General features: G+C 43.1%; 1 protein-coding gene across 1 annotated transcript; it reads left to right on the top strand.

The window, feature by feature from the left end:
• The first annotated feature begins 15,891 nt into the window (after positions 1–15,891).
• Positions 15,892–42,204, top strand: LOC120029142 (T-box transcription factor TBX4-like). The gene is made up of 8 exons (XM_038974451.1): positions 15,892–16,035; positions 16,369–16,463; positions 25,787–25,906; positions 31,334–31,481; positions 39,799–39,951; positions 40,178–40,266; positions 41,037–41,275; positions 41,525–42,204. Exons 1-8 carry the CDS (start codon positions 15,892–15,894, stop codon positions 42,202–42,204), a joined length of 1,668 nt encoding a protein of 555 aa, XP_038830379.1.
• The last annotated feature ends 29,885 nt before the right edge of the window (positions 42,205–72,089 follow it).

Here is a 72,089-nt window from a genome sequence, read left to right on the forward strand (position 1 = left end):
GAGGCAGATGGTGTGAGCTTAAGATGTTTAATAATCCAAAAAGGAGTAGGCAAGAGAATGGCCGTGGACAGGCAAAAGGTCAAAACCAGTTCAGAGTCCAGGAGGTACAGAGTGGCAGACAGGCTCGAGGTCAAGGCAGGCAGGTACAGAGTCCAGAACAGGCAAGGGTCAAAACCGGGAGGACTAGAAAAAGGAGAATAGCAAAGGCAGGAGTATGGGAAAAAACACTGGTTGACTTGAAACATACAAGACGAACTGGCACAGAGAGACAGGAAACACAGGGATAAATACACTGGGGAAAACAAGCGACACCTGGAGGGGGTGGAGACATTAACAAGGACAGGTGAAACAGATCAGGGTGTGACAATACCCCCCCCCCTCCCCTCCTAGGGGTGCCACCTGGCGTCCTACCTGGGCGCATACCTGGCTGACCGGGGTGTCGAAGGGGAAAATCGGGTCCAGGATGTCTTTAAGGTGGTCTCCAGGTCCTGATTAGCTTGACTGGCCGTTTGATTGGGGATGGAATATGGAGGATAGACTGGCCGATGCCCCAATAAGGGTGCAGAACGCCTTCCAAAACTGAGATGAGAATTCAGGACCCCGGTCGGAAACCATATCCAGCGGGAGACCATGGATCCGAAAGACGTGCTGCACCATGAGCTTGGCCGTTTCCTTGGCAGAGGGTAGTTTAGGGAGAGGGATGAAATGAGCAGCCTTAGAAAACCGATCCAACACTGTCAGAATGATGGTGTTGCCATCAGACGGGGGAAGCCCAGTGACGAAGTCCAGAGAGATATGGGACCAGGGACGAGGAGGGACCGGTAGTGGCTGAAGAAGGCCAGGAGGAGCTTGCCATGGAGTCTTGTTCTGGGCGCACACCGTGCATGCGGTGACGGAGGCAGAGACGTCAGGAACCATTGTGGGCCATCAGAAACGTTGTCGAAGGAAGGCTAGGGTACATCGGGAACCAGGATGACAGGTTAGCCTGGAGGAATGAGCCCATTCCAGGACCTGGGACCGGACTGAGTTGGGGACAAACAGCCGGTTGGCCGGGCCCCCTTCAGGTCCAGGCTGTGAGCGTTGTGCCTTACGAACCAGGGTCTCAATACCCCAATCCACAGTGGCTACTAGGCATGAGGTAGGGAGAATGGTTTCGGTGACCGAGGGTGTGGCAGAGGAACAGTATAGGCGAGAGAGGGCATCAGACTTCACATTTTTGGACCCTGGGCGGTAGGAAGGGTGAAGTTGAATCTGGTAAACAACAGAGCCCACCGGGGCTGCCTAGAGTTAAGGCGCTTGGCTGTACGGAGATATTCCAGATTTTTATGGTCGGTCCAGACCAAGAATGGCTGTTCTGCTCCTTCCAGCCAGTGCCTCCACTCTTCCAACGCCATCTTGACCGTCAGGAGTTCTCGTTTGCCTACGTCGTAGTTCCTCTCTGCAGAATTGAGACGATGGTGCCTCCCGGGTGGCGCAGTCGTCTAGGGCACTGCATCGCAGTGCTAGCTGCGCCACCAGAGTCTCTGGGTTCGCGCCCAGGCTCTGTCGCAGCCGGCCGTGACCGGGAGGTCCGTGGGGCGACGCACAATTGGGCTAGCGTCGTCCGGGTTAGGGAGGGTTTGGCCGGTAGGGATATCCTTGTCTCATCGCGCTCCAGCGACTCCTGTGGCGGGCCGGGCGCAGTGCGCGCTAACCAAGGGGGCCAGGTGCACGGTGTTTCCTCCGACACATTGGTGCGGCTGGCTTCCGGGTTGGAGGCGCGCTGTGTTAAGAAGTAGTTTGGTTGGGTTGTGCTTCGGAGGACACGTGGCTTTCGACCTTTGTCTCTCCCGAGCCCGTACGGGAGTTGTAGCGATGAGACAAGATAGTAATTACTAGCGATTGGATACCACGAAAATTGGGGAGAAAAGGGGTTAAAATATATATATTTTTTAAAAGATTTAAAAAAAAAGAAGATTTGAGACAATGGGACAGTAAGGCACAGGGATGAAGCTTTTGGTCCTGGGAAGATCGCTGGGACAGGATGGCCCCCACTCCAACATCAGATACATCCACCTCAAACACAAATTGAAGTGACGGCTCCGGATGGATGAGGATGGGTGCTGTTGTGAACCGATGCGTCTGGTCCACAAAAGCTTTGTTGACAGCAGGAGACCATTTGAACGGTACTTTGGGAGAAGTGAGTGCCGAGAGGTGGGCCGCCAGGGTGCTGTAACCCCGAATTAAATGGCGGTAGAAGTTTGCAAATCATAGGAAACGTTGCAACTGCACCCTGGATGTAGGTTGAGGCCAATCCACCACTGCTTTCACCTTTCCAGGATCCATCTGGACATTACCCTCAGCAATGACATATCCCAGAAAAGTAATTGTAGAGCGGTGGGACTCACACTTCTCTGCTTTCACGAACAGTTGGTTCTCCAGGAGGCGCTGAAGGACCTGCCTGACGTGAAGAACATGTTCTTGGGCAAACCGTGGAAGGAAAAAAAAACAGGATGTCGTCAAGGTAGATGAACACAAAACGGTTGAGCATGTCCCGGAGCACATTGTTTACCAAAGCCTGAAAGACAGCAGGGGCGTGGGTGAGTACAAACAGCATGACCTGATACTCATAATGTCTGCTGGCTGTGTTGAAGGCTGTCTTCCACTCATCCCCTTCGCGTATCCGAACCAGGTGGTAGGCATTCCGAAGGTCCAACTTGGAAAAATGGTGGCCCCTGGAGAGGTTCAAAAGCAGAGGAGAGGAGTGGTAAGGGGTAACGATTTTTTACGTTAATGTCATTCAGTCCTCGGTAGTCAATGCAAGGATGCAGGGTCTTGTCCTTCTTCTCCACAAAGAAAAAACCTGCGCCGGCAGGAGATGCAGACGGATGGACGGCCCCAGTAGCCAGAGACTCCTCTATGTACTCCTCCATAGCCTTGGTCTCCGGCCCGGATAGAGAATATAGCCGACCCCGAGATGGTGTAGTGCCTGGGAGAAGATCAATGGCACAATCATAAGTACGGTGCGGGGGTAGGGAAGTTGCACGTGCCTTACTGAAAACTTCAAGTAGGTCATGGTGGGAATGACAAACATCCAATGCCTTGCTGACGTCCTGAGGAAGATGTCTGGTGAAAGGCTGTGCTGCTTGAAGACAGTGGAAATGGCAAAATGGGCTGCAACCCATGATGGAGCTTGTGGTCCAGTCAATAACAGGGTTATGTTTTTGGAGCCAGGAAAACCCCAAGACAACAGGAACATGGGGAGATGCAATGAGGAGAAACTGTATGGTCTCAATGTGGTTACCGGAAATCCGTATTTGAATGGGCACAGTAAAATGGGTGACTCCACCTATTGAGCGGCCATCCAGTGCCTTGGCATCCATGGGAACCGAGAGAGGTTGAATGGGAATACCTAGCTCAGAAGCAATAGTAGCATCCATAAAACTTTCATCCGCCCCAGAGTCAATAAGCACTCGGAGAGACTTAGATTGGTCTCCCCACAGCACAAGCACAAAGAAAGGTGTGCGGATGATGGCAATTAGGGAACTCCCAGTCTGACTGATCAAAGTACCCACAAGAGACAAGGGTTTCCTAACAGGGCAGGTAGCTATGCAATGTCCTGCCCCTCCACAGTACAGACAACAGTTGGAATTCAGCCTACGTGAGTGTTCCCCAACCAATAACCTAGCTCTTCCCAATTGCGTAGGCTCAGGAGAATCCAACTCACCCGTTGTTGATAATTCACGAGGGAGCTCAGGTGGCTTCGAATCCGCTCAGGAAAACTGGCTTCGTGAACTTCCGGATTCCTTCGAAGGTGAGCGAGCCATAGCGGGTGAACCAGTGTGCCCGAGGCCAGACCTCTCACACCTGCATTCCCTTAAGCGTCCATAAATCTTAATGGTTAGGGCGATGAGGGAGTCGAGATCTACCGGCAATTCCCGAGCAGCTAGCTCAAAAATAAGCGAGTACTGAGAAAGAAAGCCCCGACAGGTACCAGGATCTCCAGAATATCGCTCTGGAGGAGGTAAGCGGGGTTCTCGGGGAACCGGGGTAGGCTGTACCAACTCACCACTAAAAGGAAAAAATGCACTGGGAGGTTGGGGTCTCTCAGGGATGGCAGACAGTCTATGAGTTAACTCCTTAATTAGCTCCATAGTAGCCTTAAACCCTTGGCTGTGGCGTTCTGTCAGAGAACGAAGCCCTTCCAGAAGGTCCTGTAACAGCTCCTCATGTCTCCAAATGGTGGTTCCCTGCAGGAAGGCAGCATGGCGAAGTCTGCTGGGTCTGTCATGGCCAGTTTGTATTATCATGACACAAGGCGAGACCCAGATGCAGACACAAGAGGCAGATGGTGGGAGCTTAAGATGTTTAATAATCCAAAAAGGTTTTGGGCAAGAGAATGGTCGTGGACAGGCAAAAGGTCTAAACCAGTTCAGAGTCCAGGAGGTACAGAGTGGCAGACAGGCTCGAGGTCAAGGCAGGCAGAATGGTCAGGCAGGCGGGTACAGAGTCCAGATCAGGCAAGGGTCAAAACCGGGAGGACTAGAAAAAGGAGAATAGCAAAGGCAGGAGTATGGGAAAAACCGCTGGTTGACTTGAAACATACAAGACGAACTGGCACAGTGAGACAGGAAACACAGGGATAAATACACTGGGGAAAACAAATGACACCTGGAGGGGGTGGAGACATTAACAAGGACAGGGAAACATATCAGGGTGTGACAGTCTGAGTACTTTCCGAATGCACTGTATTTCAAAAATAAAATTCTCAGAAAAATTGTGTGGCCAAATAAAACCACCCGCTGGCCAAATTCCACCTGTGGGTCACCAGTTGGGAAACACTGTTATACAGTATAATCATCTGCACTTCATATTCAATATTTGGGCTAATATTCACTGGAGAGAATACTGGAGTTTGTAATTTGTCACTTGGCAAAATATCTATAAATGCACCCTAAAGTGAATAGAATTGTCAGAAATTGGGGGAAAAGAGAAAGCTAACTTCTTATAATTGTCAACCTCATTATCTGTGATAACCTTTGACTGCATTTAAAATGTTTTTCAACAAAGCACAACTTCTACATTAATTGGCCTTTGGGGATTTATGCTCGTTTTAATCTAACCACACATTTATTTGGACTCAACTTTACCTCCCAAATTAAGGATACTTCATTTTTGACATTCAAACAACCTAATAGTGTGTGTCACTTAACATGGAAATAAACAAAAATATTTTAGTCTTCTTTGAAAAAAATTGTAGGGTTAAAGCTTATTTTGGGGTTGTTGTTTCAGGGTAGACTAGCCTGCTTGTGGTTGGACTGAAACCAGAGAAGGCTGGTGGGAGGAGCTATAGGAGGACGGGCTCATTGTAAAGACTGGAATGGATTAAATTGAACAGTATCAAATCAAAGTTTATTTGTCACGTGCGCCGAATACAACAGGTGTAGACCTTACAGTGAAATGCTTACTTACAGGCTCTAACCAATAGGGCAAAAAAGGTATTAGGTGAACAATAGGTAGGTAAAGAAATAAAACAACAGTAAAAAGACAGGCTATATACAGTAGCGAGGCTATAAAAGTAGCGAGGCTACATACAGACACCGGTTAGTCAGGCTGATTGAGGTAGTATGTACATGTAGATATGGTTAAAGTGACTATGCGTATATGATGAACAGAGAGTAGCGGTAGCGTAAAACATATGGAAACCACATTTATTCCATTCCAGCCATTACAATGAGCAGGTCCTCCTATAGCTCCTCCCACCAGCCCCCTCAGAATGAAACACCCCCTAGAGCGCCAAGAAGGGTTAGGGTTATAAATAAAATAAAAAATGATAAGTAATCTTAAATCAGAAGATATTGATTATATGAATAATACCATTTGATACTAGTTGGTACATTACCTATTGGAACTGCACACACAATCCATTATTGAAGGTTTACCAAACTGAACAGTCAAGGGAAACTTGAGCTGTGACGATTGGGACATGGTGTGTGTGTCTCTGTAACATCATTAACATTTAACAATGAACATTTAAAGTTAACGTGATGTAACAGGGGCGTAACATTAGCCCCCTCTACAGTTAATCTGCCCCATGTTTGGGCAGTGTGCTGGCCACTTCCGGTTTCCCATGATGCACCATGACCATAGAGTGGAGCCTGGGGGAAAGAGAGACAGATCTATAGAGAGAGAATAGTCACTTTCACTTCGTGTGTGAGCAGCCAAACAGAACCATGGGTGGCTAATTTAGGCAAACCCCTGGTTCTAACTGGCTGCTCACACAGGAAGTGTAAGTGACTATTCTCTCCCTGTAGATCCAGCTGGTCCGACCGGCTCTCTATCCTCCAGACTGGCCAGTGGAGGGGAAAGGATCAGTCCAATTGGACTCTGAGTAATGGTGGGTGGTGGGCACACATACAGTATACAGTACTTCAGGGTAAGTGGAGGAAATAGCCTCTGTGTGCTAGCTAGCACTGTGCTAACTGCTAAACTAATAGGCATCTGAGGACTGTAGTAGTAATAAGAACAAATCCACCACGATATCTCCGCCATTTTGACTGCACACAAATTAGCAACGAGAGGCACAGGCTGCAAGATTGAACAGTCTGTAAGATGATTTCAACTAATTAATGATGTAATCCTTGATTTAGAAAAATATGACATATGCACACCTTACGGAGTGTGGCTATAAAGAGAAAGAAGACAGCAATGAGAGAGAGAGAGAGAGAGAGAGAGAGAGAGAGAGAGAGAGAGAGAGAGAGAGAGAGAGAGAGAGAGAGAGAGAGAGAGAGAGAGAGAGAGAGAGAGAGAGAGGGAGAGAGAGAGAGGGAGAGAGAGAGAGGGAGAGAGAGAGAGAGAGAGAGAGAGAGAGAGAGAGAGAGAGAGAGAGAGAGAGAGAGAGAGAGAGAGAGAGAGAGAGAGAGAGAGAGAGAGAGAGAGAGAGAGAGAGAGAGAGAGAGAGAGAGAGAGAGAGAGAGGAGAGAGAGACCCCTCTCTCTCTCACCCACTGCCAATTACACAGAAAAAATGTTTTCCCAAGGAAAGAAAATCCCTGAATCCCTCTGACATAAATCAGCCAGTGGACTACTATGTATGCTATGACACCAACGCTCACAAAGTTCACAAAGACACAACGCCAGCTAAATATGCATTGTCCTATTGTAACCTCACACCCCAATTTAAGTCCATGTCACAAGACATAAAAACAATTCTGAAACCATAAGAGTGGTGTCAAACATATGCATATGCACACCTTATGTTGTTTACACCTTGTCAGGCTGAGTGGTGTCAAACCTCTAAATATTGCAATGTATGTATGGCAATATATCAGAGAGGGGAAAGGTCAACTAAATTAGTGTAAACAACTCATTACAGAGCTCAGTCTACTTCCATACAGTCAGATGGAATAGATGAAGGGAACATGTACACTCACACAACATTGTATAAAGGTTAAGAACATCAAAGAGTTTAGGGTAAAATTGGCACATATAGGAAAATATCCCATTGTTATGTACTGCATTTGTAATGTCAAATTCGTTAGAGATGCGTAACTGGTTCTAAATAGGCATCAACCAACAATATCATATACAGCTAGTGTATATCCATCCAATCACGATAATGACTAAAACATCTGCTATTCTAATTGCTGAAAATCGAAGAAAAAAAATACATATTCTACAAAAAAACGTAGGTTTAGAAGTCAAAAAGTCAGGTAACCTTTAAAAAATGTATTTCACTGATATTTGCATGAAGCCTAGGTTTTTCTGCTATAAATAAATAATAATGTGTAGGTAAAATAGTGGTATACCTCCATGAAGCAAACTATTATATTCTAAGGACGCTCATAGAAATGTCATACTCACATCCTGAATTTTTTGCGACTACTGCACTTCGTGCTTGTCTACTCAGGGCCAAAGGTCAATGACATGTTCATTCGTCATACATGTCTTTTTTTGTGATTTTCATCATATTTACAGTAACCTAAAAATCATATTTTTTAAAAACAGTTTCTGGTTCAATTTGGTATCGAAATAACAAATTAAAATGGTTCAAAATAGACTATACAAATACGACTTGTGAAAACAAGCTGATGTATGTATTGGATTTAATGTTTTGGCAACTGATGTTGTCATTATTCAAACCAAAATTATTACATTAGCAAGGTTTACTAATGGACCCATCAAAGCCATAGGTAACCCATTGACACGTGCATAAAAGGAAATGTCTATATATTTTTGCCTAGTATTTCTCATAAACATCAATATAGTATAACTTCTAAACCAACAAACACTATTAGTTTCGGGCCAGAGACCAAAACGCCAAGGAATCAATGTATATAATATGGGAGTTTTTAACGATGTTTGAACGTTGTCCCCTCAGCAACACCCAGCCCTGCACGAGCCCACCACAACTCCACTGGACTCCTGTTCCTAATTTCTACACCACGTGACGGTGGGAGTGAGTCAAATTTAAACTCCTTCAGAAACCCAACTCAATTCAGCTCCTATAAAAAAATTCAACCATTTTATAGCAGAAGCATCTTCTATATACCACGGCGAATGAGGTTTGTCCTTGTGGGACTAAGATTCCTCGAAGAAAAGCACAGCTAAAGTGGAATACAGAGCAGAGGTCAAGTTCGTGTGAAGGGCAGAGCAATAACGTGGAGGTAAGAACGGCTACTTTTACATCACGTGTTATGTTTGTGAGGGCCAGTTACACAGAATTGAGTATGTGCCTTTGGTCATTTTACATTTTGCATATTTGTTGTTGGTCAATGGTCATACCATTGCTTTTTCACTCTCATGAGGTAGGTTAATATATATTTACGAGGCTTTTGTGTAAACTTAGCCCTAGCCTATGCGTTAACACAGCCTGGCGTTGTGTTTATATGATGCAATGAATTTAGGGTCAATATTTACATGTTTTCCTAAATATGTTCTTCCCGCGCAAATTACTGATGTTTGGAGGACTGCGTTCGATCTTGGATGTTCAATATAGAATGTTCAATATAGAACAAAAGGCCTTCACGTGAACTCAAGAGGCTTTGGCCTTTTGGCGCCACATAACTAAGGAAAGAGTACTGTCCCATTCAGCAAATTGGTTGATATAGCAATATGAGATGGAAGACCATAGAAAACTGACTATTCTGTATGTTTGTTCCCTGACAAAAAACGTCAATATTAATTATATTGATTAATCATACAATAATGATGACAGGCCTATCGAAAAAATGCATGTGTGCGTTCAATTCTATTAGCCTATGATAATTACCCTATTAGTAAGCTATTAGTAATTGTAGTAGGCTATGTTCACAATAAAGACATATTAAAACTATTATTCGTACAGTTTTTGTTCATTCATAAGTTAAATGGACGAACAAAAAACGAAAATCACCCCATCGACAAAGTAAATAAATTAAAGGCAACTAACGTTAGTGTATTAAATTTCAGCTTATGATTTCAACAAACTGACAATTACAGTCAGCCTAGATGCAATTTATTGTCCTCAAAATGATACCAAAATCAAGCCATTTGTTAATTAGAATGCATATGAAAATCTATATTATGAGCCAACAAATCATCAATAGGTCTCTAAAACCTGACATTAACCAATAAAATACATCACCCATGTCCAAACATTCAACAGGCTCAAACAAGGACCACTGTCGTTTGATCATTCGATGCCTCCTCACCAGTCATATTTTGGCTGAGAAATATTGAAAGGGTTGAAAACACATTGGGGGAAATGACAAACGGTCGCGGGAAGGACATTTAGGCTGTTCTCGTTCATTTGGTCATGTCACCAGTAGATATAAGTCAAACTCTCCCCGACCAACCCGACCCGCCAACTTCTATTGTTGATTTATTGGTCTTTCAGCCTCGTGCTTCGACCCATTTACTCCAAAACCACAACCATATTTCACCTGAAAATGTATGAGCGTTTTAGCATCATTCTTTGATGTTGCTGTTTTGAATGGAAACATGGTGTGCGAAATAACGGTCCAGAAATACCATCTATAACTTAACCAGACGATGGGTAGGCTATAGGCTAGTCCACTGGTCTTCACTGTTGTCCTCAGAGGTCATTTGCTGTTTTGAAAGGATAACATGGCCTGCGACATAACGATAAAGAAATAAAATCTATAGCCTAACTTAACCAGACGATGGGTAGGCTATAGGCTAGTCCACTCATCTTCATTGTGGCCTTGGAACAGAGGAGCCTCAGTTCGACCCCAACAATCCCGATTTGGACATGGTTCACCTCACAGGTAACCCAGTTCCTCACATGTCTGTTTGCACAGTGACACCTGATTGACAAAGACCCAGAGCAGATGCTTCAATGATCAAGTTGTGCTCTTCTGAGTTGGTTGAAAAAATCATATCTAGTAGCAAAGGTCTATCGGGTAAAATATTTATTATTCTCAGAATAGTTTATTAATGAAGCCTATAGGTGTACTATATTATGCATATTAATAGCCTATAGGCCCTATCAAACTCTGCAGCTATATCCATTTATAGGCAACACATAGCATGGGGTTAGTATTTTTAATGATGTAACCAATAGACAGTGGGATGGCGAAGGAGATGAGGTTGTATTCATGTCATACACAACGATTATTAGTCCAATAGACGTTGGGGGAGAGATTCTGGCTCCAGAGGAGCAGTGCATCGCGCTGTAAAGTATTCTCGTTGGTAGGGGAGCGACGTCAGGTCTGCAACGGTGAGAGGGAGGGAGAGGGGTGGAACGAGCCAAATAATTCACTCGTCCCGGTGTTTTAACAATTCAAGGGCTTGAGCAAATTATTTTTTGTGTTTCCAAGAAAAAATCACGTACCAAGTTCGTTCTCTCTAAAGCTCAAACCGCACTGCTAACGCGCAGAGTAGGCTACAGTTCAGTTCACGAGCTGTTGAATCACACCAAGGCAGGGTTAACACGGGCGCTCATGCGTGACCGGGAGTTTACTCGAGAACCGTTATACCGGAGAAAGATAAGCAAGTCTCTTAAGATGAGATGCTGGACGACTTGCCCTAACTACGTCTCAATGGAACGTAACTTTCTGCTATTTCCTTCGTGAAGACAGAAAATTACCATTTGGAAAATAAATGGATTCAAGCTTTTAATATTTCATGAGGTAATATAATAATGTTATTGCCTATCTTCAGTGTAATCTGCCTGTATACATGCTCTGAAAACAAGCTCAGGCGTAGTGGAGTCAATCTGAAAACGGCGTACTTGGATAGGCTCAGCTTCTTTAATGCGATTAGTGTTAGGATATACTTTCTACTTTCTTTTTTCACGCGTTATTTGACTTCCTTGGTAGTGATGGTGAACGTGACAACGCTGTAGCCTATTTCAACAATAAAAGCTAAAGCAGTAAACCGTTGTTGTATGTTGTGGTATAATATTATGGAGATGAATAACATGGTCTATAAAAAATGAAATTATAACTGATATGAACATGTAGCCTATAGTCAAATATGAAAGTCACAATTTCTATACATTTCACCTATACTCAAAGAAGTTATAGCCTAAATAATTATTATTTTCACAATATGATTTTTAGGTTACTGTAAATATGATGAAAATCACAAAAAGTTAAGAACAGATATTTACCCAATTTCAAAAATATGCCAGGAGCCGTTGTCTGAGATTGTACTTTTCTTTATGGGTAGTAGCCTAGATGCTGTGTAGAAATGACATAAAATGTCATATTAAACACCAAAATACCAGTCTTATACATGTTTCAGGGCCCTGTGAAGGTATTCAGAGCTTATTGACATTAAAGTTATGAGAACTATGGATGCAAGGACTGACCATCCATTATATTAAAATTATAGTTTTAACCATGTTTTGAGGCTATACAGGGTTTGTTTACATTTACATTGTTTAGAAACATTGGAGTAAAAAAAGGTTTTATTTTAGGTTCTGATGAGGTAAGACTGTTGAACTAAGCTCATGAGGCATTTGTAAGTTATATCCTTCAAGAATCAATGGGTTTATTAAGCCCAAAATTGATGTAGCAACTATGGATTCAAGCTTTAATATAGAACGTTAAACGAACAACAATTCTATCTGTTCTGTTTAAGATTAAAAATACAGTCTTCTTATTAGAGCTATTATCCTTAAATAATGTTACAAATATTATTAGTAGTATCATTAACCATTGATAATGATAATAGTAATGCAAATACTATCAATCTTATTCATATATTTTTTTATACAGACCGACTGCCAGATAATGATTTTAGAATATGCTTTTAGAATTATATGATCACAAATTACAAACAAATAATGTTATCTACATATGGGAGTCTAAATAATATCCTTTTCATTTACATTAATATAAGAAATACCAAAATACAAAGCACTTGAACAATGATGTGGGATGTCGCTAAAATGTGGACTATAATTCATATTTTATTTTTTATTTGTTCTGAACATTACATCCTGGGATGTTCTGTTAGGTAGGATACTGACATTTGTAGCCAATAAATCAACTAAACAACTGATTTAAACAGGCCTAATTTTGCAGAGGGAATCCAACATTAGAGAGCTGTTTTCCAGGTGAGAGATTTTACAGCACCATACTCACTTACTACTTTGGTACCATTACATTTTTGTTGTGATAGGTCAGTTTCACATCCAGAATTATTTGCGCTAATGGCGGGCTAACAAGCCCAAGGCTATGTGATGTGATTCTACTGACATAGCTGAGTTGTACCTGCCAGAGACATACATACAACAACAAAGATGCAATGTACTGATGCACAGTCAGACAACCCCCCCCCCCCCCCCCCCCCCCCCCCCCCCTCTGCAACACAACACCAGATGCATGAGACTGGCTTCTGCACAAAATGGCAGGTCAGGTTTGAATTTATGGCAGCTGTCTCAATAACATGCATCATATCTATATTTCAGACTGGGAGGCAAAAACACAGACACAGATACACAGACAGATACAGGCAAAGACAAACACACACACACACACACACACACACACACACACACACACACACACACACACACACACACACACACACACACACACACACACACACACACACACAGACAAATACGACATAAAATGTACTGAGATATAGATACATTGCATGCTCCCCCCTCCATTTACTGTCATGGTATTGCTCCTCATAAAAAACTCAGGAGTTGCCTAAAAGCAACAGTTGCTAATTGAGTTTGGCCAGCTCCCAGCATAATATCAGATTTACCACTGAGAATAGCCTCCCTACTGCACCCAGAGTACACACACACACACACACACACACACACACACACACACACACACACACACACACACACACACACACACACACACACACACACACACACACACACACACACACACACACACACACAGGACAATCTGCCATGAATAGTTTAGTGGATTATATGTCTGGGAGTGACACAGATATAAACAGAGGGCTAGCTCAGTGTGTTTAGTTAAACAGGGTAAGTGAAAGGGCCCTGTTCAGGAGGGTAACAAAGTACCACGGCTGATTTGCAGCGCACCTTATCTTTATTCGCTTTAGCAAATGTCTGCGTTGGTTTACAATTGGAGCCCCTTTTCTTTCATCCTAAGAGAGAGCACTCTAATTGTTTACATGCCTGAGATTAAGGGGGGGGCCGGGGTGAGTGTAAAACTCTCCGAAATGTACACTGTAGACCTTTATATGTACTTCCAAAATGGCACCCTATTCCCCATATAGTGCAGTACTTTTGAAAAGTGCCCATAGGACTAGTAGTGCGCTATATAGAGAATCATGTGCCATTTGGGACGTAGAGCTACAGTTTGAGTCTGTATGGTAAAATGGCTGGGGGAATGGTTGCTATGGGAGAGGAGAGGGCATTGTGAAACTTAACTGTATGGAGCAGACGAGGCTATACCAGGCTGTCTGTGAGTCTGTGTCTCTCATGAAAGATGTTTGTCTTCGAGATGGGTTTAGAGCCGTGAGAAAGCGAAGCTTAGCTGGTGACCTGGACTAATGGAATGAACAGTGTTTAGGAGCCGTTACATAAAACCATCCCGCCGTAATGCTATAAGAGTAAATATTTAATCCAACTCTTCTGACGAACAATTAATCTTGACCCTGTGTGCTTGGTATTGTGGTCTCCTAGCATGCAGATTGAGTAATTAGCTTATGTCTAGAGTTTCTTATGATTTACAAGTTAATATGAAAATATATATTAGGAATTTTGTCATTTTATTTATCAAACTTAACGTCAGAGAATCAAAATGGCGATTGTACCAAAATAACAGAAATAGAAGTATTCAATATGGCCGCTGGTCCACCCATCACAGAGCGCAGAGTGGAATGGGATTGTCTGTTCTAGTCATTCTAATTCTATGGCCAGAATGTTGCTTGAATATTTATGATTACCTAATAGTTGTGTATATATGATGACCTAACAAGCACAACAGTGTAGTTGTATGTGGGAATAACTTGAATGGGTCCTGTAATTTGAATTCTATGTGTGGAACAACCAAGTTTGCTCACTACTCTTCCATCTTTTCACATGAATGGAGAGCAGAGCTGAGGGTACAGTATGCAGTAGACGATTCAGACGCAGGTCCTCCTGTAAACTCACATGGAACCTCACTGCCAAACTAGATCAGCTCTATTTTGTATGAATGAGGGCCCATCATCATATTTGGGTCATTGTGACCAAATTCCCCCAATGGCACATGGCCCTTGCTGCAGTAATCCACCTTGAAATGTCTTTGCCTACACAATTCAACAGATATTTCTATTAACAATAGTTAGTAGCTTGGGGACAAAACAGTGACCTGGTTTCCAAGAACGGAAAAATTAATTCCAAGAAATATCACACAATGAGAGAGCATGCCTGAATTAATTAATAAAAAAAAAAATATATTCTCTCATTGCAAACATTTTTAGTTGAGTACGCACATTCAAATGTCTATTAATGCACTGCAAGAATGAGGCATTGACTTCTGTATCCTTGAAATGTCCCTGTAAGGTTTGATACTAAATAATTGTATCTTCCAGAAATGTTTAAAAATGTATCTTTCAATAGAAATAGTAATTCATCATTAAAAAAAAAAAAGTATTCTGTAAATAACAGAGACAAATTAAAGTAGACTTGTCTTTTACACAGACATGAATTCCATTGAAGAACGTCATTCAGGGTGTGGGATGACGACAATTAATGATCTGATAAATATTTTTTTACTGTGTCCCCTTTAGTTCATAAGTATAGTTTTTTCCTCCCATTGTTAAAGTATTAATAGGGATTATTATTGTAGAGATACAAAATTAATAGCAATTGCTATACAAGTACATTATATAAATGTACTTAATGTCAATTAGTAGTTGAAAAAGTAAATAATAGCTAAATATTTAGTCATGATGAAATATTCGACTACTTTTTTGGGGGGGGTTCAACTTTGTAGCTTAAAAGGGTTGTTACATTTTGTTTGTGCACAGTGTATTTCGTTGGAACATATTTTGTCCAGTCCATTTTATGGGAATGTGATATATTTAAGTATTTTAAGAGACAGTGTAGTATTGGTATTGTAAGTCTGTTATTATCTGTATATTTAACTATTTTAAGAGACAGTGTAGTATTGGTATTGTAAGTCTGTTATTATCTGTATATTTAACTATTTTAAGAGACAGTGTAGTATTGGTATTGTAAGTCTGTTAGTATCTGTAGAGATGCTTTGTTTTATTTGAGTATTATAGTAAGTCTGTGTCACAGATATTCTATTACATTACTATATAAGTTCTATCTGTAATTCTATGGTCCATGTATTGTAAGTCTGTGTATTGTAAGTCTGTGTATTGTAAGTCTGTGTATTGTAAGTCTGTGTATTGTAAGTCTGTGTATTGTAAGTCTGTGTATTGAACTGAAGCCGTTGTTCATCTCATAGAGATGCTCCAGGAGAAGGCCTCAGCTGTGACGGATGACAGTGTGACTGGGGTCCAGCCTGGAGGGTCCCCAGACCTCAGCCCTAACTCCTCACACTTGGGCCTGCCTACAACTCCCAGCACCCCCCAGGGCAATGAGCCAGACCAGGTAATCATGGGTATTGTAGGCTCTCAACACAGAGCCAGAACCACAACTGCAAAGGTATTGTATGTTCAGAAGTTTCTTATTCTTGGAAATGACCAAATGGGTATGTGTCCTTGCTCTCAATTTCAATAAATGTTGACTTGACTTGACAAAATTATTGGCCGTATTAAATCGTGGGTGTTTTTATTTCTAGTCGGTGGATACCCTATCAATTGGGAATGATTTATTGAGAATGAACTGGTTTAACTTAAAAATGCAGATGGTATAATCTGAGTTGTCTATAAGCCCACAACAGGTCGCCAACCCTCATGGCTGTCTCTACCTTTCTCTATTTAGAATATTGAGAACATCAAGGTTCTTCTTCATGAGAGGGAGCTGTGGAAGAAGTTCCATGAGGCGGGAACAGAGATGATCATAACGAAAGCAGGCAGGTGAGTACCTACAGTTCATATATCACAGCAATACATGGGCTATACCATATTAGTAGACTAGCACTACACATTATATACTACACTACACTATGCTAAACTGTACCAGACTCATCTGAGACTCTCCAAAAATATGGGTTACTTTTGCTAATTGCGTAGCTGCTTTCAATAGTGTTAAAATGTAGTCATTATGCACCTCCATTTTGAGCAGCTATGACCATCTGTTGGAGCTAAGGCAACCAATTACACCATGCTACAGTTATGGCACCTTGGGTCTCAGGTAGTGGTAGAGTCGTCATGTCTGCCCCAGTGAATATCTAATTGAAAACACAAACCCACAGCCCTGCTCTGTGTGTTAGATTGAATGCCGCCCCGTGGATTAGACAGTCTGGCCCTTAACCTGGACTTTAACCAGAAGATGACTAGATGCTTTCTAACCAACCTCCGCCCACCCCTCATTCCTCACAGGGGCTTTTTCCCAGTCCAAAATGTAAAAGGTCACCACAATTTTTCTTTAATGCCGCATCACTGTGAAAGATGGGCTTTCCCTTGTCCAGCTGATAAAGTGTGCTGAGAATTCCTTAAAACCTTTGAAGGGCCCGGCCTCAGAGTGACGCTTAGCTACGCAGCTCCGCCAGCTGCACTCAGCTGGAAAACCTGACTGACTGACTAGGCTTATCCAGTCAGTCAGCCTGAGAAGCCAGAGAAAAGCAGGACGGCGTCCCAAATGGCACTCTGTTCCCTTTATAGTGCACTACTTCTGACTCAAGCCCATGGTGAGCATGAATAGGGTGCCATATGGGACGTACACCAGGTTTATGTTGCTCCGTAATGGAGCAGGAGCAGCTACAGTACGTAATTCAATAATTCTAAGAATGAACTCTGTCTGAACTGAGGTGAAGTATAAAATGTTATTGAACATAAACATTTATTGTAAATTTAACCAGTTGTAGGACTCAACACAGTGGGCGAGAGTTGGTTTTGTTGAGAATGTTATAGAAAACTATAGGTGCCAAAATCGTAATCTGAATCTCTATGCAAAAATGACGAGTAAATATAGCAAGGCTGCTTCACTGCTACACCAGCTCTAACTAGACATTTTGCTCGACATTTTGCTCTCTAACAGACATATTGTTGTTCAAGTTGCAGCTGAGACTGCCAAAACAATTCAATGCCAATTTATCCCAACAGAGACTTTTTCATAGAGGAATCTGGAAGGAGCATCAAGCAGTAGTGCTAGGTGCTGCTAGATGCTAAAGGATCTGATGAGCTAGCAGGTTTTAATCAGTCTCAGTACATGAAGGATGAATGAATGAACAAATTAATAAATTAATGAATGAAGGTTCTCAGGACAGTGAGAGGTCAACACCCTATAGAGGGCGGGCAGTGTCCGGTCAGCACTCCTTGGAAGGGGCAGAGTGGCAGGGCTAAGAAGAAGTTATGGCTGTGTCTTTAGACTAGACCATGGCTTGGGAAACATACTGCCAGTTCAGCCCTTCAGCCTCTTACAGTGCAGTTTGGCCCTTCAGCCTCTTACAGTGCAGCTTGGCCCTTCAACCTCTTACAGTGTAGCTTGGCCCTTCAGCCTCTTACAGTGTAGCTTGGCCCTTCAGCCTCTTACAGTGCAGTTTGGCCCTTCAGCCTCTTACAGTGCAGCTTGGCCCTTCAGCTTCTTACAGTGTAGCTTGGCCCTTCAGTCTCTTACAGTGTAGCTTGGCCCTTCAGTCTCTTACAGTGTAGCTTGGCCCTTCAGCCTCATACAGTGCCGCTTGGTCCTTCAGCCTCTTACAGTGTAGCTTGGCCCTTCAACCTCTTACAGTGCAGCTTGGCCCTTCAGCCTCATACAGTGCAGTCAGTGAACTCCTGACTGAGGAACGTAGATGTAGTTTGTTATTGTGAGTGCCACAGTCTCAGTCTTAATCCTTGCTCTTTAACATACCCAGGCAGTGCTCCAACTCTCCCCTCTCTCCCTATCTGTACACACGGTGCTCCTTCTCGCCTCTCTTTCTCTCTGTACACAGTCCGTCAGTGGGAGCGGTGGTGGAGGGGTGATTAGAGGACCCCGGCACCCGCTTTCAGCAGCGTCTAGCGGGGCCTGGAACGCTCCATCATCCCCCTGCCGCTCCTTTTGATCTCCCTCAGTGCTGGAGGTTCCCAGAGACTGGATGGGAGTCCCAAATGGTACCCTATTCCCCATGTAGTGCACTACTTTTGACCAGAGCCCTATGGGCCTTGGTCAAAAGTAGTACATTATAAATTAAATAGGGTACCATTTGGAACAGAGCCTGGATAGATCCGTGGACTGGAGGGCCTAGGAGGCAGGGAGGCTCCTAGTGCTGAGCTGCTAGGAAAACAGCTGGCTCACGCCACACAAACACACACCCACACACTGACACTGATATCATACACATTCTCCATCTCCATTTCTCATTTTCTCCAGTCCTCTACACACACAAACACTCTCTCAGACACGCACGTGCACAGAAAACGCATGCCTTGGGAAAATGTGGCAATCAGCTGGTCCTGACTGCTCCTGAGTTTTGACAGGCACTCGCTCTAACAAATGAATCCCTATTCCATTGTTCATGCATTGTCATATTCTGTTTTGGATGACACAAAGGCGTGCTTTTGAGTAAAGTGCTGCACTTCAAGGGGATGGACAGTACAACTTGGATATTTTACCATGGCTGTTTGGCAGCTTTACCATGGAAACCACAGCATCTGTCATCAGGCAGGGCTGAGGTGGCTGAGCCATTGAGGTCCCCGATTAGCCATTAGACATGCTATGTGATCCAGTGTGGGCCCCCTCGCAGAGCTGTGCTATGTTACCCCTTCGTGGAGCTGAGTCTTTTGGAAATGGACTCAGATAGGGAGATGGTAATTCTAGGGCCTGATCGTGCAATGTTTCCACAGTAACTGAGGGGTTACTGTACACCACTATTTCTATCAAGTCATGTCTTTGTGGGAAAATGGAATCATGGATGTGCTGAAAAGCCAATAGCAATAATGGTAGGGTGGGTTACATAGAAATAGCCTTATATCCTTCTAGAGACCTCCTGATCTATTGACACAGGCCTCAATATGGGCCTGGTTGGATGGTGTGAGTGGGGCTGGGATGAGCTGCAGGTCTGTTTTGGATGTTCCCCTCAGATTAAAATGTCTTTCTGTGAGCATGACACCAGGACTGATCTCCTCACTGATTGGATTTGGAGCCTGAGAGAGATGGAGAGAGATTACCTGCCTTCAATCCCCTCTACCGTATGGGGCGGGTTGAGTATTTACAGTAATGTGATCCATGAACAAAACTTTAGCTAGGGCTCCTGTCAGGCCAGAAAGATCTGGGATGGGTCCTTTGAAGCCTTGTGCGTTAGCAACAGAGTCCCAAATGGCACCCTATTTCCTACATAGTGCACTACCTTTGATGCACCCAGAGCCTTATGCTTGGCCAGCTATCTGCCCGCTCTTACACTCATCTATTCAGAGAGCATGTCACTGTCAGCCTTTCACAAGTGTGTCTCACACTCCCACTATTTTAACCGGTTGTCAGGAGAAGGGGAAGCAGCAGATCAACTGTACTGGAGTACAGACCCTTTGACCGACCATACTCTCAGGGGGTGATGCGGTACGATGACAAGTCAGATGTTCAAAGTGCTGTCCGATCCGAACCGCCATTAAAAAGCACTTAGGGGTTTATAAGGGGTGCTGCAGATCCCTTTGCAACTTTTTGCTTTGCAGATGGGATGAAAAAGAGAGCCGTTTCACAGGGAAGAGGTCACGGAAGGTAGGGCTATTCATGTGTTTTATGGCCTTGTCTGCTATATTAGCATATTCTGTCTATCATTCCCAAGTCTCTCTCGCTTGCTCTCTCTCTGAGACGGATGAGAGCAGGGAACTATTTTTATGGAGGTGCTGCCGATGCACTCTCAAAAACCATCAGGTGAAATGTAGGAACATGCCACTGGGCACACCACGTCATTTCAACGTGGAAATGTGGGTAATATTTGGTTGAAATGTTGGATCAATTAAATTTCAACCTTTATTCACCCACTCAAAAAGACAGCCATACGTTTGTTGAATTCACTATGCTTTCAACCATCTAAAAGCCCAACCAAATTCCAATGGAAAAATAATGTCAGATTTTCCGTCGCTGTTATCTAAATGTATTATCACTGCATAAAAACCATTTAAAAGCACAGAAAGTTCAAATAGGAATACAATGTCAGATATTTTGTATTTATACAACAACTTAATGTATTATCACTATATTTAATCTAATAGCACAACCAAATTACCTAGATTGCAGTTGAGATTCCATAAAAAGTACATCAATGCTGATTCTGCACAGATTATTATAGAAACTGTGTTGAGCTCTACATACCTGCATGCTATCTTTCTATGATACATGAACAAATTGTTATTTACAATGACGGCCTACCCCGGCCAACGCTGGGTGCCACCCTATGGGACTCCCAATCACAGCCAGATGTGATGCAGCCTGGATTTGAACCAGATACAGATAGTGACACCTCCTGCACTGAGATGCACTGTTTTAGACCACTGCACCACTCAGAAGCCCGTAAGAACATAAGAAGACATTTATAGTTACTGTAGACTAACCTCAAAATGTGGCCATGGATATGTTACTTATTTTAAGGTTGAATAAATACTGTTACATTAGTTTGTAAGATAGCTTTAACTTTAGTCTGTATTACTGAATTACAAAAGTAATATTGTATTGTGTTTGGTGGACAACGCCACCAAATATCAACATTTTATGGATATCTAATGCTTGGATAGTGGATAGTTTCATCTGAGCCACTGGCTTAATCTTATTCTTTAACTTTTATTTTTGATTTAGTTGGAGACGTGAATCCAACATATAATTTGTTAATTTATTGACAAGTTAATAGGCTATTTACTGTATTACAAAAGTGAAAGGGCCCGATTCTGATTTTGGAACACCTTTCCTACGCACTTCTCAGTAGTTAGTATTAAGACTTACCTTGTGTAGGTGTGTAACAGGATTAGCAGGCGTGGTTCACTTGTGTGCGTTGAATAAATGGAATTAAACCGCTGAAAACCCTCCCACTTGTTGACCAACAGATTTTCTCCTGGAGTTTTCATTCAAAAAGGTTTTCGGTACATTTACCTTAAGTCATCTCTTTAAATACAGTGTACCTTATAGTTTTAATTTTATTCACAGACTCACTAGAATATATCCAGAGAACGGGTTCAGAATATTAGAGATCATGAAAGAAAGTCATCTAAATATATGCATATTCTTCTACGTTTCGGCACCAATTGGTAGATAAAAAAATACTCTGATCTTGTAGATTATTTAGGGTTAGGAAGGATTTAGGAATCATATCAAACTGTTACGGCTTGGTCTGCGCTTTACTCCATAACTATTTAATTAGCCTACATGTCTTTAAATATATATATATTATCAACTGTTACCAATGATCCTCAGCAACAACCACACAGCTGTAAACAAAACAATGTAATTAAATGGAATGATAATGTAGGCTATACCAACTGAAGGGAATTAACAGTAAATTACCCAGTAGTGGGTAATATTTAACCTGATAGAAATAGGAAACAGAGAAAGTCGGGTAGCCTATAATTAAGACATTTGAGAGTGCCCATCCCTGCAAGTTAAAATGTCTTACAATTTAAATTCTGCATTTCATAATCTTTACTGTGGGAAAGTTGATATGTTGATATGCTTCAGTTTGCTGCCATATGACTGGTTTCACATTTGTCTCCAGCGATTACAAGGTAAAATATATCATTTATATTTACAATTCTCTGATTCAAACGGATTACTCATTTACCTAGTTCTTATCAATAGCTCTCATCAAGTTGTAAATTACAGTGCATGGAGAATGGTGTTATTTGTATCAGGAAAAAATTATGCTTTTTCCACTTGGAACTGGTATGTTGGCTAGACATTATTTATGGGTTCTTTGCACGTAAATGTGGTGGAATTATGAGGGAATTAAGTCAAGGTCAGAATACGGCGTATCAGACACACCTCTTCCACACCTTCATTTATTCGATCCCTACCCAAAATAATAGCGGGTGAATAGCATGCTATTCTCATGCTTAAGTTCAAAATCAGTATACGCGTAGAGAGAAAAGGGCATAAAAAGGGAATTATGTTCCATTTACACGCGCTTAACTCGGGTTGGAATCGGCCCCATATTGAATTGTGTTTGGTTGTCAATGCAACCAAATATCAGCATTTGAAGGAGATGTATATTTTGTGCCACTGACTTAGTCTGGCTTTAATTCCAGTTTGTCTAAAATTAATAATTGATTTGTTGGATTCACGTCTCCATCTCAACCAAGAATCAAATTGAAATAATAGGACTAAATCAAATCAAACTTCATGTAAAGTGCATTTAATGTTTGACTTGATTTCAAATCAAATCTAATTGTATTTGTCACATGTGCCGAATACAACAGGTGTTTGAGTGACCTGACAGTGAATTGCTTACATACTAGCCCTAATCCAACAATGCAGTTAAAAAAATAAGTTAAAAAATTAAAAAAATACAAAAATATCAAATAATTAAAGATCAACAATAAAATAACAGTAGCGAGGCTATATACAGGGGGTACCGGTACAGAGTCAATAAGCGGGGGCACAGGTTAGTCGAGGTAATTGAGGTAAAAGTACATGTAGGTAGAGATAAAGTGACTATGCATAGATAATAAACAGAGAGTAGCAGCATTCTAAAAATGGGGTTGGGGGGGTGCAAATAGTACGGGTATTTGATTAGCTGTTCAGGAGTCTAATGGCTTGGGGGTAGAAGCATTTTGGACCTAGACTTGGTGCGTACCGCTTGCCATGCGGTAGCTGAGAGAACAGTCTATGACTAGGTTGGCTGGAGTCTGACAATTTTTAGGGCCTTCCTGCCTTTTGTCGTATTCTTTAAGTTAGATTTTTGGTTGAGGTGGGCACGTGAATCCAACATATCAATGATTAATTTGTAGAGAAACTGGAATTAAAGCCAGTCTAAGTCAGTGGCACAGATGGACCTATCCAAGCAGAAGATACATCTCCTTTAAATGTTGATATTTGGTTGCGTTGACAACCAAAGACAATTCAATATCCAGTTTGTCTACAAATGAATAATTGATATGTTGGGATCACTTCTAATCATTAATATGTTGGATTCACGTCTCCATCTCAACCAAAAATAATAGTTATAGAATAGGACTAAATCTAGTCTAATCAAACTTTACATGCACTTTAAAAAAATACGATTTGATTTAGTCCAATTCTTTAACTTTTATTTTTGGTTGAGATGGAGACGTGAATCCAACATATTAATGATTCAATTGAAGATTACATTTGAAATCACCTAAAGCTTGAAACTCTAAGCCTATATGTATTGGATATTTAAGCAATAAGGCCCAAGGGGGTGTGGTATATGGCCAATATATCATGGCCCAGGGCTGTTCTTGCGCACAACGCAATGCAGAGTGCCTGGACACAGCCCTTAGCCGTGGTATATTGGCCATATACCAAAAACTCCAGAGGTGCCTCATTGCTATAATAAACTGGTTACCAACGTAAGTAGAACAGTAAAAATAAATGTTTTGTCATACCCATTGTCACGTTCCCGACCTTATTTCCTTTGTTTAGTCTTTGTTTAGTTGATCAGGACGTGAGCTGGGTGGGCATTCTATGTTTTGTGTTTCTATGTTGGGTTTGTTGTTTGGCCTAATATGGTTCTCAATCAGAGGCAGGTGTTTATCATTGTCTCTGATTGGGAACCATATTAAGGTAGCCTGTTTGCACTGTTGGTTTGTGGGTGATTGTTTCCTGTCTTTGTGTTCTGCACCAGATAGTACTGTTTACGGTTTTCACATTTATTGTTTTGTTGCTTGTAGTGTTCACGTTATATTCTTTATTAAATCATGTTGAACACTAGCCGCGCTGCGTTTTGGTCCTCTCCTTCATCCCAGGAAGAAAGCCGTTACACCCATGGTATACGGTCTGATATACCACACCTTTCAGCCAATCAGCATTCAGGGCTCGAACCACCCAGTTTATACTTTTAGTTGAACCCTGGGTTGAATTTGAACAAAAGCTGTTGATGACTTTGCTAATGCTATATAGGCCTAAATAGTGTAATTTATGATATACAGTATGACTTATAAAGTATGGTTACATTTAATTTGCTCTGTTCAAGCTATCCCTTGGAATGACTTCGGTAGCAACAGTGAATAGATTTAGTTATTTTGAATACTGTGTGTTCTCTTTCTCATGATAGCACATTGGTAGTAGCCAGTGACACATATCAAAGCTAAACAGGGCTGGGCTTGGTTAAAACCCTGGATGGGAGACCAAATGAATAGCAGTAGATAGATTAACTCTCCAGTAGGAGGTACTACCCAGCCTATAGTTTTCTTTCTGATAGTGGATATAATGTTTCAAACTTACAAATTCAACATATTTGATACAAGGTTTGTCTATGTTGAACATTGGTTACAATGATGACAATACTGTGGTTGAATTTCCACCCTCAAAACATACTTTTACATTGATTACTTTTTTCAAATCCAATGTATTTTCCACATAGCTTCCACATCACAATATGTTGACAAATAACGTTGATTCAACCAGTTTGTGGTTACATACCTCCCTCAACTCTGTGATCTCCTGTGACCTCTCTAGCTTCTTACTCGTCCCAATCAGTCTCTAAGCCTGGCTTGAGCCGCTTTCTGAGTGCTAATCGTCCGCTCATCTGCCGCGGGGAGAACACTTTCCATGCTGATGCTACACTCAGGGCTGGCTAAAACCCTTCTGCAAAGCCGGAGAAGAGCCTCTTATGCATGTTTACCCTTTGCACTCAGCCCCATGGAGAGACACCTTGGGGCTAAAACAGATTTTCATTAGCTCATCTGAAGAGGGAAATCTTTTCCAGTGTAAGGTAGCTAGGTGAGGGAAGGTACTTAGGTGCTCAAAAAGCTTGGGTGACATCATTGCCCAAAGCGCCTTATCACCTTGATTCCCATTCAACATCCCTCAAAGCTCCAAGGTGTGAGGACAGCACGAAGACATAAGGCATTAAATTAACCTCCGTATTTACAGGTCTTACGATACTAAAGGTGCTTAGAAGCTAATGGCAGGTCTTTCCAAATTGGATCAGGATGAGGTGACTTTGTCACCAATAACTAAACACCTGCTGACCCAATTCGTGTTTGAGTGAGTTGGGGAGCGAGCATTAGGTCTAGTGGGTATTATGGTGGGTGAAATCATCATTAGGGAATATCTAATTTAATGTAAGACCCTTCTCTTGTGTCCTTCACAGGAGGATGTTCCCCAGCTACAAGGTTAAAGTCACGGGCATGAACCCGAAAACGAAGTACATCCTCCTCACAGACATTGTCCCCGCCGACGACCATCGCTACAAGTTCTGTGACAACAAGTGGTGAGTTTAGTCAGAGACACATTTTTAAAAATGTGATCCTTTATTTAACTTGGAAGACCCTTAAGGAATCTACTTTATGAGGGAAACCTGGTCACCAAGACAGCAGCTATACAGTCAATACAAAAATGTACAGTTGAAGTCGGAAGTTTACATACACCTTAGCCAAATACATTTAAACTCAGTTTTTCACAATTCCTGACATTTGATCCTAGTATAAATTCCCTGTCTTAGGTCATTTAGGATCACCACTTTATTTAAGAATGTGAAATGTCAGAATAATAGTAGAGATAATGATTTATTTCAGGTTTTATTTCTTTCATCACATTCCCAGTGGGTCAGAAGTTTACATACACTCAATTAGTATTTTGTAGCATTGCCTTTAAACTGTTTAACTTGGGTCAAACATTTCGGGTAGCCTTCCACAAGCTTCCCACAATAAGTTGGGTGAATTTTGGCCCATTCCTCCTGACAGAGCTGGTGTAACTGAGTCAGGTTTATAGGCCTCCTTGCTCGCACATGCTTTTTCAGTTCTGCCCACAAATGTTCTATAGGATTGAGGTCAGGGCTTTGTCATGGCCACTCCAATACCTTGACTTTGTTGTCCGTAAGCCATTTTGCCACAACTTTGGAAGTATGCTTGGGGTCATTGTCCATTTGGAAGACCCATTGGCGACCAAGCTTCACCTTCCTGACTGATGTCTTGAGATGTTGCTTCAATATATCCACATAATTTTCCTACCTCATTATCCCATCTATTTTGTGAAGTGTCCCTCCTGCAGCAAAGCACCCCCACAACACGATGTTGCCACCCCCGTGCTTCACGGTTGGGATTGTGTTCTTCGGCTTGCAAGCCTCCCCCTTTTTCCTCCAAACATAACGATGGTCATTATGGCCAAACAGTTCTATTTTTGTTTCATCAGACCAGAGGACATTTCTCCAAAAGTACAATATTTGTCCCCATGTGCAGTGGCAAACCGTAGTCTAGCTTTTTTTTATGGAGGTTTTGGAGCAGTGGCTTCTTCCTTGCTGAGCGGCCTTTCAGGTTCGGTCGATATAGGACTCGTTTTACTGTGGATATAGATACTTTTGTGCGTGTTTCCTCCAGTATCTTCAGAAGGTCCTTTGCTGCTGTTCTGGGATTGATTTGCACTTTTCGCACTAAAGTACGTTCATCTCTAGGAGACAGAACACGTCTCCTTCCTGAGCTGTATGACGGCTGCGTGGTCCCATGGTGTTCATACTTGCGTACTATTGTTTATACAGATGAACGTGGTACCTTCAGGCGTTTGGAAATTGCTCCCAAGGATGAACCAGACTTGTGGAGGTCTGCAATTTTTTTTCTGAGGTCTTGGTTGATTTCTTTAGATTTTCCCATGATGTCAAGCAAAGAGGCACTGAGTTTGAAGGTAGGCCTTGAAATACATCCACAGGTACACCTCTAATTGACTCAAATGATGTCACTTTGCCTATCAGAAGCTTCTAAAGCCATTACATAATTTTCTGAAAGGCACAGTCTACTTCTGACCCACTGGAATTGTGATACAGTGAATTATAAGTGAAATAATCTGCCTATAAACAATTGTTTGAAAAATTACTTGTATCATGCAGAAAGTAGATGTCCTAACCGACTTGCCAAAACTATAGTTTGTTAACAAGAAATTTGTGGAGTGGTTAAAAAAATTGTTTTAATGACTCCAACCTAAGTGTATGTAAACTTCCGACTTCAACTGTACATATTAAAAACAGACAATACAGCAATACATACAATACACCAGTATGGAAAATATACATAGACAATTGTAAAATCCTGCCAAAAACCTTGTCAGAGTGGTTCTTCCAGTTTGCAGTATTGCTCAAGTTCTTCTCTAAGCTCAGGGCTTAGATGAGTAACATCCTTAATGGTTGTTATGAGAAATCCACCTACTCGTCTCTGCCTCAGATGCTGCTTGGCTTTAGACCTCAGGAGTCAGGGACGTTTTGAAATGGAAAGGGGGTCAAGAAATGGGGAGGTTAGGGAGGGTGGGGAGGGAGTGGTGAGCTTAAGGAAGGTGAAAGTAGCTATTATCTTCTCAACCCCACAGCTTCACCCCCACCCCCACCACTCAGCAGAGGCCTTCCTCTCACCATAGGAAAATAATCACCAACGCTGTAGAGTAGACAATAACGGTGGGTGCAAATGAGAGAGACATTTAACACTCTCAGACAGTTTTATATGCTTGAGGTGATGCTGCCTCCCACATACAGTATACACACAGACACGCAGTACACACACAGACAAGCACACATGTGCACACACACACACATCCCAGGCGGAGGGCCCTTTCCTCGGCAGGCTCTTGAACAAACACTTTACATGCTGTGACATCATTATGCAAACCAAATGAATGGAAGGGTACAATTACCATGTTTTCTGCATTATATTCTTTATTTATACCCCCCCCCCCCCCCCCCCCCCCCCTAACAAATGTCATGTTGGATAATGTAATGTTCTTTCATGTGGAACCATACAGCACCAGAAAGGGTTGTAACCATAGGGGATCCCTTTTTTTTGTGCTATATAGAACCCTTTTTTGAAGGTTCTATAAGAACCATGCTAATACAGTTCTAAATGGAAGCTTTATGTTGCTATAAAGAACCCTTTCCTATAAAGCACTATAAAAGGTTCTATATAGCAGAATCCTTTTTGGTGTTATGATTACAACCCTTAATGGTTCTTTATAGAACCTATATGGAGAATGTTTTTTTTTATAGAACCTTTATCAATCTCAAAAGTTATCCAAATAACCTTTTGAAGAACTATACAGGGTTATTTTTTCTGGTTAGCCATATTATAGTGTTAAAATTCCATAGGTTTTATTGTTGTGTTCATTGACAAGCTTAATCAGGTGTGCTAGCTCTGGGATGGCAGGGGGTCCTTAAGGAGAGAATTGAGAACCACTGACTGAAGCAACATTTCTCAATTGACACAAGGCCATACATGAGTCTTTCACAAAACACTGTCATTGGCCATAGTCATTTTCAATATGGCATAGCAAAAAAGATGAGAAACTGTATTGACACTCGGATTTACAAAAAGACCGGTGCTCAAACCATGCCCCCAAATTTTCTAATGATCCGCCACCCCTACATTTTAATTATCACTAAAAGAGGAAAGAACCCTTTTTTGACTCTGCAAATTACAAATAACCATTTAACGGCTCAAAGGGTTCTTTGGGTCAGTATGGTTCCACATAGAACCATCACCCTTCACAAAGAACCCTTGAGGAACCCTTATTTTTGTGTGTGTATTGGTTAACAACATTTTCTTTGTGTTCAAGACCAACATGTGTGATGTCCATCTCCTACTCATCTGTTCATTCGTTCATTTGTATACATTCATTGATGGAATGGAGAGATGGAGCATGGGTCCAGGCACTTGCTGCCTTCAGTCATGGAAGGCCTAAATTGAGTCTGTTGTGTTTGAATAATGAGGAAAACCGACAGGTTTCTGTCAATTTAATCATTGCTCTTGTGAAAAGGAGCGCCTGGCTGCAGAGAAAAATCACCACTTCTCAGAACGAGAGAGAGAGGACACAAAAACAGTATGATGATCATCGAAATCTCTAGTACTGTAATATTTTTTGTGACAAGTCTGTCCACAGACAGCTTTGTTGTTATTGAGGTCATGTTATAATATTATGCCATGCCATGCATGCTCCTTGAGCACAGCAAGAGCAGTGCCTCATGTCTCAGTCGCTGCGCTAACTAAACTGTAGCTGCGGATTGTCATTAGCAAGCTGCCTGCTGGGCTGTACCCGCTGTCCTTCCAGTGACCCTATACCTTGGGTGATGCCGGTTTTGACTAGATGGGATACAGCTTATGTCAGAATTGACCTGAACAAGGGCCTCCCGAGTGGTGTGGTGGTCTAAGGCACTGCATCGCAGTGCTAGTTGTGCCACCAGAGATTCTGGGTTCAAGTCCAGGCTCTGTCGACACCGGACACGACCAGAAGACCGATGGGGAGGCGCACAATGGGCCCAGCGTCGTCCTGGTTAGGGGAGGGTTTGGCCGGCAGGGATGTCCTTGTCCCATTGTGCACTAGCGACTCCTGTGGCAGGCCAGGCGCAGTGCATGCTGACACAGTCGCCAGGTATACGGTGTTTCCTCCGACACATTGGTGCAGCTGGCTTCCAGGTTAAGCGAGCATTGTGTTAAGAAGCAGTGCAGCTTGGCGGGGTTGTGTTTTGGAGGATGCATGGCTCTCGACCTTCGCCTCTCCTGAGTCCGTACAGGAGTTGCAGTGATGAGACAAGACTGTAACTACAAATTGGATACCACGAAAAAGGGGTAAAAAATAAAATTTGACCAGAAAGAATTGACTTTTCGTAACATTGAGTCTGTTGTGATTGAATAATGAGGAAAACCAACAGGTTTCTGTCAATTTAATCATTGCTCTTGTGAAAAGGAGCGCCTGGCTGCAACTTACGCAGCAGGTTAGGAGAATTAACGTAGCAGGTTAGGAGAATTAGGTTAAGGTTAGGGTTAGCTAAAATGCAAAACCAAATCTACTTTTGAAGTCAATTTGACATTAACTGTATTCCTCTAGCCATGACTAGTGATGCCACCACAGCCTGCATCTGCCACTGCCCACCGGAGCGGCATCAACCATTAGCACTGCCGGCCGTGCAAATGACAAAACAACCATATCCAGGGTAGGGTGTACTGAAACCAGAACCCTAGTCACGCCAAGAAAAATATACATCCCAAATGGCACCCTAATCGCAGGGCTCATAGTCAGAAGTATTGCACTATGTAGGGAATAGGGTACCATTTGAGACTTAGACAAAGCCTCCATAAAATGCACCACCGTGCTTTGCTTTCTCCAGCAGCCATTTTTTTTTTTTTAACAGCCATTTGTTGCAGATATTTGTGGGATGGCCTGGGAGGGCCTGGAATCCCAGCGTTTGCCAGTGTGGTGTTCTGGATTCTCTCAGCGACACCATGGAGGAGCGTAATTAGCAGTGATGTTACAGTTGAAACAACCACCAGCACCTCCAGTCTGAGAGAATGGTTCCTATAGCCCATAGAGTGAGGGCTGAAACGGCTGCAATTTTTTATGATTACTGACTGTAGCTACATGTGTTTGGTATAAAAAGGGATCCTTAAGTCTCAGTGGCCTTTCAGTGAGCCTGAATGGAGTCGTGGGGCTGCTGGAAGATTTGGCCATGCTGTGACAATATGGTTTGGTAGATCACAGGGCTGCTGGGTTGTATATGGCTGCAGGATTACCACAATGGCTGAGTCATCTTGGCAGAGTAATGGCCATTGGTTGCTGCTAGCCAAGGGGTCTTTATGAGGATGATGATGTTGCACCTTAATTTGTCTCTTCATCTCCCTCTCTCCTTCCCACTCTCGTTCTTCTCTCTTCTCCTCCTTTTTCTACTCAGGATGGTGGCAGGCAAGGCGGAGCCGGCCATGCCAGGGAGGCTCTATGTCCATCCAGACTCCCCAGCTACAGGAGCCCACTGGATGAGGCAGCTGGTGTCCTTCCAGAAGCTAAAACTCACCAACAACCACGTGGACCCCTTTGGGCATGTGAGTGACCCTCAGTCTACCTACCTACAGCATCCCAGCACACAGGCTAACATTCACTCAAATCAGTGGCGGTCGGTGCCATTTAAGATGAGGATTATATATATTTTTTTTATGAGCACAGCCTTATTTCTATTATAGCATATTGGATGACTGTCATTCATATTCCATTCACCCAGTTCAATGTAACAGTGATAGGTTTAGGCTACTACATGATACTCAAATTTTCCCTGTACCCTTCATGACGTAGGTGCACAGGTTGAGAGAAATTTGAGTAATCAAGGTGACAAACAGTGACACATTCAATACTGCCGTGCCTGCATCTAGCTGATCTAGGGTGTAATCATTAGTCCAACAGTTGCAAATGAGAGTTTCTGTTGGACAAATTCAGGTATGTTTATCACTGTTTCGTTCCGTTTGCTTCCATTTAAGAAACCTTTTTAAACAGAATCGGTGCAATGAATACACCCCTGATCACACGCTAACAGTTCACTTTCATAGCACACGTGAGCACACGTGACACATCATTTCCCTTCGCTTGTGGACTTCAGTGCACAGCACATCAACTGTCTGACACCAGACGATAAAACCTTCATATCATGACCGCTAAACCACTACACACAGCCGACATCATTGCCACGTCATAGTCAACTAGAACTACAAGAACTAATGCGTTAGTAAACCTAGTGTACAGTAAGAAAGTAGTTTAACAGTTACACCGGCGGGCCCCGGCGGCAATAAATTAATAAAACCAAAAGCTTACCTTGACTTGGAAGAGTTCCAGTGTTGGATAGCCATAGCCAGCTAGCTGACATAGTTTAACCTACTCAAACAGAGAGGGGTGCTAAGTGAAATAAAAAATACAACCAAATATAGCTCTCTCTCTCTCTCGCTTCTCGTTAATTTTGGAAGAAATTAATTTGTTCAAAACTGTTCAACTATCGTTTTTCTCTTTGAGGAAACTACTCACCACATTTTATGCACTGCACTGCAATGCTAGCTAGCTGTAGCTTGTGAATCAGTAATAGATTCATTCTCTGATCCTTTGATTGGGTGGACAACATGTCAGTTCATGCTGCAAGAGCTCTGATAGGTTAGAGGACGTCCTCCGGAAGTTGTCATAATTACTGTGTAAGGAGGTGAGAACCACGAGCCTCTTAAGTTTTGTATTGAAGTCAATGTACCCAGAGGAGGACAGAAGCTAGCTGGCCAAAGGCCAGGGGCGCCATATTTTTTCAATATTAATTATTAACCTATCATCATTAATATAATATTTTATTTACAATGTACTAATAAAACCAACGGTTCTTTTTCTTTTCTCGTTTTTGGAAAAAAGTAAACATCCAGAGAGCCTCTGTATTGCACAACCCTCCCCCTAAAGAAAAATCTGGCTTCCAAAAACGAAAAGAAAGACAGGAGAGAGAAAAGAAAGGGGGACAGTATGTCACCCAATTTTTCACAAAGGAAGGTGGGTGTAGTCCGTGAGTGGTGGAAATTAACCTGTTAGCGTAGTCCGTAGTGAAATAGGCAACTTTTGATCCCCTAACATTAGTTAGTTAATATCGTCACAGAAAATTCTGAGTGTTTACATTTCGCTCTCTCTTTTAGCCGACATTTAATCAATGCAGGCAAACTTTTAGCAAGCTATTCATTCTAAATCAGTTGTCCCTGCCCCTGCCTGGTGCCAAGCCCAACAGATGAGGCGTCAGGCTCAGCAGCCCTGTCTCCCCATACTCCTGAACCAGCCCTACTCCCAACTGAAGAAGGAGGTGAGCAGCATTGTGTTGAATGACATGTCAGTTAGCATAATTGCAGGTACTACAATACATTGAGGACAAGAAGGTGATTCTCCAGTCAGGAAAAGTCTCTCTTGACACAGCGGCAGCCAATATCAGAGCCTTAAAGGAAGAGATGCAGGCTCTTAGAGATGAATGGGAGTCTCTCCTGTCTGAGGCAACACTGATTGCTCCGCAAATGGATGTTGCCCCTCAATTTAGCAAGAAACATAGCTGCCAGAGGAAAAGGAAGAGAATCCATGATGAGAACTCTCAAGAGGAAACAGCTCAGGACAGTGCAGCAACGGTGTTTTGGAACAGTGTTTTTTTACTGCTATGGACAACATACGTGACTTGGACACTAGGTTCCACACCACTGCAAAAATTGTAGAATCATTTTCTGCTGTTCTGAAAGTTGGGCAGATTAGTGAGGATAAAGTCCCTTCTGTGTGCCATCCACTGATCATGAGGCATTCCAGAGATCTTACACCTGAGTTTCAAAATGAAGTAAGACACCTGAACACTGTATATGCTGCCCCTTTCCCCCCTAACTTGTCTCCTCTTGATCTCCTGAATGCAATTTGTAAGATGCAGCTGCAAAGCAATTTTGGAGAAGTGTGCATTGCTTTACGTATATTTTGCACACTGCCTGTGACTGTTGCTGGTGGCGAGAGATCTTTCAGGTAGCTAAAACTGATTTTTTTTTAACTATTTGAGGTCCACTATGTCCCAGGACAGGCTTTGCAGTCTTGCCATGCTGTCCATTGAAAGTCAGTTAGCTAGAAAACTGGACTTGCTTATTTTCCAGTTGATATGTGTACTTAGTTCAAAAATCTGCTGCTGATTTGATTATTTTGTTTGTTATATTATTCCATAGATGATAATGATGTTTTCTTTTATTTGAGGAGGTTAATGTATATTTAAGTTATTTTTATTTTAAGTTATTCTTTAATGTTAAGAGAATTCTCCATTCAAGAATTTTACCATTAACATTCCATTTAGACTGTAAAATATAGCCTTTAGCACATTTCTTATAGAGGGTATCAGTCTTGCATCAAACTGTGAATTCCACTATATGCAGAATGTTGCATGCATGTCTGCACAGTGTTATATTTTCACAGCTCACTGTCAGTAAATATTGTACTGTAAATATTGGACTACAAGAGAGTTGCAAGTCTGCAAAGGTAGAGTTATTTAAAGCTTTGAATGGGTCGATTGGGTTCTGGAGGTGTGTGGTTACAGCAATAGCGCAGGGTTGGTATGGCCTGTGGTGGTGTGGCCCAATGTGATATCTTTTCATGGGGCACAAAATCCCTGGCGGCGTCCCTGCCTCCAGCTACACCATGACGCTACCCTACAGAGTGCTGCAGAGGCTACTGTAGACCTTCATTGCAAAACAGTGTGTTTTAATCAGTTATTTGGTGGCGTGAATATATTTAGTATAGTTTTATCTAAAATGACTAACTTTAATGTTTCACTATTTAGATTTTCAAGAAATTCACTAATCAGGATGGTCCTCCCCTTCCTCCTCTGAGGAGCCTCCACTGATCAAATATACTAAAAGTACATGTACAGTTGAAGTCGGAAGTTACATACACCTTAGCTAAATACATTTAAACTCAGTTTTTCACAATTCCGGACATTTAATCCTCGTAAAAAATCCCTGTCTTAGGTCAGTTAGGATCACCACTTTATTTTAAGATTGTGAAAAGTCAGAATAATAGTAGAGAGAATGATTTATTTCAGCTTTTATTTCTTTGATCACATTCCCAGTGGGTCAGAAGTTTACATACACTCAATTAGTATTTGGTAGCATTGCTTTTAAATTGTCTAACTTGGGTCAAATGTTTTGGGTAGCCTCCACAAGCTTCCCACAATAAGTTGGGTGAATTTTGGCCCATTCCTCCTGACAGAGCTGGTGTAACTGCGTCAAGTTTGTAGGCCTCCTTGCTAGCACACACTTTTTCAGTTCTGCCCACAAATTTTCTATATGATTGAGGTTAGGGTTTTGTGATGGCCACTCCAATACCTTGACTTTGTTGTCCGTAAGCCATTTTGCCACAACTTTGGAAGTATGCTTGGGGTCATTGTCCATTTGGAAGACCCATTTGGGACCAAGCTTTAACTTCCTTACTGATGTCTTGAGATGTTGCTTCAATATATCCACATGTTTTTCCTCCCTCATGATGCCATCTATTTTGTGATTTTTACCAGTTCCTCCTGCCGCAAAGCACCCCCACAACATGATGCTGCCACCCCCGTGCTTCACGGTTGGGATGGGGTTCTTCGGCTTGCAAGCCTCCCCCTTTTTCCTCCAAACATAACGATGATCATTATGGCCAAACTGTGGATATAGATACTTTTGTACCTGTTTCCTCCAGCATCTTCAGAAGGTCATTTTCTGTTGTTCTGGGATTGATTTGCACTTTTCGCACCAAAGTGCGTTCATCTCTAGGAGACAGAACGCGTCTCCTTGCTGAGTGGTATGTTGGCTGCGTGGTCCCATGGTGTTTATACTTGCGTACTATTGTTTGTACAGATGAACGTTGTACCTTCAGGCGTTTGGAAATTGCTCCCAAGGATGAACCAGACTTGTGGAGGTCTACCATTTTTTTTCTGAGGTCTTGGCTGATTTCTTTAGATTTTCCCATGATGTCAAGCAGAGGCACTGAGTTTGAAGGTAGGCCTTGAAATACATCCACAGGTACACCTCCAATTGACTCAAATGATGTAAATTAGCCTATCAGAAGCCTCTAAAGCCATGACATTTTCTGGAATTTTCCAAGCTGTTTAAAGGCACATTCAACTTAGTGTATGTAAACTTCTGACCCACTGGAATTGTGATACAGTGAATTATAAGTGAAATAATCTGTCTGTAAACAATTGTTGGAAAAATTACTTGTGTCATGCACAAAGTAGATGTCCTAACCGACTTGCCAAAACTATAGTTTGTTAACAAGAAATTTGTGGAGTGGTTGAAAAAATTGTTTTAATGACTCCAACCTAAGTATATGTAAACTTCCAACTTCAACTGTAACAGTACACAACTAAACTATGGGTATATGCTGGACAATTGCCCAACAACAACAGGTACTTTGGCCATGTGACCTCACACTTGGCCCTTAAACCACTTAGTTCTTTGTCACAGAGCGAAATGCTCTGCTTGTCACATCACTTGGCCCTGCTGATGCAACTGATCAACAGCTTGACTGCTCTGAATAATGTCAACAACGTCTATAATCTTTAAACTCAATTAACTGTAAAGGAATAGAGAGAGAGTGAGAGAGAGGGGGATGGTTAGCTACTGAGGCCTCACAATGTAGGTCAATCCCCATCCCAGGAAGGCACTGGGTCATTTCACACAATATAGCTTCTCAATTCTCCTGGCCATGTAAAACAAGAGAGGTGACTGGATACGGCTCATTTAGTAAAAACTACACAGTGGATGAGACTTCAATAGACTGGCGTTAAAACAACAGCAGGATAGAGCGTTTTTTAATAAGAGACTGAGTCATGAAGCTGTCTTCATGAAAAGCGAGGGAGAGAGGAGAGGGAAAGAGGAGAGAGGGGGAAGGAGTCGAGAAAAGATGGCCAGAGTGGAAAAGGAACAGAGGGTGAAAGAGGGAGTGAAGTGGAGGGAGTGACAGAGAGAGAAGAGAGGGAAAGCATACGAGAGACAGTGAGTGTCTTGCCACAGAGGGAAGTGAGAAGTGTGACGGCGGCGGCAGTGCTGCCCAGAGGAACTCTGAGCAGGCTTGTCCAAAGCCATCCCGTCAGAAGGAGAACTCATTAGGTTCATAACCTCTGGGATCAGCGGCGGGGCCCGCTGTCAGGTTGAGTCCGCCGCCTGGATAGTGATAAGGGCGAGTAATGAGGACAGAGAGAGAGAGAGGGGCCACGTCTTACTAAGCCCTGCTGATGGCCATAGAACAGCCCACACCAGCAGGGGAGCCAGAGAGCCTCTCCTCCCTGCCCTGCATAGCACTGGATCCACCACCCACCTGACCCACTAAACCAGGGGTGTCAAGCATACGGCCCATGGGGGGTTAAATCCAGCTCGCTAATAATCACTGAAATGTAAGCTAGACAGTCAGGGAGCATTGGAAATATTTTCAATGCAGCCCTCCGGACTTCATTGAAGACCGAATGCGGCCCCCGGTGAAAAATGAGTTTGACACCACTGCTCTTAACTCACAGCCGAAATAAAACAGCCTGTGAAGTGAGCTAATGACAGTCAATGACAGACTCTGTTGTTTGTGCATTTGAGAGTGTGTCTTTTCAAGTGTGTTTATGTATGTGAGAGTATGCGGTCTGCATGACTGTGTGTGCAAGTATGTGGGTCAGCATGGCTGCTAGTCCAGTCCAGAGCAGGATGGCCGTCAGCTTGATTCAACCCAGGGGTCTCATATCTATGACAGACCTTCCCCTTTCTGACCATCCCCCACAAACTCTACCCTTTCCTTTGCTGCTGACCTGCTCAGCATCAGCAGTAAAAACACTATCACTGATCTGGGCTTCCACTGACCCATGCTACTGTTGACCAAGAGATGGTCCAAGGAATCACTCCTGAAATGCTGTCACTTCCCAGCTGTCACTGAGTGAGGCAGTGTGTCTTGGTTTATAAACCAGTTAGCAGACTGTCTGGGGCTGGCATTTTCACCCACAAGATGAAAGAGAGAATGCATGATTTGGTTCTGGATTGATCCAAGGAAGGCTTGTCCTGCTCAATGCAACCAAACAGCACAGAGAGAGTCAGACTCCTTCCTGCACTGCCTCCAGACAGACACTGACCAGACTAGCAGACTAGACAAAGGTCATCACCAGAGAGTCTCCAGTCAACCAACCAGTAGCTTATCTCTATCCATTATCTGCCTCAGGTCTCTAGGCAGCCAATGAACCAATTGCTTATCTCTGTCTGAACCTTGCCTCAGCAAAAGGGGGCAAAGGCATGTGAGCATTGGGCTGTTCAGGGTGCAACTATGACCCCGGCTGCCTGTGCCCTGATAGCACAGGAGGCTGCTGAGGGGAGGACGGCTCATAGTAATGGCTGGAATGGAGTGAATGGAATGGTATCAAACACATGCAAACCATGCGTTTGTTGAGAACAAGTTGAGAACAAGTTCTCATTTACAACTGCGACCTGGCCAAGATAAAGCAAAGCAGTGCTACAAAAACAACAACACAGAGTTACATATAAACAAACGTACAGTCAATAACACAATAGAAAAATCTATGTACAGTGTGTGCAAATGTAGAAGATTAGGGAGGTAAGGCAATAAATAGGCCATAGAGGCGAAATAATTACAATTTAGCATTAACATTGGAGTGATAGACGTGCAGATGATGATGTGCAAGGAGATACTGGGGTGCAAAAGAGCAAAAAGATAAATAACAATATGGGGATGAGGTAGTTGGATGTGCTATTTACAGATTGGCTGTGATCGGTAAACTGCTCTGACAGCTGATGCTTAAAGTTAGAGAGGGAGATATGAGTCTCCAGCTTCAGTGATTTTTGCAATTCGTTCCAGTCATTAGCAGCAGAGAACTGGAAGGAAAGCCGACCAAAGTAGATGTTGGCTTTGGGGATGACCAGAGAAATATACCTGCTGGAGCGCGTGCTACGGGTGGGTGTTGCTATGGTGACCAGTGAGCTGAGATAAGGCAGCGCTTTACCTAGCAAAGACTTATAGATGTCCTGGAGCCAGTGGGTTTGGCGGCAAATATGTAGCGATGTGTTCGATGAGTTCGATACCATTCAATTTATACTGTTCCATCCATTACTATGAGCCCATCCTCCCCAATTATGGTGAACCGGCCCGCCTGTGCTTGATAGTCTTAACCCCTCTCTGTGGTAGCCTCCTGGAGGGGCTCGCCTGTTAAGACAATGCCCTGGTACTACTGGGCCGTGAGTCTAGAATGTAGGAGAGGAGGGGAGGTGGGAGTGGGGGAGAGCTTGATGCTCATCGGCCCTGACAGAGCTGCGCTGGAGATAACCCTTGCACCAACCCTGCTGACACTCCAGTGAGCATGTGGCTAGGCTACCGGGCTACTCTGAGCAGACTGGTGCCGATGTGCTGACCTAGCCCCCCCCCCCAACCCAAACATTGAGCACGCTCCACACGTGCTGATTGATGCACTATACAGTTGCAACTCAAGTGTGACAAAGGGGTGCCCACTTTTCAGTATCAACACATTGAACTACAGTATATTGACACATTTCCACATTGTATGGACAAAGTTGGGCATTGTATGCCCACTAATGCTGACTCCAATAGCATTAAAATAGGCCTACCTTCTAAAAAGTCTAGCCATGGTAAACCTGAGCATCTTAAGCACCCCATTCACACTATGAGTCTATTCAAGTCAATACAATTACATCACTTGGAATTTAACATCTAGGCCAGGGACAACCATTAATTTAAAGGAGGAAAAACTACCCTGTGGTGGTGTCTGGTCATTCACTGGTGCCACTCTGAGGACTGTGTGCTGTGATCGACTCAGCTGTCGTTTGTCTGACCCTGTACTTTCCATCTTTCCCCTGATAGATCATCCTGAACTCGATGCACAAGTACCAGCCTCGGCTCCACATCGTCAAGGCCGACGAGAACAACGCCTTTGGGTCTAAGAACACATCCTACTGCACTCACGTGTTTCACGAGACAGCCTTCATCTCTGTCACCTCCTACCAGAACCATAAGGTACAGTATGTGTGCCACCCATGTAGTTGTCCACCTGCTATCTGATGTTCAACGTCTGCTGCACACAGTCTGACACGTTTCTAGTGTCAGTAATACGAGAGCATGTCTTCAAAACACTATCTGCAGGAGAAATGTTCTAAATCATAGAAAGACTATTTTTGACTGAACATTTGACTTTCATGATGAGTCTCAAGTGCAGTGACAAGATATGTTGCTGTCTTCTCAGATAACTCAGCTGAAGATCGAGAACAACCCGTTTGCCAAGGGTTTCCGTGGCAGCGATGAAGGGGACCTGCGTGTCTCCAGACTCCAGGGGTATGTTCTGTATGTTTATGGGAATGTGCCACTCAATACAAAAGTATATGGAATACTTACTTTATCATGGAAACAATTCTTCTTTTGGGACAGTACATCATTCATTGGAATCATTTGTTCCTTTTGGAACTTTTTCCATTTCTTCCTTTATCTGTGCTTGCTTCCTTTAATACATCACTCTCTCTCTGCTAAGCAGAATCTGTAACGGAAGTATTGGGAAGTAGTGAACTACATTTAGTTCAACTAGTGATTTAATTACATTTTGCAGTAACTTGGTCGTAGTTGAACTAAATTCAAATCTTGGTAGTGTTTTACCATGTAGTGGTGTAGCTAACTACTGGAACTACAGACAACTTTTTTAACAAAAATAAAACAGGCAAGAATTGACTTTTTTTATACTTTTTTTTTTTTTTTTTTTTTTACATCAGACCTGCCTAATTCTCACTTTTTGTGAGCATAATTTTCACTTTTTGTGTTTAATAGGCTAAATTACACATTCTGTTAACATCTGGCTCCAGAGTGAACTGTTCTTGCAATTTGTAGTCTATGACATTTCAGATTTAGAAGTAGTTTGGATGTAATTAACCACTTTTTCTAAGTAAATTTAGTTAAGTAAGCTATATTTTTCTTAAGGGTAGCTTTCATGTAGGTTAACTTCTTCCAGTATGACGTAATTGGTAGCTTGATAAACTATATTTTCAGAGTAGCTTCCCCAACACTAACACTAATCCTTCTGTTCTTGTGTTCCCTTCTGCCCTTCTTTTCTGTAGAAAAGACTACCCAGTGATTTCTAAGAACATGGTTCGCCAGAGGCTCCTCTCCTCACATAGTCACCGGACAGGGAAGCTGGGAGCTGGGGTACACCGGTCGGGGCACCCCCAGGTCCTGTCCCACTACCAGTACGAGGGTGGGGTGCCCCTGGGGAACTCAGACCACCAGGAACACATCTCCAATTCCTTCCCTCCAAGCCGAGAGCCCAGTCTGCTCTACCACTGCTTCAAACACAAAGGTGGGTTAGCTACAGACCTACCTGAACATCTCCACACCTGTCAATCACTGAAAATGGGCAGTCCTCATTAGTCTTTCAGAAAACTTTGTTGTCTTGCAACACATCTTTTGGTGCTACACATCAATATCACACAATATAAATGGCTTGGTACACAGCTCCAAACAGTATAAAGAAGCATCATAGGTCAGCAGGGTGATACATTGAGTTTTTTCACTCAGTGATGATGATTTAATCTTAATTTCTTTACAGATAACACCAGGCAGTTGGAACTGGGTTTTAAACGGCCATATCTGGACACAACGCTTCCAGCAGTCTCAGAGGAACACTACTTCTGCTCTCCTCCCACATACGAGCCTCCACTGCTGTCCCACCCCTATTGCGGTGAGGCCATAAGCTCCAGGGAGGCCTGTATGTATGGAGGGATGGAGGGAGAGAATGGGTACGGGGCTGGGGGTGCTGACGACCTGGCTCCCCCCTCTCTGAACTGCAACATGTGGGCGTCGGTGCAGCCTTACCCGCGGTACAGCGTGCAGACAGTGGAGGCTGTCCCCTACCAGCCCTTCACTGCTCACTTCACCAGTACTGCCACCGCCACCTCCGTGGTGCCCCACCACACCCCCACCGGACCCCCACGCCCCCAGTCCGACATAGGAATTTACAGTCCAGCCACAGCACAGCGAGGCCTGGCCACCATCCCCTCGTCGTCCTCCATCTCGTCTTCCTCTCCCCCGGTTCCTGGTTCCAGGGGTAGCAGGCCGGTGGGCCATCCTTCTCTGTACCACAGGAAGCCTGGGCCTGGGTCTCCTCTCCGGCCTCACAGGGAATTCTCGGCCTTCCCAACACAGAGCACCCCCCCATCCATCCGGGACCCGTCCTACCAGTACCAGATGGGGCAGAGCAGTGTAGGGGCCCACTGGAATGATAGCTAGGGCTAGGGAGTGCTGTGTGGCTCCTGAGGCAGCAGCGATGTCCACCCATCCGGTCAGTTCAGAATCAGCCAGCCAGCCAACTTTGAACTGCCTGTGAGGCATCTGAAATTAGATTATGTTGAAATACAGCCATGATGACCATGATGAAGCCATAGTAGTTTAGCATGAGGAGAAGCAGATCAGAGTGACCGAACTCCAATAGAAGCCTACATCTGCCTAAAAGATCTGCGCCTTCAGATCCATGTTATCCTGACTGGAGGAGCATTGTGACTGTGATGATGATAATGAGTATTCCAGAGGAAGAACCCCTCTATAGAATTATGCAAAAGCGTGCCATATAATGGCTTAAAAAAATCTTCCAAAACGTTCAATGTCAAACAATGCCAAAAGGAGATGTGTTCAGCAAAGTGAAAAATATCCATTATGCCTTTGAAGTAGTGTGTTTATGGTTAAGATGGACACGTACCAGTAATGAATTGATTAAGGTTTCTAAGAAAAACATTTAAATGCAAAACCTGATCATATTATTATCAGCAAACGAGGGAGTGGGACATGGATGTGTAAAGAGATTGAAGTAACAGGCCAAGTGTTTTGTTGAAACTTTGAGTAAAGCCTTCATTTCATTTTGCCATCTCTGCTTGTATTGAGATACTTTGCCAGTTAGAAATCTGTTGAACTTGTAAACATGGGCTGCAGGTGAACTACACAACAAGCCCACCCATGCAGTCCATTTGAGCAGAGCTTAAGTGTGTGTAGTTCTAGATCTCATCTTCAACCATACTCCTCTGCTAGCCATATTGTAAGCTAGCGTGACACCACTAAGCATGAAGCCAAACGGCCCTTAGTTAGCGGTAACCCAAGTCTTTGAACCACAATAGGGCAGTAATCGCTTAGCACTTTGGCTCCAAACCTGCAGTCCGTTCCGAAGCAGCGTTCCCGCCTGTTGAAGTGAGACTTCAGAGAAGGTCCCTGGCCAACCAGATGGGAGCTTAAGGAATCATTGTTAAGCCAACGCTAGTGCAGAACACAGAGCTCCGCACAAATCCCAGCCCCAAATGACTGCGTTGGAAAAATCCTTACAAGACTGCAAATGTAAAACAGCCCGAGTGGGACGGGCGAGGAGCCACATTGTGAAGTCAAGCTGAGCTGAACTGAAGCAGGGACGACTGGGTAACATTCAGCCCGGCCTGTCTGACCCTGATAAGTAGGAATGGGTAATAATAGAACAATATGGTGGGTCTATTACCTAGCAGACCCACGTTATCTCTTCATTATTACATTTTTTTTTCGATATAACTTTTTAAAATATTTTTTTCTCCCAAACACGATGAAATAAATATTTGAATGTTGTTGCTTAGCGTTATGTAAAAAAAAGTAAACGGTCAACAGAGTACCTTTGCGGATGTATTGTACTGGTAATAATAATGGTAATGGTTATTACCTTGGCTATCTTGGATTCAGTCTGAATTTAACGTCCGTCTATCCTCCACTTGCACTTACTTGTCATTGGTGATCTAAGACACATAAGCTCACATCAATCATTACGGGCGGCAGGTAGCCTAGCAGGTTAGAGCGTTGGGCCCACAGAAATATTAATTATATTTCTATTGTTGGGCCAGTCACCAAAAGGTCGCTAGTTCGAATCCTCTAGTCCGACAAGGTGAAACATCTTTCGATGTGCCCTTGAGCAAGGCACTTAACCCTAATTGCTCCATGGTCGCCGCAGATAATGTAACATCCTGGCCATGACCCCACTCTTGGGGAGAGGTGGGATATGCAAAAAACACATTTCCAATTCACAATTGTACATTTGTGTAATAGGACAAATAAGCACCCACCAAATTATTATTATTAAAAACCAATCAAGCTACCAACGACATTATTAAACATAAACAACAACTACACCCACCTAAATGGCATCAAACCATGAACATTGACTGGGTTAGTTAGTTATCCGTCAAGTGAAATCATTTGTGTGTATGTCATATGTCAGTGTGTGTGTGTGTGTGTGTGTCAGGGCAGCGTGGCTGTACAGTACAGTATGTGTACAGTATGTAGATGAATGGGTGAGGTAAAGGAACACATCCCAGGGCATACATACATACCGGTACTGTAGCCCTCTGCTTTCTCACACACAGCAATCATTAGGGTCCTGAGTTATGGTTCTGCCCTGGCTCTTGTCAGTGCCTCCTCTCTCTCTCTTCCTTGTTCTCTCTCTCTTGTCTTCATTCTTTCTCTCGCCCTCATTCTCTTTCTCTGTCTCTAGGAGAACTTCCCACTCCAACAAATCAATGTTCAGAGATCTAGGGTCTTCAAACAGGATGAAATGTCTACCATGTCAAACGATGGGTGAGAACTTATAATGGCGATTAGACCTTTCTTTGCCTGATAAGAGAGGCGCTTATTTTTTTGTAAACAGAGATCATGTTAGTATCTTGAACATTAATTATATTTGTACTTAAAATGACAGTGGCTATGCATGTATTTTCCCATATGCTGTATGGGCAACTTAGGTTATGTATACACTTTTACTGGTGTGACAAACATCCCACAATACATACACCACAGATAAAATAAATAAAGATAATTTCCTCTCTGAAATGGATGTAGAAATTATTGGATGTGGGGCCTTGCAGTGTGTCTACACAAGAGAACCTAACCATTGTGGGTACAAATCATCATATTACCATAAGAAATATTTACAGTAATATACAATATAAAATATCTGGTCTAATTGGGCTTCCGAGTGGCGCAGCGGTCTAAGGCACATATATAACAAATCCCCAAGGTGCATTATTGCTATTATAAATTGGTTACGGTAGGCAATTAAGGTCACAGTTATGAAAACTTAGGACACTAAAGAGGCCTTTCTACTGACTCTGAAAAACACCAAAAGAAAGATGCCCAGGGTCCCTGCTCAGACTGATATACCAAGGCTGTTAGCCAATCAGCATTCAGGGCTCGAACCACCCAGTTTATAATTAGTAATAAACCATGTGTATTGTAATATACACAAGTGTGTTCTTCTCACATGTGCAGACAGGAGGAAATATGGTTAGGATGGCCGTGTATGTGTGGAGGATATGGTGGTTGTGAAGCTGAGGAGTTAGACTGACCTCCATGTGTCTATGGAGGATGTCCAACTGAATGCAGGTGGTTCTACTGGGCGGGACAATAGGTCTGGAGTATTGAGCAGAATTGGACGATTTTATAATCAGAAAACTAAGTTATTCAGACTAAGTCAAGAGTTATTTGACTACAAAATTATTTCTATTGATTTGATTGTCCTACGATGGCTGAGGCCAACGATGACTAACAGAAACCGTGCTATGGTGTGAGAGGTGAGGACAAAGAAATAAAAGCATCATGTGGTTTGAACAAAAAAAATCTGTAAAACAGGAGACACCCAAAAGCCACTCTTAAGAACCTACTGGGAAAAAAGGTTAATTCTCATTCTTAAATTTATGATGACCTTTTTTCGGCTGTAGCTCGAATAGAGCATAAAAAGACAGACGTAGCAGTAGACCTACATTTATACTAACTTTCCACATAAAACACAGTCTATCTCTGTTATAAAGAAGCCACGTTTAAGCCCCTTGCAGAGCACAGTGTGTCCCCACTCTAGAGCTGCGGAGGTATGGCAGTGTATCTAAACTCAGCAAAAAAAGAAACGTCCCTTTTTCAGGACCCTTTCTTTCAAAGATAATTCGTAAAAATCGAAATAACTTCACAGATCTTCATTGTAAAGGGTTTAAACACTGTTTCCCATGCTTGTTCAGTGAACCATAAACAATTAATGAACATGGACCTGTGGAACGGTCTTTAAGACACTAGCAGCTTACAGACGGTAGGCAATTAAGGTCACAGTTATGAAAACTTAGGACACTAAAGAGGCCTTTCTACTGACTCTGAAAAACACCAAAAGAAAGATGCCCAGGGTCCCTGCTCATCTGCGTGAACGTGCCTTAGGCATGCTGCAAGGAGGCATGAGGACTGCAGATGTGGCCAGCGCAATAAATTACAATGTCCGTACTGTGAGAGGCCGAAGACGACGCTACAGGGAGACAGGATGGACAGCTGATCGTCCTCGCAGTGGCAGACCAGACCACGTGTAACAACACCTGCACAGGATCGGTACATCCGAACATGACACCTGCGTGACAGGTACAGGATGGCAACAACAACTGCCCGAGTTACACCAGAAACGCACAATCCCTCCATCAGTGCTCAAACTGTCCGCAATAGGCTGAGAGAGGCTGGACTGAGGCCTTGTAGGCCTGTTGTAAAGCAGGTCCTCACCAGACATCACCGGCAACAACGTCACCTATGGGCACAAGCCCACAGTCGCTGGACCAGACAGGACTGGCAAAAAGTGCTCTTCACTGACAAGTCGCGGTTTTATCTCACCAGGGGTGATGGTCGGATTCGCGTTTATCGTCGAAGGAATGAGCGTTACCCCGAGGCCTGTACTCTGGAGCGGGATCGATTTGGAGGTGGAGGGTCCGTCATGGTCTGGGGCGGTGTGTCACAGCATCATCGTACTGAGCTTGTTGTCATTGCAGGCAATCTCAACGCTGTGCGTTACAGGGAAGACATCCTCCTCCCTCATGTGGTACCCTTCCTGCAGGCTCATCTTGACATGACCCTCCAGCATGACAATGCCTCCAGCCATACTGCTCGTTCTGTGCGTGATTTCCTGCAAGACAGGAATGTCAGTGTTCTGCCATGGTCAGCGAAGAGCCCAGATCTCAATCCCATTGAGCACGTCTGGGACCTGTTGGAGGGTGAGGGTGAGGGCTAGGGACATTCCCCCCAGAAATGTCCGGGACCTTGCAGGTGCCTTGGTGGAAGAGTGGGGTATCATCTCACAGCAAGAACTGGCAAATATGGTGCAGTCATGAGGAGGAGATGCACTGCAGTACTTAATGCAGCTGGTGTCCACACCAGATACTGACTGTTACTTTTGATTTTGACCCCCCCTTTGTTCAGGGACACATTATTAAATTTCTGTTAGTCACATGCCTGTGGAACTTGTTCAGTTTATGTCTCAGTTGTTGAATCTTGTTATGTTCATACAAATATTTACACGTGTTAAGTTTGCTGAAAATAATCACAGTTGACAGTGAGAGGATGTTTCTTTTTTTGCTGAGTTCATGTCTCCGTCCCAAATGGAATCCTATTCCCATTATAGTGCACTACCTTTCAAAAGTCATTTGGGATGCAACCTATCTGTGAGAACCTTATCTGTGAGAACCTGACAGGGGGCCTAGGGTTCCATCTGGAACTCATTGGTGCTGAGATCTAGCTGTGCCGGTGCCTCTTTCCCCTGCCTCTCTACACTCCACGCTGCCCTTTCTTTCCCATACCGCTGTCGTCCCATAATCCCGTCTGAGAGCTGCCTGGTGGTACGTTCCAAATGGCACCCGATTCCCTATATAGTGCCCTACTTTTGACTAGAGCCATATGGGCCCTGGTCAAAAATAGGGCACTTCATAGGGAATAGGGTGCTATTTTGAACACACACCTGGGCTGGGTGGTACCCACTCTGACCCACTCTGATGGGCTTAACTGGGCTGCCTTGTAAAAAATATCTGACTCCTTCTCTCCTTCAGCCCAGCCCAGGCACTCTGAAAACACGCTTTAAATAGTGGAGGGGGGATTTAATAACAAGTCCATTACGGCCTTTCTGGTGCCCTGTAAATAGTCAATTAGTGGATGATTCTGATTTGATCCACATGCAGAGAGATCCGCTGTGGGGGAGGAGGGAGGAGAGAAGAGGACGGTGGGAGGAGTGTGTGTGCAGCATGGTTTGGCGTGTTTCCCTCAAGCCACTGCCGTTGGAGCTGGTGGGGTGAGACAGAGATATCCCTGCCCTGAGTACCAGGTAGGGTAGGGAGGTAGAAGATGTAGGAGGCCAGTAGAGTGGTGGCGTTGGGGCATCATCCCACATCCTCCTCTAACTCATCTAGCTACCCATCTTGAGGTCAACCTAATACACCACACAGAGGGAACCCTAGGAACTCTGAATTCTTCCTTCTGAAGGGTGTGTGTAGGTGTGTTGGGAGTGTATGTATGTATGTGATGTGTGTGTGCTGATGGGGGGGGGGGGGGCTGCGGCAGGTTCAACTCTCCGGTGGTGGGACACTTAACTGTGGCGGTGTCCCTTGATCAAAGGTAGGGCCTACATCTGGTGAGCCACTAAACCCCACTGTATGAAACTGGGCTCCCACTTTAATAAGTGGCTTTGGATAAAAGCATCAGTAAAAATTAACAATTATATTGTGAGTGCTCCCTGGATTAGGGCGTTAGGGATGAAATGGGGGGTGTGGATTAAGTGTTTTATCCAGCAGATTAAGTAAGAGTTCCACGAGCTTTGTTGAGATCGCTGAGTCGTCGCTGTGCAACGTGAGTAGAATGATGGTGATGGCAGTGGAACACAGAACAAACAGCTCTAGAACTTTTAAGAACTAAGATTGAAACCCTCTGCTTTAGCATTACGGCTCAATCTAATTGGCCCTAAAACCAATCAGAGCACAGCACTTATAACGTGGTAGAAGCGGGTTGCCATCCAAATCCATAGTTACCTCAGCTCAGTGAAATATGCACGTTGCTGGAGGGAGCAAACAGAACAGAACAGGATCTCATTATGGGCTGTTGTGATGGAAGGAGGCTCTGAACTGCTTTGATGATGCAGATGCATGGTCTAAAAATGACCTCATCTTTCTCCACATAGCTCTGATTAAAGTCAGTGTTTATCGAAGTGAATGTATTGTGTGTGTTGGAATATGTGTGTGATGTTGCACGAGTATACACTGTGTGGGTGAGACATTCATTTTCAGAGGTTTGCATGTCCAGCATTCTTCTCCTCCTTTGCCAAGGCTGAGTCTCCTTAGCCAATCAGCACCTCTCTTATTGTCTCCCGACCCTCTCCTCCCTCCTCCTCTATCTCTGCTCCAGCCACGAAAACAGCTGTGTCCCTGAGCCTGAGTAGTGGGCACAAGGAACACAACAAACATGCCCAATGACAGTGTCCAAGTCTATAGTTCTCTCTCTCACAAACGCACGCACACACACACACAAAACTAGAGGTGCGACCTCACGATACAATATTATCCCTATACTTAGATGCAGATATGATATGTATTGCGATTCTCACAATTCTATATGTATTGCAGTTCGATACTGTGAATTAAATGCGATTTGATGTTACAAACATATTGCTCACTATATGTCTGCTGCAGAGAGACAAGAGAGCATGAGCATGAGAACGCGTTTCGGACAGTCTGGGAAATAAAAGTGCTGAAAACCCATTGGCGCACTATTTAAAAAAGAAGATGGAGAACAAGCTTTTGGGTCAGGTACAGCCGATTAGCGCTAGCTAACGCTACCTACAGTTGCAAAAAAATGGTTTACTTGAAATCAAATATCAACATAATATCATCCAAAAATAATATTGCGATATGTAACTGTATCGATTCCCCCCCATTACTACACAAAACAATAATACATTCCCAGAAAAAAACCTACACAAGTACCCCAACTTGAGGGACACATACACTTCAGTTCAAAAGTTTGGGGTCACTTAGAAATGTCCTTGTTTTCCATGAAAACATACATGAAATGAGTTGCAAAATGAATAGGAAATATAGTCAAGACGTTGACAAGGTTAAAAATAATGATTTTTATTGAAATAAAAACTGTGTCTTTCAAACTTTGCTTTCGTCAAAGAATCCTCCATTTGCAGCATTTACCTTTGGCATTCTAGTTGTCAATTTGTTGAGGTAATCTGAAGAGATTTCCCCCACGCTTCCTGAATCACCTCCCTCAAGTTGGATTGGCTTGATGGGCACTTCTTACGTAGAATACGGTCAAGCTGCTCCCACAACAGCTCAATAGGGTTGAGATACGGTGACTGTGCTGGCCACTCTGTTATAGACAGAGTAACAGCTGACTGCTTCTTCCCTAAATAGTTCTTGCACAGTTTGGAGCTGTGCTTTGGGTCATTGTCCTGTTGAAGGAGGAAATTGGCTCCAATTAAGCACCGTCTGCAGGGTATGGCATGGCATTGCAAAATGGAGTGATAGCCTTCCTTCTTCAAGATCCCTTTTACCCTGTACAAATCTCCCACTTTACCACCACCAAAGTACCCCCAGACCATCACATTGCCTCCACCATGCTTCACAGATGGTGTCAAGCACTCCTCCAGCATCTTTCATTTTTTCTGCATCTCACGAATGTTCTTCTTTGTGATCCGAACACCTCAAACTTAGATTCGTCTGTCCATAACACCTTTTCCCAATCTTCCTCTGTCCAGTGTGTGTGTTCTTTTGGCCATCTTAATCTTTACTTTTTATTGGCCAGTCTGAGATATGTATTTTTCTTTGCAACTCTGCCTCTTCACTGTTGACGTTGAGACTGGTGTATTGCAGGTACTATTTCATGAAGCTGCCAGTTGAGGACTTGTGAGGTGTCTGTTTCTCAAACTAAACACTCTAATGTACTTGTCCTCTTGCTCAGTTGTGCACCAGGGCCTCCCACTCCTCTTTCTGTTCTGGTTAGAGCCAGTTTGCGCTGTTCTGTGAAGGAAGTAGTACACAGCGTTCTACGAGATCTTCAGTTTCTTGGCAATTTCTCGCATGTAATAGCCTTCATTTCCAGAACAAGAATAGACTGACGAGTTTCAGAAGAAAGTTCTTTGTTTCTGGCCATTTTGAGCTTGTAATCGAACCCACTTATGCTGATGCTCCAGATACTCAACTAGTCTAAAGAAGGCCAGTTGTATTGCTTCTTTAATCAGTACAGTTTTCAGCTGTGCTAACATAATTGCAAAATGGTTTTCTAATGATCAATAAGCCTTTTAAAATGATAAACTTGGATTAGCTAACACAACGTGCCATTGGAACACAGGAGTGATGGTTGCTGATAATATGCCTCTGTACGCCAACATAGATATTCCATAAAAAAATCAGCCATTTCCAGCTGCAATAGTCATTTACAACATTAACAATGTCTACACTGTATTTCTGATCAATTTGATGTTATTTTAAATGGACCAAAAATGAGCTTTTCTTTCAAAAACAAGATCATTTCTAAGTGACCCCGAACTTTTGAACGGTAGTGTAGATTGTTCCTAATTGGTGCAGAAGAGGTTAAAAGTAACAAAACAAAACGGTGATCATTAGAATAGAGAGGAAAAATAGGATATTTTATGAGGATAATGACTGTGTATAGTGCATTCTGAAAGTATTCTGACCCCTTGACTTTTTCCACATTTTGTTACATTACAGCTTTATTCTAAAATGGATTAAAAATAGTTTTTTCCCCCTCATTAATCTACACACAATACCCCATAATGATAGAGCAAAAACGGTTTTACATTTTTTTTAATTTTTGAAAAATAAAAACTGAAATATCATATTTACATAAGTATTTAGAACATTTACTCAGTACTTTGTTGAAGCACCTTTGGCAGCGATTACAGTCTTATTGAGTATGACTCTACAACCTTCGCACATCTGTATTTGGGGAGTTTCTCCAGTTTCTTAATCCAGCCCTGCTCATGGAGACAGTTTGAGCAACTCCAGGAAGTGACATTGCAGGCTAGCTCAGTGCTGCCCTCTCTTAGTAACTCAAGTTGAAGGCCGATCGGGGTACTGCAGGCTGCCATTAGCAACCAAATTATCCAAGAAGTTAAGACTTCTTCTGTGTGCGATTTTTAAATTATCTGTTCTATAACATTTATCTTGTGTATTACAAGCAATTATTGGTAACATGATTGTGTAAATAGAAACAAATGTTTAGAATACAAAGATTGACCAGGAAGATTGACATTTTTCTGTTCACTATAAAGGGGATCCTGTTTTTTTGCTAACAATGCATGCAGTACTGCGGTCGGCCTTGAACTTCAGTGGCTTCAATAAGAGGGGGCAGTTGTTCTCCCCTGGGATAAGCAAACTATCTGCCATATATTCAATGTATATTATTAACTTTGGCTTCAATATCACAGTGACACACAAAGGCCTAAGCCACGCCAGACAAGCATATAAACACGAGGGTTACTCTCGTCACTGATTTTTATTTTTGTTATTTTACCTTTACTTAACAGGCAAGTCAGTTAAGAACAAATTCTTATTTACAATGACGGCCTGGGAACAGTGGGTTAACTGCCTTGTTCAGGGGCAGAACGGCAGATTTTTACCTTCTCAGCTCAGGAATTCGATCTTGCAACCTTTCGGTTACCTTTCGATTACAAGTCCAACACTAACCACTAGGCTACCTGCCGACCCATGACGGAGGTCTGGTAAGGGCAGGGCCATTCCCCTCACCCCGCCCTGACTCTCCACTAGCCACATCCTACAACTAGCCACACGCATCACCCCCCATACCGTCGACCAGCCCCCACCAGCTAAGCCCATTGCCACCTCAAGCCAGAGCCTATTTGATGTCTGGCCGGCCAAGGCAAGCACCATGGCTCCAACCATCTTACCGCCTCCTTCACCTTCACCTCCACCTTTCCCCTCTTCAGGTTCACTGCAGCTTGGTGACAAGATTGCCATTATGTGCTCTGCTGTGTGTGTAAGCCACTGGGAGCCAATAAGGAAATTCCTCCCGACAGACTCCCTGGTAATCTGTGGCTGAGTCCTAAATGGCACAAAGGGCCGATAGTCAAAAGTAGTGCACTATATAGGGAATAGGGTGCCCTTTAGGACACAGACTGTGGAACAATACAGTCACCAACACCACCCCTTTAAAGGGATTATGCTTCTCTGTTTTCCCTATGGGTCTCTGTTGATGCTGACCCGTGAATAGGGAGACAGATCCATCTCAAATACTGCCAGGTTTCTGTTGATCTAATTCAGAGACAAATGAACTGGCACCAGCTGACAGAGACACACTGGAGGGAGAAGAAGGCTGGTTCGGTTCAAAATGGCCAACTCCTCTCCTCTCCTGCTGCTGTGTTGTGATGAGACGTGACATCAATGCACATACAGATGGGCTGTTAGATATGGGGAGGAAGAACACAATGACAACCTTGCGCAGTGAGACAATGAACCGAGCAGCCTGGACAGCCACACTTGGAGTGCCTATCCCCTCTACTGGTCAGGGGGCGTAACTGAACGATCACAGTAGTTTCCGTTCTCTGACAATCTCTAAGGTGGGAAACATGCTTTGCTCTTTAAAAAGTCTCTAAAACTCTGATGAAGACTGGAGTTCAGGACATCTTTGAGGAAAAAATGCCATGTGTAGGCAGTAATAGACAATTCCAGAGAGCAGCTGACAACCCAGCAAACTAGGAACATTCCCAGAACATTAGCTAAGATTCCCATTAAGTTCTATACTGAACAAAAATATAAACGCTACATGCAACAATTTTAAACATTTAACTGAGTTACAGTTCATAGAAGGAAATCAGTCAATTGAAATAAATTCATTAGGCCCTTATCTATGGATCTCACATGACTGGGAATACAGATATGCATATGCATCATTCCTGCAGTCAACATGCCAATTGCACGCTCCCTCAAAACTTGAGACACCTGTGGCATTGTGTTGTGACAAAACTGCACATTTTAGAGTGGCCTTTTATTGTCCCCTGCACAAGGTGTACCTTTGTAATGATCATGCTGTTTAATCAGCTTCTTGATATGCCACACCTGTCAGATGGATGGATTATCTTGGCAAAGGAGGAATACTCACTAACCGGGATGTCACTTTTTTGAGAGAGAAATAAGCTATTTGTGTGTATAGAAAAATTCAGGGATCTATTATTTCAGCTCATGAAACATGAGACCAACATTCACTAAAATGTTGTGCACAACATCTGTGACAACAACATAACATTCCCCAAAAGTTCTCAATAGGTTTACAGGTAATGTAATCACACAACGTACCAGTAATATTTCTCAGCAAACTAAATTGGTACTGTTAAAGTTCCCAGAACATTTGCTAGGTTGTGGCAAAAACTGTCCATTCGTGGTTGTTGATTACAAAATGTTTGTATAATATATTCACCTGATGTTGCAAGAACGTTCCTATAAGACATTTAATCTGTTCTGTAAAGGTTCCCAGAATGTTTCATTAGGTTGTGGTAATATTGTGGGGACTTGACAAAAGATATGTTCCCAAAACACAAAACATTTCCAGTGGTGCTGACATTCAGATAACGTTGGTATCCTGTTGCACAAAACATTAATTTGATGTTGCAAGAATGTTGACAGAACAGCCTTTCGGAGTTCTTTAAAGGTTCCCAGAACATGTAATTAAGTTGTGGGAACAGTGTGGGTACATTACAAGAGATACAGTTGTGATGACATTCATACAATGTTTAAATTAGGTTGCAAAGGATATTCTCGTAATATTGTAAGAATTAAATAAGTAAGTTTGTATGATGTTCATAGCATATTTGTTTTAGGTTTAACATGATATGTCTCAGAACATTAAGAATATTTAGAAAATGTTATATTTAGGTTTTACACCATTATCAGCATGCAAATTAAAGCAGATTCAAATACGTACATCCCCATTATGTTTCTCTCCAGATTTAATAGCAATTCTCATTTGAGGACTATATTGTAAGTGACACAGAGCCACGTGGCATTTTAATTTAATTCATAGGTCATTTGAACAGCATTTAATCATACAAACACAACCATATTTTTTACACTTCATATTTGACAATCTGCAAATGTTATAACTAATAGAACATTTGAACAGCATTTAATCATACAAACACAACCACATTTTTTTCACACTTTATATGTTGACAATCTGCACATGTTGGGTTTGAACCTGCAATGTTTGGTTTCCAAGCCAGGTCCTTTATCCTCTGCGCTACCAGGGAAGCGTTCTTATGGCTTCTTTTTTGAGTATATAACCATGGCAGTATGGTCAATCAGGAAATCCATTCTTCGTTTTTAGCCGTCTTATACATAATTAACCCAGGGAAATACTGGTAACTGGGTTATTCACCATCACCCATCCTCTTTATATGCTGCGTACATCTGGGCCCATATTTACAAGGTATCCAAGACTTTGAGTTCTGATCTAGGATCACTTTTCATTTTCAGATCATGAAAAATAAGCAGAGGGAGGACCATATCAAGTGTCTCAAACTAAGAATTATGTCAGGTGCGTTTTTTAAGTTAAACAGTACATTTTTACACAATGCTGTATTTTTATTTATTACAGTTAGCCTAAATTATGCATTTCTGACTGGATCTATGAATCGGTACAAAATAAAGAGATCCTCTCTTTTAGTAGAGTATATCTGAGCCTGTGTTTTTTTGCAACCTAATAGAAACATTGTAATAATCAGCACAACTGGACAGTTGAGTGCTTTGGGAAGATATCTCGTCATGTCCACATTATGTTCCCAAAACCTAATGAAACATTCTGGGAACCTTTAAAGAACAGACGTAATGTGTTCCAGGAACGTAGTTGTAACATCAGGTGAATGTTTTTTGCACCCTAAAAGAAACATTGTATTATAATCTTTACAACTGGACAGATTGTGTTTTGGTAACATATAGTTTGTCCCCTTATTGTTCACACCAGACTGTTCCCACAACCTTGGTACCCCCTTTCCCTTTCCTTTCCTAATGAAACATACTGAGACACTTTAAAGAACAGATGAAATGTGTTCTAGGAACATTCTTGCAACATCAGAATGTTTTATATACAAACATTCTATAATCATCACTACGACTCAACTGTTTTTGTGTTATGAGAACATTTGCCGCAACTTAACGAATGTTCTGAGAACTCTGACAGAACCAATTGTGGTTTGCTGTGCAGACATATTGCATGATTAGTGTGTGCTTACTAAGGGCTGAGGAGGAGAGCCATGGGGTGCTCAGCAATTGTATGCACAGATAATAAAACATTTGATTGCCTTTAGTGTTTTATTGTCATACACCATCAAGGTTTAAAACATGGTCATCTTGGCTTAAACACTCCCAAGATGAGTTTGGGGAAAGGGGATGCACGACTAGGCTGTATGCACTAGCTTGAACTGGTCATAAAGTAAGTGGACTGCTGGTTCAATTTATTGTAGCATCAGATACAGTAACTTTCCGGTTGTGCACTTGTTTAAAGGTCCAATGCAGACTTATTTTTTTTACCTCAATATCAAATCATTTATGTAACAATTATGTACCATACTGTGAATGTTTTCAATTGAAATGGTCAAAAAGAAACAAAAATTGCTTCTTAGCAAAGAGCAATTTCTCAAGCAATAATTTTCCTAGGACTCTCTGGGAGTGGTCTGAGTGGGGAGGGGGAAACTGAAAAGTAACTGATTATTGGCAGAGAGGTTTGGAACTCTCTTTTTTTTGTTAAAAAATGTTTACCCGCTTTTTTGATCTTGTCTCATTGCAGCAACTCCCCAATGGGTCCTCCGAAACATGACCCGCCAAACCACGCTTCTCAACACCCGCCCGCTTAACCAGAAAGTCAGCCTGCAGGCGCCCGGCCCGCCACAAGGAGTTGCTAGAGCGCGATGAGCCAAGTAATGCCCACCCCCGGCCAAACCCTCACGACGCTGGGCCAATTGTGCGCCGTCCTATGGGACTCCCAATCACGGCCGGTTGTGATACAGCCTGGAATCAAACCCAGGTCCATAGTGACACCTCTGGCACTGCGATGCCTTAGACCGCTGCGCCACTCGGAAGGCCTGGAACTCTCTTCCTTATTGGTCTATTAACTAAATTACCACCTGGTGATGTCACCATGCAGGCCAAAACTCCATCCTACCAAAACAGGCTGAAATTTCAGGCGGTCTTTTCAAACAGCTATTACCCTAAAAGGGCATTATCGTCATCAACAGTATTATTCCAAATTCACAGTACAGAAATATACACAGAGTATACCAAACATTAGGAACACCTTCTTACTATTCAAGCGTCCCACAGGGATGCTGGCCCATGTTGACTCCAATGCTTCCCATAGTTGTGTCAAGTTGGCTGGATGTCCTTTGAGTGGTGGACCATTCTTGATACACACGGGAAGCTGTTGAGCGTGAAAAACCCAGCAGCGCTGCAGTTCTTGACACAAACTGGTGCGCCTGGCATCTACTTCCATGCCCTGTTCAAAGGCACTTCAATCTTTTGTCTTGCCCATTCATCCTCTGAATGGCACACATACACAATCCATGTCTCAAGGCTTAAAAATTCTTCTTTAACTGATCTCCTCCCCTTCATCTACACTGGTTGAAGTCGATTTAACAAGTGACATCAATAAGGGATCATAGTTTTCACTTGGTTTTACCTGGTCACTCTGTCATGGAAAGAGCAGGTGTTCATAATGTTTTGTATACTCAGTGACTATAAATCACAGGAAAATCATTGAATGTGTTAAGTGCAAACCAAAACAAAAACATTTCCAAGAAAGAGTCAACTAATTCCCCTCACTCAGCTCAGCACCCGTGGGCTACAGTTCGTCTACAAGACTGTCTGCATTCCAAATGGCACCCTAATTCCTTATAGTGCACAACTTTTGACCAGGGCCCTGTGGTCAAAAGTAGTGCACTATATAGGGAACAAGGTGCCATTTTGGAGGAAGCCAGACAGTTGCCCCCTGGAGCCACTTTAGCTGCACTAAGCCCAGACCAGGCCAAGTGGTCCAGGCCTCACAGAGCATCTCCGGAGGCAGGGGGAGATCCGGGGATTAGCTCCAGAAAAGCATCTGCAAATCTCCAGCTAAAACTTTTGTCCTCTTTAAAGTCTCTGGTTGAATCCTGTGGGCTGGCTCTTTAGAGCTTCAGCTTCATCCCAAAGCGCCGCTCCAGATCAAGTGTTTAGTTTGACAAATACGGCTTATCAGGGATCGCCAGGCCTGCCGATGATTGGCAGGTTAGCTAAAGGAGAAGCAAGCCTCCTCAAGGTGATTACGTGCCTAAAGAAAAACCCTGAGAGAAGCACACGGCAACCTTGTTTGTCATTTTGCATGCTTAAATTGGACAAAGCCCGTAACGCCAATTAAGACAAATAAAAATAAAATGTAAGAAGATGGGATAAGCGACTCAGCTGCCACGTCCACTTGTGAGTGTTACCAGGTAGCTCAAGTCACATGGGCAACCTAGGTTTGCTACTTATGGAATTACTGCTGCTCTTATTCAAGTTCAGCAGAATCAACAACTGTACATTTCCAGGTAGGAATAACTAACCTGGTGCCAAATAACAAGAAACAATAACACTCACATTTCACTGCACGTGACATTAAAACTTGAAACTCCCTGTGGTGTCACAATTGGGTTGCAGGTGTTTTCAGGACAGGTGTGACAGGACCAGGTGGCTTTTCCAGGTATCCTATCCTCTTAGCCATTGCGCCCTGACAAACAGTCCTGTACCCTGCCCAACGGCCACACACTAAGTGCCCTAAACCCAGGTAAACCCAGGTAAGTCCAGGTCGGAAAGCAAACGTAGGGATCTAAAGGCCTCGGCTTGGGCTCTAAAGACTTTGAGCAGGTGGTTTGCAGCTCATCCCCTCTGGGTTTAGGCCAGAAGGACCTGAATTGACGTGACATTGTGGTGGCCCCTCAATCAAAGCAGCTGTCTGCTTAACACTGCCCAGCTAGGAAGCCTCAGGTCAGGCCAGGATACACTGGGGTGGGTGTGTCGCAGTCCATGTATGAGTCAAAACACAGTCTTTGTTGTTGTGATGAGAATTCTCATCAGAATCTAATAACATTTTATGTGAGGGAATGCTGATTTATTCGGTGCATTGAGGAAGCGTTTATTGACTGAAAAAAAGTTATATAGCTGTAGAATCTGATTAGCAGCCTAGTTACAAGCGTATCCTCTGGGGAGAAAAACATGTGGCGTGATCCATAGATACGCTCAAGGTGAAGATCAAGATGAGTGTGTTAATCCGGGGGTGGACGCGTGAGTCACCACCTTAAAGTGGCATGGCTGAATGATGAGCCACAGATGAAGCAGAGATAGTCAGTCAGTCATACCATAGAGAGGAGTGGTGCAGAGGAGGGGCCAAAGGGAACACATACAAATTCACATAGACCCTAGCTCTGATTGGTGCAAAACACAGGCCAAAGAGAATGCATACAAACTCATCCAGGCCAAAGAGCTAAGTGGTAGACTAGAAGCCAAAGGGAAGACCAGAGTCTGAAGAGAATACATACAAAGTCACACAGGCCCAAGCTCTGAGTGGTACAGAGATGAACAAGTCTCTTATCTGTGTGACGTTCTGAAGGAATGACCACTATGCCAATGAGGTCAAGTAGGGCATGTGAATGCTGGCAGACATATTGCTGGCAAGACAAGGCAACGTTCCCAGTGGTTTTCGCTTCAGGCTGACATGTCGACACGTGTCTGCTTAAGGTGCTTTAAAAGCTCAATGTGGGAGATAGCAGTCACTGACTGGCTGTACATGTGTGTGTGCCTTTGTGTATCTGAGTCTTTGTAGTACCGGTCTGTGTGTGGTCAGTGCATGTGTGTCTTGTAGATGTGTGTCTGTTTGTGTAGACTTCTGTGTTTGTGTCTTTCCTTTTGTGTGTGGGTGTGCACATGTATTGTGAGTGTGAGTGTGTGTTGGTTTTCAGTCCTCAGCCACTATGTGACAGGCCCTTCCAACAGCCTCACTGACCCTCACTTTAGTGTCCCAGTCACCTTAGTCGCCTGCCCTTTATCATGTCAAGTGTTTGTTTAGAGTCTGTCGTTTAGCCCTGGACAAATCAGATGATTACCATCGTCAGGCAGGGAGGCCCAGGAAGGGAAGGGTGTGCCAGGGTAACACAGCTCATCATCTCAATCTCACTCCTTCCCCAACCAAATGACCCCCCCCCCCCATCTATTTCCTCCTTACAGACGATACACTTCTCACCACATCTCTCCCGCCACACCTCCTCCACTCCCGTCACAGCCCCCCATCTCTGATGTGAGAGGACGACACCTCCCTTTCCACTGCCTTCTTCCTGTCGACCCCACTCCTCCCCAAACGAGTACAATTACAGCTAATGGGCAGGATAGCATCTCTGTCCTCTCTCTGGCTTTGGAAAACATCCGCCCGCTGCAATAACATCGCTTCCGCCCAGCTTACACAGGAGACAACAACCTAAGCAACAACGTTACCATGCCTACCACACTAACAGACCCTGATCTGAATTCAGGGCCATAAAAGTTCTGAGGAGGAAAGGTAGTGTGTAACTGTGAAAAGAGACAGATCTATTCAAAGGCTTTGGTTCTAAGAGTGTGAGTTTGTGTCTTAGTCTTTTGAGTGGATGTGATTTGGAGGTGAGTATCCTTGTGTGTGTGTGTGTGTGTGTGTGTGTGTGTGTGTGTGTGTGTGTGTGTGTGTGTGTGTGTGTGTGTGTGTGTGTGTGTGTGTGTGTGTGTGTGTGTGTGTGTGTGTGTGTGTGTGTGTGTGTGTGTGTGTGTGTGTGAGAGAGAGAGAGCGTGTATTGAGCAAGGCTCTAATCTCTGATGGTTGAGATAGTGCCATCAGCACGGAGCCGGGGACTGTGTATCAGAGGCACTCATCTCACACAAACACACACAGTCCAGACAATGGCTACAAATCTACTGATGGCACAAACAACCTGCTTATATAATTATGGAATCAGGAAATTAACAAGACAGCGTTTCTGTTCCACTGAGTGGGAGGAGGGGTGTTGGGCTGGGTGTGTGTGTGGTGGAGGAGGGGTCAGACGGGGCATGCAGTGCGGGTGACCAGAGGTTCCAGCCTCCAGTCTTCTGTATGATCACATTGATAGCTGTCTGCCTGGGCGAGGTGATGATTCAGGGGATAACCAGTCACGGCAGACAGGACGCACACACGCACATTCACAGCAAACTGCTTTCGTTTAAAAAATGCACTTCCAGAACAATATAATAAGAAAATGCCAATGGCTTTTCTCTCTCTCTAAATGGTGACCGCAGCAGTGTGTGTTCCAGCTGAACCACTTTTTGCATATCATGATACATGTACTGTATTCAAAATCAGATATCAATGTAAAATTGTTGTTTGTAATAGCAGTTCAGACCTCTCACCTCTCTCAACCCTAGGCTGGTCACCCTGTGGTGTCCTGGGATGCGGACATAGAGCCGTGGCCAGATCTCAACAGATCGGAAGTAGATAGAGATTGGTGACAGTGTGTGCGAGTGATAAAGTGATAATCACGCACTGCGACTACACAACAACAACACAATAAGGAAGTGTCCTTCATTTGTGTAGACTTAAACAGAGAAAACCTTTGGATTCTGCTCTGCTTTAGCAGGTGTACAGTATAAACTAGATGGGCAATCACCTCTCTAACCTGTTAATGACAGTTCCAAGGCGGATACAAAAGTACAGTAGCACATCATCTGAATTGTACATATGTCTGTGTACTGATACAGTATTGTATTATTTGATCTCTTTCCACAGTACTTAATCTGATGCAACACCCAGAAACACGCCTTCAGTCGTACCTAGCCATCCATCATGGGCAAGCCGGATTTGCCAGGACAGATCCTGGTACCACTTCTCAGGCCACTAGCCAAAGGAGGAGATTACAGCCTAAATTTAAAATGGATTAAATTGAGATTTTGTGCCATTGGCCTATACACATTACCCCATAATGTCAAAGTGGAATTATGTTATGAGACATTTTTTACAATTTAATTAAAAATTAAAAGCTGAAATGTCTTGAGTCAATAAGTATTCAACCTCTTTCTTATGGCAACCCTGAATAAATTCAGTAGTAAAAATGTGCTTAACAAGTCACATAATAAGTTGCAATAATAGTGTTTAACATGATTTTTGAATTACCTCATCTCTGTACCCCACACATACAATTATCTGTAAGGTCCCTCTGCTGAGCAGTGAATTTAAAACACAGATTCAACCACAAAGACCAGGGCGGTTTTCCAAAGAAGGGCACCTATTGGTAGATGGGTTAAAATAACAAAAGCAGACATTGAAAATCCCATGGTGACTTTAAAAGTTACAGAGTTTAATGGCTGTGAAATGAGAAAACTGAAGATGGATCAACAACATTTTAGTTACTACACATACTAACCTAAATGACAGTGAAAAAAGGAAGCCTGTCCAGAACATGCATCCTGTTTGTAATAAGGCACTGAAGTAAAACAAAGTGTTATGTTTGGAGCAAATCCAACACTTACCACTCTCCATATTTTGAAGTATGTTGGTAGCTGCATCATGTTATGGGTATGTTTGTCATCAGCAAGGACTTGGGAGTTCTTTTTTTATACAAATAAACAGAATAGAGCTTAGCACGGGCAAAATCGTGGAGGAAAACCTGGTTCAGTCTGCTTTCCAACAGGCACTGGGATACAAATTCACCTTTCAGCAGGACAATAACCTAAAACACAAGGACAAATATTGTACTGTATATTTTTCATACATTTTTTCTATGACATTAGAGTATTTTGTGTAGATTGTTTTTAATCGCACCTTGTAACACCACAAAATGTGGAAAAACGGGTGTGAATACTTTCTGAAGGCAATGTAACTAAAATATCGCATGTTTAATCTGATTGTGCCCTTTTATTAGGTGTTCTTAAGTCAATTGCAAACATGATTATGTTAACAAAATGCCATATAACTGATTGGACAACGAATCCTAATGGTATTGGCCTTTCTATCAATGTCAGCTTACTGTCCAATAGATCAGATAGAGTGGATCAGAGACTAAGAAGGTAACTGGTGTAACTAACAGGTGTACAGGTGGTGCACTTTGAGGTGAAACCAAAAACATTGTGTCGTCTCATATCAGATAGTTCTGTAGTTGAGAACAAAGGATAGTGTCTTCATCCCAAATGGCACCATATTCCCTACATAGTGCACTACTTTTGACTAGGGCAGTGGCAAGGAACTTCTTTAGGAAAACAGCGCTAATGTTGAAAACAAACATAATTATGTTGTCATCAGAGTCACATTTACTTATTTTCTAAGCTATAGCACACAATGTTTTACATACAGCAGGCTTTATTAGGTATCAAAGAGCTTCGTGTTTACATTTGTGCGATGGAAAAATGATTGCGATACTGGTAATGTCCCGGCCCTACTTTTGACCGGAGCCCAATGGGGTGAAAAGAATGCACTAGAGAGGGTGCCATATGGAACACAGACAGTGGTTTTGTTTCCGAGGACATCCACTGACACCTGCAATCGTACCATGTAGAGAAACAACATCAACTTCCATATGCTTGTACTCAACAAATGCTGAAGTTGATTAGGAAAACATAAGAATCGTTAAGTCTTTTTCACAGAGAATCTCCTCAGTCGAAACTTGTTTAATAGCTTTGTATTGACTAGAGACAAATTCACCTGACGGGAAACTAAACTACTTACACGATTCCGTTACACCACAGTAATTCTGTATGAAGAGTCAATCCTCACGCCAATATCAATATAACAAGTTGGCAAAGTGTTTAATGCAATCAGGCCCATGTTACTGAAGTGAAAAACAAATATAGATTGATAAATAGTGGTAGGGTGGACAGAATTCATTAGGACTGTCAATTTGTCATAATCACTGAATATAAAAGCCTGCCGATTATAAATGGGTTTCCATAAAGCCTAAAGCAACCGACCTCACCTTTCCAATGCTTATTTTTCCATTTGTTATATAAGGCCAAGTGGCTGTTAAAAGAGGAACCTGGAATGGAGCTAGTTAAGAGCTGAGACAGTTGTCGAGCAGGCTGACAGAGCAAACACTACACACACTGACAGAGCAAACACTATACACACGCACACGCACGCACACACACCACTCACACACTTACTTAAGGAATGTTCGTCGAAGCTCTCCATGACACTTCACCCACAGTGACTGGTGTTTGTAGAGGCTTTAAGGCCTCTGTGCTACACTCCCTTGTTTGCTCTGCAGGTTCTTCCCATCATCTGCCTCTGTTTGTCTCCAGTGTTTGTGTGAGAGTGTATGAACACTGGGTGAGAGAGTGCATAATCCTTTGTTCAAGTGACAGTGTGTGTATCTTGGGGGAATCCCTGTGCTTTCCCTGCATGCTTCAGGGGTTGACACCCAGCATGCCACCGATAGTTGGGCGTTTACAAAATTCTTATTCTGACTTTGATTCTCAAAGTTCAGGGTCCTAGGTAAGTAGGATAGCACATGGAGGGGAGAGGGTGGTGGGACAGTGAATCTAAGAGTCATCACTGACCTGTGAGGCAGTGGGGAACAAAACTGCAAAGGTAAGTACTGTACTACCATGGGAGAGAGTGAGACCAAACAAAACACACACACACACACACCAGGCGGAAAGAGCCTTTGCCTACAGAATATGACCCAGCCCTAGCATGACTCAGGATCATTAGCGATTCCTTTTGTCACCTAAACAAACAGGGCAGAGGGCCAGATGATGGAAATCAAAGCCCAACAAACACCACTTAGGGGGTACGAGAGCTACCGATGTCACCACACAGCACTTTTCTAAATAAACTCTAAATGCTGCTTGTCTCCCCGATGGCACTCTGAGCAAACCAGACTAGTCTGGCTTCAATCCCTCAATACATGTTTTCCCTGACAGGCTAAAGTAGGTGCCACAATGGTAAATGTTGCCAGGCTGCCTCTCATAGATCATTCCATGCTTTGGACAGTGTGAGGGTATCTATCTTTGTTTGTTGCAATATCTATCATAGAAGACATTGAGAGGCGGATGTTGTCTTCTCGCTGGCCTGTGTTGATGCTACTTTATCCCCAGGGAAAATACTGTTGTTTCAGGGCCTCTGTTAATACACAAACACACCAGTAGCGTTTGCTGGCTGAGAGTACTTCTGAACAGAGCGCCGACAGTAATTCGCAAACCGATTCTACCTGTAGAATTGTGCAAAAATATCAGCAGTTAGACGTTCACCAGTGTCGAACGAACAGCAAACGAACGGCAAATGAATGGGAGATCAACATTCATTGCGGTGTGTGTGGTCCCTTACGACTCCCAAAAGCCCTTCCTCTCTGGCCGTGTGTACTTACAGCACACCCCAGATCCCTGGCCAGCTTACCAGGCTGTTTCAACACTCTGTTCAACCACTTCAGGGGGACAAAATCCCCATTCAGATTGGAGGGTGTAGAGTGAACGAGGTGGTAAAACATAACATTTAATAAAGAGAAGAATAGCAGAACCCACTCCTCTGGTTTGCCTTGTTGAGCTCCTGTACAGAGCTTAGAGTAGGTCCTCAATTTAGAAAGCTTTGCATAGGGTACTAGAGACCACATCAGCTTCTGAAACAGATGTCACCTTACTGTTGTGAAGAGAGGAGGGCATATTAAAGTTAAAACCCAGGCAAACAATTAAGTCGACAGCCATTGTTGACTGTAAGATGCAGTCCATTCATTGTGGCTGAATTGGAGACAGGCCTCTGGTGAGCATAAGAAGATGAGGCCAAGAATGTGAGGCAGGAGCGCCCCATACTGTCTGGTGCATAGTGAAGGTGGGCAATTAGACTACTGCTCAGTAATCAGGGTCTTGTAAAGGGTCCACACACACACACACACACACACACACACACACACACACACACACACACACACACACACACACACACACACACACACACACACACACACACACACACACACACACACACACACACACACACACACACACACTAATTGGAGACATAATTGTTTAGGTCACAACAGGGGTGCATGGGGTCTGGCGCCCTAAAACTGGGTCATGGCTGAATGCCAAGATAAAATACAGGGATTATGCAATCTACATGCATACTAATGAAGGAAGCAGTCTCTACCACTCTGGGTGGGGTTGGGTCACCTAATAAGGAGTGTAGGTGATATGTATATATCTTGGCCAAAAAGGACTAATAATAAAGAAAGGGCATTCCAGTTGACCAGTGAGTGTGTGTGTGTACACGGTATGTAAAGAGGATGGTGAATTGATGTAGAACTGAGTACACAGGAGGGGGTTAACACCATGTTATAGCTCCCTGTTTGTGCATGTGTGTGTCTGTGTGTGTCTGTGTATGTTTGCAAACTCTTGTTCCATTCACACACATCTGGGCAGAGAGACTCCTCCTAAACCTGCCTTTGTGTTTCTGTCAATAATTATGTTTGCAAACTCATTATCCCCAGGCTTTAGCTTCTGTGAGCTCTCCCCTTCTCCCCCTCCTCCTCTTCTACCCCTCCCCCTCTTCTACCCCTCCCCTCTGCCACAGCCCAGCACCTGATGTATAGCTCCTCTGGAGCTCATGGATCAACTCCACAGCAGTTACCAACATGTTTTATTTTCTTGTGGCCACCCTTCGTCTCTTCCTTCACCTTTCCAGTTTTACAGCGCTAAGGCAAACATTGACACTGAGGAGGCAGGGAGGGAGGGTGTGTAAGAGGCCCCAAGTCTGAGCTGCCAATCTGGGGCATCCCCCTAACTTGCCCCCGTCCTTCTCCTCTTCCAAGATTTGGGAACACTAGGAATTCTTGTCTGTCGACAACATGGTCCACTCTTTGGATGCGGGACCTTCAAGGCACAATCTTGGATATTTCCTGTTGTACAATGGTCACTTAAGCCTAGAGGCAAAAACACTTTTGATTGTGGATTAACTTCCACCTAAATATAGTTGGAGATTCCATGAGTGCCATCCATGTCAAGTTCAGTTTGTTTTCAGGAGGGTCCGCTTGCCTTGCGCAAAACCAATTCTGACACTTCCTGCATCAAAAAGGCATAACAGCTTAATCTAATATGTGTGCTGAGGTCAAATCTAGTGGAAAGAGAAGCTATTAACGCAAAGAGAACGGAGGTCTTACTCTCACGCAATTGTGTCAAAAGCCAGACAGGCAGAGAAACAGACGTGAAAGTGAGTGTTGAGAAGAAAAAGGGAGGGTGTTAAATAATAATAGTGAGGAGGAAGGGATTCTTTCCTCATGTTTTCCCTCTTTTTTTCCCTCCTTCTCTACTGGCTCTGACTGTGACCTGAGGAGTGATGTTCTCATCCTCTACTCCAGGAGGAGGCTGCCGGGGCAGCCAAGCCGTCCATGAGAGACCAGAGGGAAGAGAGTGATGGAGAGAGAGAATTAATGGAGGAAAGACCATGACAGCATGGACCCTGACACAGGTCATGAGAGAGGGAGACAGCTGGGAGTGGGGGCTGAGAAATAGCCACTAAAATGTGGCAGTGACAATGAAATACTGTGTGGCTAATATACACTACCGTTCAAAAGTTTGGGGTCCCTTAGAAATGTCCTTGTTTTGAAAGAAAAGCACATTTCTGTCTATTAAAATAACACCTAATTGATCAGAAATACAGTGTAGACATTGTCATTTTAAAAGGCTTATTGATCATTAGAAAACCTTTTGCAATTATGTTAGCACAGCTGAAAACTGTTGTACTGATTAAAGAAACAATAAAGGCCAGCATCACGAAGTCGCCTTCACTGTTGACATTGAGACTGGGGTTTTGCATGTACTATTTAATGAAGCTGTCAGTTGAGGACTTGTGAGGTGTCTATTTCTCAAACTAAACACTCTAATGTACTTGTCCTCTTGCTCAGTTGTGCACCGGGGCCTCCCACTCCTCTTTATTTTCTGGTTAGAGACCGTTTGTGCTGTTCTGTGAAGGGAGTAGTACACAGCGTTGTATGAGATCTTCTTTTTCTTGGTAATTTATCGCTTGAAAAAATCCTTCATTTCTCAGAACAAGAATAGACTGACGAATTTCAGAAGAAAGGTCTTTGTTTCGGGCCATTTTGAGCCTGTAATCGAACCCACAAATGCTGATGCTCCAGATACTCAACTAGTCTAAAGAAGGTCTGTTTTAATTCATTCTTTAATCAGCACAAACGTTTTCAGCTGTGCTAACATAATTACAAAAAGGTTTTCTAATGGTAAAATAGCCTTTTAAAATGATAAACTTGGATTAGCTAACACAACGTGCCATTGGAACATAGGAGTGCTGGTTGCTGATAAGGGGCCTCTGTATGCCAATGTAGATATTCCATAAAAAATCCGCCATTTTCAGCTACAATAGTAATTTACAACATTAACAATGTCTACACTGTATTTCTGATCAATTTGATGTTAATTTAATGGACAACAAAAAAAAATTATTTCAAAAACACGGACATTTCTAAGTGACCCCAAACTTTTGAACGGTAATGTATATTATTACACATAAGAATACATTTTTGTGGTAATCAAAAAAATCTTGGTACAAGATTGTTGCTATGTAAACAAAACTGTATACAATCCATACAATACTGGCTATTAAATAATGAGTCCTTAAAAACCATTACTACTAAATCCTGGACCTTCAGTTGTGTCTTGTATTTTAAAACTTGTCTATTTGTTTATGGCTTAAGGTGAAATGACAGAATTTTACATTAGTCTTGAGATCTTTAACACATTGGGTAGAGAAAGAAGTGGGAGGGTTACAACACATTGTAATCCAGATTTAGCAATGACAAGCAGCAAGCGCCATTAACATGGAGCAGACTGCCCTCTGCTGGCCAAAAGGAAACATCAAATTAAATTGTATTTGTCACATGCGCAGAATACAACAGGTGTAGACTTTACAGTGAAATGCTTAATTACAAGCCTTTAACCAACAATGCTGCAGTTTAAAGAAAATACAAAAAAGTAAGAGATAAGAATAACAAATAATTAAAGAGCAGCAGTAAATAACAATAGCAGGGCGGTACCCCCTGTATACCGTTTCAGAGTCAATGTGCGGGGGCACCTGTGTAGAGGTAATTGAGGTAATATGTACATGTAGGTAGAGTTATTAAAGTGACTATGCATAGATAATAACAGAGTAGCAGCACCGTAGGGGGGGGGGGGTGCAAATATTCTGGGTAGCCATTTGATTAGCTGTTCAGGAGTCTTATGGCGTGGGGGTAGAAGCTGTTTAGAAGCCTCTTGGACCTAGACTTGGCAGTACCGCTTGCCGTGCGGTAGCAGAGAGAACAGTCTATGACTAGGGTGGCTAGAGTCTTTGACAATTTTTAGGACCTTCCTCTGACACCGCCTGGTATAGAGGTCCTGGATGGCAGGAAGCTGGGCCGTACGCACTACCCTCTGTAGTGCCTTGCGGTCGGAGGCCGAGCAGTTGCCATACCAGGCAGTGATGCAACCCGCCAGGATGCTGTCAATGGTGCCGCTGTAAAACCATTTGAGGATCTGAGGACCCATGCCAAATCCTTTCAGTCTCCTGAGTGGGAATAGGTTTCGTCGTGCCCTCTTCACGACTGTCTTGGTGTGCTTGGACCATGTTAGTTTGTTGGTGATGTGGACGCCAAGGAACTTGAAGCTCTCAACCTGCTCCACTATATCCCCGTCAATGAGAATGGGGGCGTGCTCGGTCCTCCTTTTCATGTAGTCCACAATCATCTCCTCTGTCTTGACCACGTTGAGGGATAGGTTGTTGTTGTTGTACCACATGGTCAGGTCACTGACCTCCTCCCTATAGGCTGTCTCATCGTTATCGGTGATCAGGCCAACCACTATTGTGTCATCTGCAAACTTAATAATGGTGTTGGAGTCGTGCCTGGCCGTGCAGTCATTATTGAACAGGGAGTACAGGAGGGGACTGAGCACGCACCCCTGAGGGGCCCCTGTGTTGAGGATCAGTGTGGTGGATGTGTTGTTACCTACCCAAACCACCTGGGGGTGGCCTGTCAGGAAGTCCAGGATCCAGTTGCAGAGGGAGGTGTTTAGTCACAGGGTCCGTAGCTTAGCAATGAGCTTTGAGGCCACTATGGTGTTAAACGCTGAGCTGTAGTCAATGAATAGCATTCTCACATAGGTGTTCCTTTTTTCCAGGTGTGAAAGGGCAGCGTGGAGTGCAATAGAGATTGCATCATCTGTGGATCTGTTGGTGCGCTATGCAAATTGGAGTGGGTCTAGGGTTTCTGGGATAATGGTGTGGATGTGAGCCATGACCAGCCGTTCAAAGCATTTCATGGCTACAGACGTGAATGCTACGGTTCATGTAGCATTCTTTAAACTTAAACGGAACACAGCTGCAGTAGTGATTTTAGCATGTAAATCTTGGTGTTGCAAACTCCCAAAACCTTTTTTTTATGCTTGCCAGCAAAGCCACAACACAACAGTACAGTACTTACACTATGATGGTGACAAACGGTGCCCATAAACTGTTAGGGCCTACATAAAGCTGTCCCAACAGCAGAGCTTTCTTTTCAGCACCATGGGGTGAATCCTTACTGCTACACCTGGTTATCAGGGAAGCCTTTTCTGGCAACGAAACAGTTCATTCAGCCTCATTTGCTGCCTTTTAAAAAACATACCTGATATGGTTGACTTGCTTAAACAAATGTGGTTTCTGTTGACAATTGAGATGTACAAACTATGGCATAAGGGGATGTTGAGCAGATAAAAGGCAATCCATGATTTTGATTAAGACATTAATGAGCGAGCTAGGACGGACGTAGTCAATAGAACTATTTGTTCAGCACTTTTGAAATGTACAGCGACAGAATTCAAAACATGGGCCGTTCTTACAGTATTCTCCCTGTACACCAAGTCAGAACTGTAGGATAAATAACATGGGCATATAAGCAGACAATGAAAGCTAAGTGGAGTGGGTGTGTGGTCCAAGTCTAGGTTTAAGGGTCTCTTTTACAAGCTTAAAGGGATAAACATTCAGCACCATGGGCCAGAAAAGGTTGAACACAATGGCCATGCTGTTAATCCAGCATGACTTCTGCCGCGTTCAACACAATTGGAAACTCGGAAATCTCAGACTTCAGTGAGTTCAAGACAACTGGGAACTTTGAAAAAAATGAGCTCCGTCTCTGAAAATAAGTTTTGAACGGTCTTCCAACTCGGAATTCCAAGTCAGGAACTCGGGTGTCCTTCTAGAGCTCCGACCTGAAGATCACTGACATCATGATTCTACTTTGTTTTTTTACGAGTTCCCAGATGTCTTGAAAGCACCATAAATCCAGAGAATGCCAGACTTTGATGACAAAATTTGCCCAAAAGGACCACCGCGACACCTTCCTGTTCAAGTGAGCACAACACAATAAGGTGAGTCCAAAAATGTATTTTATGCTGCTGCATAAATGATGCAATATGCCAGCAAGATATGTATACTGTAGCTAAGAAAGTAATACTAAGTGTACGTTGTGTAGCAAGCTGTTAGTAGCCCATGTGCCTCACACTAATAATTTGGTCAATTTCCCCCTCATAACTTAACATACTGTTCTGACTTTGTGGTGCAGATGTAGCCTATAGCCTGTTTTAGAGAAATGTAATCATTGAATATTGTAACTACCAAATAATCTGCCCCACCGTCCCTGAATGACAGGTCGCCACTGCACAGCTGAAACTGAGAGTCAATGCTGCTCTTTGGATCTTCTCTGAATTAAAAGCTGCAATGCACTCTTCCTTTATTGAAAAGTATTAAAATGTATTAATTTAGTATTTTCAGGATACACTTTCAAAACAATTTGTTTTGGGGCGTGGGGCACATTAGCGTGTGATAATGGTGTTTTTACCATCAGTTCTGAACTATTACTTCTTATCAGATAAACACATCAGATATATCCATCACATTAAACAGGGAGCCACTTACACACCCATTCAACCCTATGCCACATGGAAGGATGGAGCAGAGTAGTGATAGGGAAGAAAATAGATACAGTTACATATAAACATATTATTGTTGACGATATATCATATCGTTTTGACAATTTCGTAATATTATTTTTGCCCTAGTTTTCCTTCATATCTTGTTCTCCATCTTATTTTTAAATAGGGAGCACATTTGTTATATTTTATTTCCATGACTGTTCAAAACATGGCTCTCTCTTTGTCCCTTTGCAGCAGACATATGGTGAGCAACATGTTTGGAACATCGAATCACAATAAAATCACAGTATCGAATCGCAATACATATAAAACCATGAGAATCGCAATACATATCTTATTGGCACCAAAGTA

Source organism: Salvelinus namaycush, chromosome 34, assembly GCF_016432855.1.
Source record: "Salvelinus namaycush isolate Seneca chromosome 34, SaNama_1.0, whole genome shotgun sequence".
NCBI lineage: Eukaryota > Metazoa > Chordata > Actinopteri > Salmoniformes > Salmonidae > Salvelinus > Salvelinus namaycush.

Excerpts from the sequence above, each read along its gene's own strand:
- LOC120029142 (XM_038974451.1), top strand. The coding sequence starts at position 15,892 with ATGCTCCAGGAGAAGGCCTCAGCTGTGACGGATGACAGTGTGACTGGG. Across the intron at positions 39,952-40,177 it reads CCTCCTACCAGAACCATAAG|ATAACTCAGCTGAAGATCGA; the intron begins GTACAGTATGTG and ends CTGTCTTCTCAG. Across the intron at positions 40,267-41,036 it reads CGTGTCTCCAGACTCCAGGG|AAAAGACTACCCAGTGATTT; the intron begins GTATGTTCTGTA and ends TCTTTTCTGTAG.